This window comes from Odontesthes bonariensis, chromosome 16 (assembly GCF_027942865.1).
Source record: "Odontesthes bonariensis isolate fOdoBon6 chromosome 16, fOdoBon6.hap1, whole genome shotgun sequence".
In the NCBI taxonomy this organism is placed as follows: Eukaryota; Metazoa; Chordata; class Actinopteri; order Atheriniformes; family Atherinopsidae; genus Odontesthes; species Odontesthes bonariensis.
Window position 1 is genome coordinate 31,081,640 of NC_134521.1, and position 72,089 is coordinate 31,153,728.

Consider the following 72,089-nt stretch of genomic DNA (forward strand, 5'->3'; position numbering starts at 1 on the left):
ATTAGGATCGATCCCAGTGAGTTTGGTGCATCTCGGCTAAAAACTGTAGAATTTAGAGCCAAACGTATGGTAACGGCGTGATGTCTGACTTCACCAAGCAGCCATAGCCACGCCTTCAACTGAAAACTTTTGGTGCTTTAAAGCAAGTTAGACCAACTTGTTATCTGTATTCTGACACAAGATCATGTTGATTAGGTGAAGGGGGCCAGAAATGGAACTTTCCAAGTAAAAAAAGTGACTTCCTGTTCTGAGGGGGCGGGGCTTAGATGACGTCAGCAAATGACCACATAGGATTGACATGCATCCAACATGGATGACTCATACCAAGTTTGGTGCAGTTTAAACTTTTTAGGTGAAAGATATAGCGTTTCGTTTACAGTGGCGAGTACGCCAAGTTCGCCGCTTGGCCAAGCCCCCTAAACATGCTCAAAAACTCAAGTCTTCTGATAACTTTTGTTCCCCCATCCCTTAACTGCATACTGACCAAAAATGAAGTCCGTAGCTCAAAATCCCTGGGGCGTGAAAATTTTCCTGCGAGGTGTGTAAATATGAAAAATGGCCAAAATTTGCCCTTTGACCCAAGATGGCCGCCTCCTTGTACGTTTTAGAGCATACCTCCAAGAGACTTTTGTTCTTGATTTGAGGCAATCTACGTACATACCGAGTTTCAGATCTCTACGACGTACGGTTCGGGCTATCTTACGTTAGGTGGCGCTGTAGAGCAGTTTGGCGACGCCCACTTTTGAGTACATTAAAAACATGTGATTTCACGCGGGGGACAATTTTGGGTAAAGTTTGGTGAGTTTTCGAATACGTTCAGGCCTCCCCATTCGCGATTTCGCGCGGAAAAGAAAAAGAATAAGAATAAACAAGAACTGCAAGCAGTGATAACGGCCCTCGCAGCCAAGCGCAGCTCCGGCCTTGCGACCGCCTGACCGCCTGCACCGCCGTCCCGACGTGGTCATCGACGCCGTCACGCGTCTCACGCGCCAGTCCACCGGACGGAGCGTACGACGAATCTCCCAAATCGCCTTCAGTCCACGACAGTACGACACCAGTGGCACGTGTTCAAAGTTGGAGCAATATCTCACCTTTCAGACAGGAGTTACTGTCACTTCCTGTTTTGTGGGGGCGGGGTTTAGTGACGTCAGAAATGTACAACGCCAACGTGTCAAGCGCCGCTCAGTAATGATGCAGAAAAAATATGGTGCAGATCGGATGATGTCTCAAGGAGATATAGCTATTTAAATGATCTAGGGGGCGCAGTGGAGTCACACTCCAATATAATACTATCGGGCTCTTTAGATGTTAACAAAGGTCATTCATATCTAGTTTGGTGCAAATCGGATGATGCATGTGAGATTTAGAGCCGAACGTATGCAAACGGCGAGGGATTGGAATGTGCCATTCTCGCCACGCCCACACTATTTTGTAGGTCCTGACAAGACGCACAGGTGTGCTGAGTTTCATGATTGTCGGTGAAAGCATGGCTTGGGGCTGATGTTTTTAGTTGTTCTAGGGGGCGCTGTGGAGGCATTAGGCCACGCCCATCAAATATTGGATTGCACATCTGTTGGGGGGCGGATTAGGATCGATCCCAGTGAGTTTGGTGCATCTCGGCTAAAAACTGTAGAATTTAGAGCCAAACGTATGGTAACGGCGTGATGTCTGACTTCACCAAGCAGCCATAGCCACGCCTTCAACTGAAAACTTTTGGTGCTTTAAAGCAAGTTAGACCAACTTGTTATCTGTATTCTGACACAAGATCATGTTGATTAGGTGAAGGGGGCCAGAAATGGAGCTTTCCAAGTAAAAAAAGTGACTTCCTGTTCTGAGGGGGCGGGGCTTAGATGACGTCAGCATATGACCACATAGGATTGACATGCATCCAACATGGATGACTCATACCAAGTTTGCTGCAGATTGAACTTTTTAGGTGAAAGATATAGCGTTTTGTTTACACTGGCGAGTACGCCAAGTTCGCCGCTTGGCCAAGCCCCCTAAACATGCTCAAAAACTCAAGTCTTCTGATAACTTTTGTTCCCCCATCCCTTAACTGCATACTGACCAAAAATGAAGTCTGTAGCTCAAAATCCCTGGGGCGTGAAAATTTTCCTGCGAGGTGTGTAAATATGAAAAATGGCCAAAATTTGCCCTTTGACCCAAAATGGCCGCCTCCTTGTACGTTTTAGAGCATACCTCCAAGAGACTTTTGTTCTTGATGTGAGGCAATCTACATACATACCGAGTTTCAGATCTCTACGATCTACGGCTCGGGCTATCTCACGTTAGGTGGCGCTATAGAGCAGTTTGGCAACGCCCACTTTCGGGTACATTGAAATCATGCAGTTTCACGCGGGGGACAATTTTGGGTAAAGTTTGGTGAGTTTTCGAATACGTTAAGGCGTCCCCATTCGCGATTCCGCGTGGAAAAGAAAAAGAAAAATAATAACAAGAACTGCAAGCAGTGATAACGGCCCTCGCAGCCAAGCGCAGCTCCGGCCTTGCGACCGCCTGACCGCCGGCACCGCCGCCCCGACGTGGTCATCGACGCCGTCCCGCGTCTCCCGCGCCCGTCCACCGGGCGGAGCGTGCGACGAATCTCCCAAATCGCCTTCAGTCCACGGCAGTACGACACCAGTGGCGCGTGTTCAAAGTTGGACCGATATCTCACCTTCCTGACAGGAGTTACCGTCACTTCCTGTTTTGTGGGGGCGGGGTTTAGCGACGTCAGAAACATACCACGCCAACGTGTCAAGCGCCGCTCCGTAATGATGCACAAAAAATATGGTGCAGATCGGAGGATGTCTCAAGGAGATATAGCTGTTTAAATGATCTAGGGGGCGCAGTGGAGTCACACTCCAATATAATCCTATCGGGCTCTTTAGATGTTAACAAAGGTCATTCATATCTAGTTTGGTGCAAATCGGATGATGCATGTGAGATTTAGAGCCGAACGTATGCAAACGGCGAGGGATTGGAATGTGCCATTCTCGCCACGCCCACACTATTTTGTAGGTCCTGACAAGACGCACAGGTGTGCTGAGTTTCATGATTGTCGGTGAAAGCATGGCTTGGATGTGATGTTTTTAGATGTTCTAGGGGGCGCTGTGGAGGCATTAGGCCACGCCCATCAAATATTGAACTGCACACCTGTTGGGGGGCGGATTAGGATCGATCCCAGTGAGTTTGGTACATCTGGGCTCAAAACTGTAGAATTTAGAGCCAAACGTATGGTAACGGCGTGATGTCTGATTTCAACAAGCCGCCATAGCCACGCCTTCAACTGAAAACTGTTGGTGCTTTAAATCTAGTTAGACCAACTTGTTATCTGTATTCTGACACAAGATCATGTTGATTAGGTGAAGGGGGCCAGAAATGGAGCTTTCCAAGTAAAAAAAGTGACTTCCTGTTCTGAGGGGGCGGGGCTTAGATGACGTCAGCATATGACCACATAGGATCGAAATGCATCCAACATGGATGACTCATACCAAGTTTGGTGCAGATTAAACTTTTTAGGTGAAAGATATAGCGTTTCGTTTACACTGGCGAGTACGCCAAGTTCGCCGCTTGGCCAAGCCCCCTAAACATGCTCAAAAACTCAAGTCTTCTGATAACTTTTGTTCCCCCATCCCTTAACTGCATACTGACCAAAAATGAAGTCTGTAGCTCAAAATCCCTGGGGCGTGAAAATTTTCCTGCGAGGTGTGTAAATATGAAAAATGGCCAAAATTTGCCCTTTGACCCAAAATGGCCGCCTCCTTGTACGTTTTAGAGCATACCTCCAAGAGACTTTTGTTCTTGATTTGAGAAGATCTACGTACATACCGAATTTCAGATCTCTACGACGTACGGTTCGGGCTATCTCACGTTAGGTGGCGCTGTAGAGCAGTTTGGCGACGCCCACTTTCGACTCCATTAAAATCATGCAGTTTCACGCGGGGGACAATTTTGGGCAAAGTTTGGTGAGTTTTCGAATACGTTAAGGCGTCCCCATTTGCGATTCCGCGCGGAAAAGAAAAAGAATAAAAAAAAAAAAAAAAATAGTGAAATCCTACAGATACAATAGGCCTTCGCAGCGCTTAGCTGCTCGGGCCTAACAAGAACTGCAAGCAGTGATAACGGCCCTCGCAGCCAAGCGCAGCTCCGGCCATGCGACCGCCTGACCGCCGGCACCGCCGCCCCGACGTGGTCATCGACGCCGTCATGCGTCTCCCGCGCCCGTCCACCGGGCGGAGCGTGTGGCGAATCTTTCAAATCGCCTTCAGTCCATGTCAGTATGACACCAGTGGCACGTGTTCAAAGTTGGAGCGATATCTCACCTTCCAGACAGGAGTTTACCGTCACTTCCTGTTTTGTGGGGGCGGGGTTTAGCGACGTCAGAAATGTACCACGCCAAAGTTTGAAGCGCTGCTCCGTAATGATGCACAAAAAATATGGTGCAGATCGGATGATGTCTCAAGGAGATATAGCTGTTTATATTATCTAGGGGGCGCACTGGAGTCACACTCCAATATAATCTTATTGGGCTCTTTAGAGGTTAACAAAGGTCATTCATATCTAGTTTGGTGCAAATCGGATGATGAGTGTGAGATTGAGAGCCGAACGTATGCAAACGGCGAGGGATTGGAATGTGCCATTCTGACACGCCCACACTATTTTGTAGGACCTTACAAGACGCACAGGTGTGCTGAGTTTCATGATTGTCGGTGAAAGCATGGCTTGGGGCTGATGTTTTTAGTTGTTCTAGGGGGCGCTGTGGAGGCATTAGGCCACGCCCATCAAATATTGGACCCCACACCTGTTGGGGGGTGGATTAGGATTGATCCCAGTGAGTTTAGTGCATCTCGGCTCAAAACTGTAGAATTTAGAGCCAAACGTATGGTGACGGCGTGATGTCTGACTTCACCAAGCAGCCATAGCCACGCCTTCAACTGAAAACTGTTGGTGCTTTAAAGCAAGTTAGAACAACTTGTTATCTGTATTCTGACACAAGATCATGTTGATTAGGTGAAGGGGGCCAGAAATGGAGCTTTCCAAGTAAAAAAAGTGACTTCCTGTTCTGAGGGGGCGGGGCTTAGATTACGTCAGCATATGACCACATAGGATTGACATGCATCCAACATGGATGACTCATACCAAGTTTGGTGCAGTTTAAACTTTTTAGGTGAAAGATATAGCGTTTCGTTTACACTGGCGAGTACGCCAAGTTCGCCGCTTGGCCAAGCCCCCTAAACATGCTCAAAAACTCAAGTCTTCTGATAACTTTTGTGCCCCCATCCCTTAACTGCATACTGACCAAAAATGAAGTCTGTAGCTCAAAATCCCTGGGGCGTGAAAATTTTCCTGCGAGGTGTGTAAATATGAAAAATGGCCAAAATTTGCCCTTTGACCCAAAATGGCCGCCTCCCTGTACGTTTTAGAGCATACCTCCAAGAGACTTTTGTTCTTGATTTGAGGCGATCTACATACATACCGAGTTTCAGATCTCTACGACGTACGGTTCGGTCTATCTCACGTTAGGTGGCGCTGTAGAGCAGTTTGGCCACGCCCACTTTCGACTCCATTAAAAACATGCAGTTTCACGCGGGGGACAATTTTGGGTAAAGTTTCGGGAGTTTTCGAATACGTTCAGGCCTCCCCATTCGCGAAACCGCGTGGAGAAGAAAAAGAATAAGAATAACAAGAACTGCAAGCAGTGATAACGGCCCTCGCAGCCAAGCGCAGCTCCGGCCATGCGACCGCCTGACTGCCGGCACCGCCGCCCCGACGTGGTCACTGCCGCCGTCACGCGTCTCCCGCGCCCGTCCACCGGGCAGAGCGTGCGACGAATCTCTCAAATCGCCTTCAGTCCACGTCAGTACGACACCAGTGGCACGTGTTCAAAGTTGGAACGATATCTCACCTTCCAGACAGGAGTTACCGTCACTTCCTGTTTTGTGGGGGCGGGGTTTAGCGACGTCAGAATTATACCACACCAACGTTTCAAGCGCTGCTCCGTAATGATGCACAAAAAATATGGTGCAGATCGGATGTTGTCTCAAGGGGATATAGCTGTTTAAATGATATAGGGGGCGCAGTGGAGTCACACTCCAATATAATCCTATTGGGCTCTTTAGAGGTTAACAAAGGTCATTCATATCTAGTTTGGTGCAAATCGGTTGATGCGTGTGAGATTTAGAGCCGAACGTATGCAAACGGCGAGGGATTGGAATGTGCCATTCTGCCACGCCCACACTATTTTGTAGGTCCTGACAAGACGTACAGGTGTGCTGAGTTTCATGATTGTCGGTGAAAGCATGGCTTGGAGCTGATGTTTTTAGAGTTTCTAGGGGGCGCTGTAGAGGCATTAGGCCACGCCCATCAAATATTGGACTGCACACCTGTTAGGGGGCGGATTAGGATCGATCCCAGTGAGTTTGGTGCATCTCGACTCAAAACTGTAGAATTTAGAGCCAAACGTATGGTAACGGCGTGATGTCTGACTTCACCAAGCCGCCATAGCCACGCCTTCAACTGAAAACTGTTGGTGCTTTAAAGCAAGTGAGACCAACTTGTTATCTGTATTCTGACACAAGATCATGTTGATTAGGTGAAGGGGGCCAGAGAATGAGCTTTCCAAGTAAAAAAAGTGACTTCCTGTTCTGAGGGGGCGGGGCTTAGATGACGTCAGCATATGACCACATAGGATTGTCGGCCATCCAACATGGATGACTCATACCAAGTTTGGTGCTGATTGAACTTTTTACGTGAAAGTTATTGCATTTCGTTTACACTGGCGAGTACGCCAAGTTCGCCGCTTGGCCAAGCCCCCTAAACATGCTCAAAAACTCAAGTCTTCTGATAACTTTTGTGCCCCCATCCCTTAACTGCATACTGACCAAAGATGAAGTCCGTAGCTCAAAATCCCTGGGGCGTGAAAATTTTCCTGCGAGGTGTGTAAATCTGGAAAATGGCCAAAATTTGCCCTTTGACCCAAAATGGCCGCCTCCTTGTACGTTTTAGAGCATACCTCCAAGAGACTTTTGTTCTTGATTTGAGGCGATCTACATACGTACCGAGTTTCAGATCTCTACGACGTACGGTTCGGGCTATCTCACGTTAGGTGGCGCTGTAGAGCAGTTTGGCCACGCCCACTTTCGATTCCATTAAAAACATTTGATTTCACGCGGGGGACAATTTTGGGTAAAGTTTGGTGAGTTTTCGAATACGTTAAGGCGTCCCCATTCGCGATTCCGCGCGGAAAAGAAACGAGAATAAAAAAAACAAGCAGTGATAACGGCCCTCGCAGCCAAGCGCAGCTCCGGCCTTGCGACCGCCTGACCGCCGGCACCGCCGCCCCGACGTGGTCATCGACGCCGTCCCGCGTCTCCCGCGCCCGTCCACCGGGCGGAGCGTGCGACGAATCTCCCAAATCGCCTTCAGTCCACGTTAGTACGACACCAGTGGCACGTGTTCAAAGTTGGACCAATATCTCACCTTCCTGACAGGAGTTACCGTCACTTCCTGTTTTGTGGGGGCGGGGTTTAGCAACGTCAGAAACATACCACGCCAACGTGTCAAGCGCTGCTCCGTAATGATGCACAAAAATATGGTGCAGATCGGATGATGTCTCAGGGAGATATAGCTGTTTATATTATCTAGGGGGCGCACTGGAGTCACACTCCAATATAATCCTATTGGGCTCTTTAGAGGTTAACAAAGGTCATTCATATCTAGTTTGGTGCAAATCGGATGATGCATGTGAGATTTAGAGCCGAACGTATGCAAACGGCGAGGGATTGGAATGTGCCGTTAAGCCACGCCCACACTATTTTGTAGGTCCTGACAAGACGCACAGGTGTGCTGAGTTTCATGATTGTCGGTGAAAGCATGGCTTGGGGGTGATGTTTTTAGTTTTTCTAGGGGGCGCTGTGGAGGCATTAGGCCACGCCCATCAAATATTGGACTGCACACCTGTTGGGGGGTGGATTAGGATCGATCCCGGTGAGTTTGGTGCATCTCGGCTCAAAACTTTAGAATTTAGATTCAAACGTATGGTAACGGCGTGATGTCTGACTTCACCAAGCAGCCATAGCCACGCCTTCAACTGAAAACTGTTGGTGCTTTAAAGCAAGTGAGACCAACTTGTTATCTGTATTCTGACACAAGATCATGTTGATTAGGTGAAGGGGGCCAGAGATGGAGCTTTCCATGGACAAAAAGTGACTTCCTGTTCTGAGGGGGCGGGGCTTAGATGACGTCAGCATATGACCACATAGGATTGACATGCATCCAACATGGATGACTCATACCAAGTTTGGTGCAGATTAAACTTTTTACGTGAAAGTTATAGCGTTTCGTTTACACTGGCGAGTACGCCAAGTTCGCCGCTTGGCCAAGCCCCCTAAACATGCTCAAAAACTCAAGTCTTCTGATAACTTTTGTTCGCCCATCCCTTAACTGCATACCGACCAGAGATGAAGTCCGTAGCTCAAAATCCCTGGGGCGTGAAAATTTTCCTGCGAGGTGTGTAAATATGAAAAATGGCCAAAATTTGCCCTTTGACCCAAGATGGCCGCCTCCTTGTATGTTTTAGAGCATACCTCCAAGAGACTTTTGTTCTTGATTTGAGGCGATCTACTTATGTACCGAGTTTCAGATCTCTACGACGTATGGTTCGGGCTATCTCACGTTAGGTGGCGCTATAGAGCAGTTTGGCGACGCCCACTTTCGACTCTATTAAAATCATGCAGTTTCACGCGGGGGACAATTTTGGGCAAAGTTTGGTGAGTTTTCGAATACGTTCAGGTATCCCAATTCGCGATTCCCGACGGAGAAGAAAAAGAATCATAAGAATAAGAATAGTGAAATCTTGCAGATACAATAGGCCTTCGCAGCGCTTAGCTGCTCGGGCCTAACAAGAACTGCAAGCAGTGATAACGGCCCTCGCAGCCAAGCGCAGCTCCGGCCTTGCGACCGCCTGACCGCCTGCACCGCCGACCCGACGTGGTCGTCGACGCTATCCCGCGTCTCCCGCGCCCGTCCACCAGGCGGAACGTGCAAAGAATCTCCCAAATCGCCTTCAGTCCACGATAGTATGACACCAGTGGCACGTGTTCAAAGTTGGAGCGATATCTCACCTTCCAGACAGGAGTTACCGTCACTTCCTGTTTTGTGAGGGCGGGGTTTAACGACTTCAGAAATGTACCACGCCAACGTGTGAAGCGCTGCTCCGTAATGATGCACAAAAAATATGGTGCAAATCGGATGATGTCTCAAGGAGATATAGCAGTTTACATGATATAGGGGGCGCACTGGAGTCACACTCCAATATAATCCTATTGGGCTCTTTAGATGTTAACAAAGGTCATTCATATCTAGTTTGGTGCAAATCGGATGATGCTTGTGAGATTTAGAGCCGAACGTATGCAAACGGCGAGGGATTGGAATGTGCCATTAAGCCACGCCCACACTATTTTTTAGGTCCTGACAAGACGCACAGGTGTGCTGAGTTTCACGATTGTCGGTGAAAGCATGGCTTGGGGCTGATGTTTTTAGTTGTTCTAGGGGGCGCTGTGGAGGCATTAGGCCACGCCCATCAAATATTGGATTGCACACCTGTTGGGGGGTGGATTAGGATCGATCCCAGTGAGTTTGGTGCATCTCGGCTAAAAACTGTAGAATTTAGAGCCAAACGTATGGTAACGGCGTGATGTCTGACTTCACCAAGCAGCCATAGCCACGCCTTCAACTGAAAACTTTTGGTGCTTTAAAGCAAGTTAGACCAACTTGTTATCTGTATTCTGACACAAGATCATGTTGATTAGGTGAAGGGGGCCAGAAATGGAGCTTTCCAAGTAAAAAAAGTGACTTCCTGTTCTGAGGGGGCGGGGCTTAGATGACGTCAGCATATGACCACATAGGATTGACATGCATCCAACATGGATGACTCATACCAAGTTTGGTGCAGATTAAACTTTTTAGGTGAAAGATATAGCGTTTCGTTTACACTGGCGAGTAGGCCAAGTTCGCCGCTTGGCCAAGCCCCCTAAACATGCTCAAAAACTCAAGTCTTCTGATAACTTTTGTTCCCCCATCCCTTAACTGCATACTGACCAAAAATGAAGTCCGTAGCTCAAAATCCCTGGGGCGTGAAAATTTTCCTGCGAGGTGTGTAAATATGAAAAATGGCCAAAATTTGCCCTTTGACCCAAAATGGCCGCCTCCTTGTACGTTTTAGAGCATACCTCCAAGAGACTTTTGTTCTTGATTTGAGAAGATCTACGTACATACCGAGTTTCAGATCTGTACGACGTACGGTTCGGGCTATCTCACGTTAGGTGGCGCTATAGAGCAGTTTGGCGACGCCCACTTTCGAGTACATTAAAAACATGTGATTTCACGCGGGGGACAATTTTGGGTAAAGTTTCAGGAGTTTTCGAATACGTTCAGGCATCCCCATTCGCGATTTCGCGCGGAAAAGAAAAAGAATAAGAATAAAAAAAAAAATAGTGAAATCCTTCAGTTACAATAGGCCTTCGCAGCGCTTAGCTGCTCGGGCCTAATAATAATAGTGAAATCCTACAGATACAATAGGCCTTCGCAGCGCTTAGCTGCTCGGGCCTAAAAAAATAGTGAAATCCTTCAGTTACAATAGGCCTTCGCAGCGCTTAGCTGCTCGGGCCTAATGACTGGTGTAACACAATAGCTTGATATAGCCTACCCTCCATTTTGTACTCTGACCCTAATTTACAGTTGAAAATCTTATTAGGCCCGAGCAGCTAAGCGCTGCGAAGGCCTATTGTATCTGAAGGATTTCACTATTATTTTTATTCCGGCTTCTTACTTCTTCTCCACGCGGAATCGCGAATGGGGGGGCCTGAACGTATTCGAAAACTCACCAAACTTTACCCAAAATTGTCCCCCGCGTGAAATCGCATGATTTTAATGTACTCGAAAGTGGGCGTTGCATAACTGCTCTATAGCGCCACCTAACGTGAGATAGCCCGAACCGTACGTCGTAGAGATCTGAAACTCGGTATGTACGTAGATCTTCTCAAATCAAGAACAAAAGTCTCTTGGAGGTATGCTCTAAAACGTACAAGGAGGCGGCCATTTTAGGTCAAAGGGCAAATTTTGGCCATTTTTCATATTTACACACCTCGCAGGAAAATTTTCACGCCCCAGGGATTTTGAGCTACAGACTTCATTTTTGGTCAGTATGCAGTTAAGGGATGGGGGAACAAAAGTTATCAGAAGACTTGAGTTTTTGAGCATGTTTAGGGGGCTTGGCCAAGCGGCGAACTTGGCGTACTCGCCAGTGTAAACGAAACGCTATATCTTTCACCAAAAAAGTTTAATCTGCACCAAACTTGGTATGAGTCATCCATGATGGATGCATGTCAATCCTATGTGGTCATATGCTGACGTCATCTAAGCCCCGCCCCCTCAGAACAGGAAGTCACTTTTTTTACTTGGAAAGCTCCATCTCTGGCCCCCTTCACCTAATCAACATGATCTTGTGTCATAATACAGATAACAAGTTGGTCTGACTTGCTTTAAAGCACCAACAGTTTTCAGTTGAAGGCGTGGCTATGGCTGGTTGGTGAAGTCAGACATCACGCCGTTACCATACGTTTGGCTCTAAATTCTACAGTTTTGAGCCCAGATGCACCAAACTCACTGGGATCGATCCTAATCCGCCCCCCAACAGGTGTGCAGTCCAATATTTGATGGGCGTGGCCTAATGCCTCCACAGCGCCCCCTAGAACAACTAAAAACATCAGCCCCAAGCCATGCTTTCACCGACAATCATGAAACTCAGCACACCTGTGCGTCTTGTCAGGACCTACAAAATACTGTGGGCGTGGCGAGAATGGCACATTCCAATCCCTCGCCATTTGCATACGTTCGGCTCTAAATCTCACATGCATCATCCGATTTGCACCAAACTAGATATGAATGACCTTTGTTAACATCTAAAGAGCCCAATAGGATTATATTGGAGTGTGACTCAAGTGCGCCCCCTAGATCATTTAAACAGCTATATCTCCTTGAGACATCATCCGATCTGCACCGTGTTTTTTGTGCATCATTACGGAGGAGTGCTTCACACGTTGGCGTGGTACATTTGTGACGTCGCTAAACCCCGCCCCCACAAAACAGGAAGTGACGGTAACTCCTGTCTGGAAGTTGAGGTATCGCTCCAACTTTGAACACGTGCCACTGGTGTCGTACTGACGTGGACTTAAGACGATTTGGGAGATTCGTCGCACTCTCCGCCCGGATGACCGGCGCGGGAGACGCGTGACGGTGTCGGTGACCACGTCGGGGCGGCGGTGCCGGCGGTCAGGCGGTCGCAAGGCCGGAGCTGCGCTTGGCTGCGAGGGCCGTTATCACTGCTTGCAGTTCTTGTTATTCCCCTTCTTACTTCTCCTCCACGCGGTATCGCAAATGGGGGGGCCTTAACGTATTCGAAAACTCTGCAAACTTTACCCAAAATTGTCCCCCGCGTGAAATCGCATGATTTTAATGGAGTCGAAAGTGGGCGTGGCCAAACTGCTCTACAGCGCCACCTAACGTGAGATAGCCCGAACCGTACGTCGTAGAGATCTGAAACTCGGTATGTATGTAGATCGCCTCAAATCAAGAACAAAAGTCTCTTGGAGGTATGCTCTAAAACGTACAAGGAGGCGGCCATTTTGGGTCAAAGGGCAAATTTTGGCCATTTTTCATATTTACACACCTCGCAGGAAAATTTTCACGCCCCAGGGATTTTGAGCTACGGACTTCATCTTTGGTCAGTATGCAGTTAAGGGATGGGGGAACAAAAGTTATCAGAAATCTAGAGTTTTTGAGCATGTTTAGGGGGCTTGGCCAAGCGGCGAACTTGGCGTACTCGCCAGTGTAAACGAAGCGCTATAACTTTCACGTAAAAAGTTAAATCTGCACCAAACTTGGTATGAGTCATCCATGTTGGATGCATGAGGGTCCTATGTGGTCATATGCTGACGTCATCTAAGCTCCGCCCCCTCAGAACAGGAAGTCACTTTTCTTACATGGAAAGCTCCATTTCTGGCCAACTTCACCTAATCAACATAATCTTGTGTCAGAATACAGATAACAAGTTGGTCTCACTTGCTTTAAAGCGCCAACAGTTTTCAGTTAAAGGCGTGGCCGTAGTGATGAGGTCTGAGTATGCACGCCATTACCATACATTAGAAAAAAAATTCTACAGTTTTGAGCCGAGATGCACCAAACTCACTGGGATGGATCCTAATCCACCCCCCAACAGGTGTGTAGTCCAATATTTGATGGGTGTGGCCTAATGCCTCCACAGCGCCCCCTAGAACATCTTAAAAAATCAGCCCCAAGCCATGCTTTCACTGATAATCATGAAACTCAGCACACCTGTGCATTTTGTCAGGACCTACAAAAAAGTGTATTGGAGCCCTGGTCCACACCCAACAGGAAGTCCGCCATTTTGGACCAAAGTCGCCATTTTGTCTCTTAAACAGACGTTGTATTTGAGCTCCTCCTACAGCTTTTAATGTGGACACTTCATACTCACTGAGCAGAGTCCTGAGGCATTGAAGAGCAAATGTTATCAAAGGTTTTTGGCTACATCACAGTATGTGGGCGTGGCTAAGCGTCAAAGTCTGACCTTTCACCATCAAACATCATGATGGTATAACTTCCACATGCAAGGTCATGGGTTGATGAAACTTTCTGTGTGTCTTAACAGACCAGCTGTAATCACATTCACATCGTCGTTGCTGACGTAACTAAGCCCCGCCCCCTTTGACCAGGCAGTGAGCTGTGTTTTATATATCTCCTAAATTCATGCAGGTTTAATGCTGTGTTTGATGAAATTCAATAACATGATGCTGAATCCTTTCACTACTGGCTGCTGGCTGCAGCCTGTGGGCTTGGCACAATCCCTCGCCGTTTGCATACGTTCGGCTCTAAATCTCACACGCATCATCCGATTTGCACCAAACTAGATATGAATGACCTTTGTTAACCTCTAAAGAGCCCAATAGGATTATATTGGAGTGTGACTCCAGTGCGCCCCCTAGATAATTTAAACAGCTGTATCTCCTTGAGACATCATCCGATCTGCACCATATTTTTTGTGCATCATTACGGAGCAACGCTTGACACGTTGGCGTGGTACATTTCTGACGTCACTAAACCCCGCCCCCACAAAACAGGAAGTGACGGTAACTCCTGTCTGGTAGGTCAGATATCGCTCCAACTTTGAACACGTGCCACTGGTGTCGTACTGTCGTGGACTGAAGGCGATTTGGGAGATTCGTCGCACGCTCCGCCCGGTGGACGGGTGCGGGAGACGCGTGCCGGCGTCGATGACCACGTCGGGGCGGCGGTGCCGGCGGTCAGGCGGTCGCATGGCCGGAGCTGCGCTTGGCTGCGAGGGCCGTTATCACTGCTTGCAGTTCTTGTTATTTATTTATTTTTTTGATAACAATTTTACTCGGGTATGAAGAAAAAACTTCTGGCCCTCGCCAACAAGAAGGGAAATCAGGACCTGCAGGGCTGGCTTCGGGCTATCTTGAATCACTTTTGGTTCTGCTGCGCATCTTGTGGTGGAAACGCTGAGGTAATAACCAGGGCTCTCAAGTCTCACGCAATGAGCGTGAGACACACGCATTTCAACAAGTTCACACGCTCACACGCCACACATGCCATTTCTCACGCTGAGAAATGATGAACTTCGTCGCACAGAAATTCTAATGGCCAATACTATAAACGAGTCAATGGCAGGTTACTATGCGCTCGTACAGCTCAGAACTATAGCTCTGGTTCAGCTGTCTTGATTTAGCAACCCATCGGAAAATCACAAAATAGAATTTCTCAGCCAATCAGAAAACAGAATTTCTTGTTGCCGGGTGTGAAATAGCTTTCAGCTGCAAGCACGCGTCCCATGAATGCACAACGGACATAACCTATTATGCTCTGAATGCGTGCAGAAGTTGTAGATGAGCTGGAGGTGGAAGAGAACCGTCAGGATCATCAGCAGGTCATATCTTCATTTATTTGAATCTTTTATTAGTTACTATAGTTTTCCTACTCTTTGTAAAAGACCAATACCTGCCGGTTAAAGTGTTCGTTGGAGTAGTAGACCTAAATATTCAGCACACACCCTTTGACGTGAGCAACTTAATGAAAAATGAAAAATATGTAGGAGTGTAATTAGGCTTCCGTGGTTAATTTTTTTCAAAGGTGACTGGTATGAGCAGATTCCCAATAAGGCTATCTACAATTGCCAAACTGGTATTAGTTCTGCCACACTGAAATGCTGATGCAGAGAGGGTTTTTTTCCATGGTGGGGCTCAATAAAACCAAGACCAGGAACACTTTGTTTCTGAATGGAACTCTGTCATCCATCATGACTGTGAAAATGGCTGACATTGAGCCACAGTGCTTTAAATGGGAGCCCCCAATATCAGTCATCAAGCATCAAAATCTGCCACAAACACTTACAACACTCATAAACAAACACACACAGAGAGGGACTGCTCAAGGGGCCCATTTGGGGTTATTTTTGTTTTTCTTAATTTAATTTGTCTGTTTTTTTTGTTTGTTAAGACTTTGCATACCTAAAACAATTTATTTTAAAATATAGCAGAATTTAGTGTAAAAGTGAAGATTTGTGATTTTGGTATAAATAAAACAATTTCTTTGTTCTTTAAGTAGCCAGTTTATGGCGATGGGATACTGCAAGGGACCCCCCCCCAAAAAAACCCCGAAAGGATAAAAGACTCCTGAAAGACCTGGACCACATGACTCATTTCAAACACACTGGTATGTAATATGAATTTGGGTTTTTTTTTGGAATCTGTAGCAGATTACTTTGATTTCTACTGAAATTTTGTAGCCTTCACACTTTAAAAATGTGATGAAACACTTTGTGTATAGGTTCTTTGGAGGTGTACCACAGTGTGATGCTGAAATATATGTATGTATATACTGTAATTTTTTGTAAATAGTATTCCTTTTAGTGTGAATTTTAAATGTATGTTTATTTATTGTCACTGTGAAATTTCAATCCCATGCGCACAGTATTCGTTTACAAATAAAACAACTTTTTTTAAAAATAGCATTTGTTTTATTACAATATAATATATAAAATATAAAGTATATACAACAATGGAATGGTAATGAAAAGTTATGAAAGGTTTGGGTGCTGGTAGGGGCAGTGTAATTTTACATCCAGTACATCAGAATAAGTCCTCGATCTCTGTTGGTGTAAATCCTACATACTCTCCAGTGGGGGATGGGAAGGCATTCCGGACGGCCCACACCACACAGCTAGGTAACACGGCACGATTTCCACGTACCAGTCGTTCGCCTTTTAGTGCCCACTCTAGAATTACACGATAGGCCACGAGCCGGTATTGTCTGAGAATAGAAAACATTGGTAGAACATAGACAACGTCAGTGAATTATGAAAAATAAATGATCAGAATTGACTTGGGAACAGTACTTGTTCATGATCATGTGTCCTTGTGCACACCCCTTCAGTGATACAGCTGCAGGTTTCAGGCAAACATGATCAAGGCCAACGATTCGGAGAACACCACACACTGATAAGGCCATGCGGTTCTTTTTTTATTTTTTATTTCTTGGAGCGAACAAGGCTGCTCACTTCAAGAAGCGCGTCGTTCGCTCAAACAATTAGAAGGGGAAATAGAATGGTATCACTGGTGTTGTCTGAATTGCACGCTGCTTACTGTTCCCTTTTCTTTTTTATTTATTGGACGTTGTTCGCGCCAAGAAATAAGACAAAATAATAATTAGTGTTCGGTGTTTCCTTACTTTTCAGACATGGTTATCTCGCTGCTATGTTATGGCTCGTGCTAGACCTACGATTGTCATTAGTTTACATAAAGCTTACCTTTCAGACAATTGGCCGTTGGGTCCCTCGGGGACAGGGCGTTTCTTCCAGTTTCTTTTTGGAACCCAAAAGAAAGTCTCCAAAACTGGTTTATTTAGCAGCTGGCACACTTCATTCTCGGTGATGCAGGCTGGCGATTCATTCGTCTCCTCATCCGTCTCCTCATCCGCCTCCTCACCCGTCTCCTCGACCGAGACATTCAGGCTGGTCATGCCAGAAGTGACCAGAAGGTCCCATTCCTAGCAGCATCTACTCTCCTGCTCGGTGGGCATCTGCTTGCACTTTCCACAAGTACACCACCAACTTCCCGATACCCTGGAAACTTCTGTTGTGACTTCTTCAGGTCCCTCGGTGCCCCTAGCTAGCATTTCCAGATCCATTTGGCGTAGCTCCTCTTCTGTATATTCCGGTTCGAATCTATATCTTCGCCCATCAAACTCGAAATCGAAAATGTCCTCTTTCCACCGTTCGTACTCCATTCTTGTGGCTTTTTTTAAATTGTTGCTATTTGTTATGAAGTTGTTACAGTACGTCGTCCGTAGGCCAACTGAGCGACAGGACTACAGCTAGGTATTATCCTGGTTTGCATTTCCAGTGCGAGAGAACTACAAACATCTCCTCTTTGCGGTTTCGGTGGAGGAGTAATATCAGCGAACATCCAGTCTTCAATAGAACTCAATGGGATTTACAAAATGTCAAATAAAACACGACAGAAGCAACTTTTCGCAACGAAATTTGATATGGATTACCAGTGCACACCAGTAACCACTCCGGTGAGTTGATGATTTTGAAAACGGACGTTTATGGTGCTTTTACGGACCTTTTTGGACATGCACATGACTTGGCATTCTGAAGCAGGTTGAGATGAATCCAAATTAAGTAAATACCGGAGACAGCAGTAAAAATTTAAAAAATGGCGAGGGGGGTTCTAAAACATTGCAGACGACTCAGAAAATAGGCTTAATGTTGAAAATACCGCAGTTATCCTTTAAGTATATTTACTTTATAACCTGAATATATACCAAATCTTTCCAAATTTTGTGTAAGCTGCTTAAATGAATTAACTGGGTCTTTTAAATAAATCATAATATCGTCAGCAAACAAACCTATTATATGTTTTTGTTTATTTATGTCTATGCCATTTATTAAGGGATCCTGTCTCACCATCTGGGCCAGTGGTTCAATGTATAGGGCAAACAGTGTTGGACTAAGGCAGCAGCCCTGTCTGGTTCGTCTCTCCAAAATAAATCTTCCTGACAGAGAGCCATTGACTTTTACCCTAGCTGTGGGTTTGTTATAGATAGACCTGATACACTGAATTGACTTAGTATTGAATCCGAATTTTTCCAAAGTTAAATATAAAAATTCCCAATTGACTCTATCAAATGCTTTTTATGCAGCTAAACTAATCAAAGCTGCTGGTATATTGTCTTTATGTATTTTATGTATAATGTGTAATGTTCTTCATTATCTTGCGTTTGTCTATCCCTAGCAAACCCACATTGATCCTCATCTATCAAGTCTGGTACAAATGTTTGGAGTCTATTTGATATAATTGAAGTGTATATTTTATAGTCAACATTTAATACTGATATTGGTCTATAATTTTGGCAGTAATCTTTATCTTTTAGGGGTTTGGGGAGAACTGTGATGGTTGCTTCAGTCCAGGAGTGGGGGATTCTGTCATCACTCATATCCCAGTTGAAAGTACTGTGGAGCAGTGGTGCTAGTTCTTCACTAAACTTTTTGTACAACTCAGAGGGTAATCCATCGCTACCAGGTGCCTTATTTGATTTTAATTTGCCAATTGATTTCCGAATTTCATCGATTGTTATCCTTGCTGTTACCTGATCATTTTGTTTTGTGCCTATTGATGGTAGGTCTAGGGAGTCGAGGAAGGTTTTAATACCTTTCTGATTCGAAGTCGATGGTTCAGTGTATAGCTCTTTGTAATAATCTCTAAAAATATTTTCAATTTCTTTTGGTTTATATTTGGGCTGGTTTGTTTTTGGGTCATAAATCTTATTGACTGTGGTGTCTGCTTGTTGTTTCCGTAGACGTCTCGCCAATAATTTCATTGCTTTGGGACCTGATTCGTAATAGTTCTGTTTTAAATATCTTGCTTTTGTTTCTATTTCATGTTGAAGTAGATTGTTGATTTCCTTTCTCACCTCACTCATTCGTTTGTTAACTTTTGGGTCAACTTTTCCGTTCCCCTTATGTTTCTGTTCCAAATGTTTCAATTCCTCTATATACATTTTATATTGTTTTATTCTTTCTTTTTTGAGATTACTTGTAATTGCAATCAGCTTTCCTCGTATCACCGCTTTTAAGGCATCCCACAATATAGCTGGATTTGTTTTCCCAATATCATTTTCCTCCAAATAAGACCGTATGTCTGCCCTAATTTGCTCGACAACTGATTTATTGTTTAATATTCCCACATTCAACCTCCATAATGTATCTTTCTGTCTGTAGTTCAGGTGTATCTTCAAATATATGGCACTATGGTCGGACACATCTGCCACTCCAATCCAACAGTCTTGTATTATGTCTCTATTTTCTGTCTGCATAAAAAAAAATCAATCCGGGAATAAACAGAATGTGACATTGAGTAATGACTAAAATCCCTCCGCAGTGGATGTAGACACTCTCCACACATTAAAATCCTTACCAGTTTTGTGATAGATTTCTTATTTCTCTTGAGACTAGTTGTGTCCACCTCATAGTCCATTAACACATAAGGTCTCCCCCACATATACATATGCCCTCAGCCTCCAATGCAATGGTGTCAAATAGAGACTTAAAGAAATCCTTATTACTCTCAGGTGGGGCATATATTTTTACCAACGTTATCATTATTTGGTCTATTTTTCCTTTCACAATAATATAAGTTCCTTTTTTGTCTTTTATTTCCTTTATGCACTCAAATTTAATTACGTTAGACATCAGTATTGCTACTCCTCTTTTCTGAGCATTAGTATGTGAGCTGGAAAAGGTGTTCTTAAAACCAAATTTCTTTAATTAAAAGCTCTGCTTTATGGCCCTGTCACACTGTTGCGTATGGCACTAGCGTATGAAAATTATCACTCATACGCTGGTATACGCTGACATACGCCAGGGGAACGTTAGGCATAGGTTGTATACGTTTCAAGCACGCTGGCATACGTTGGCATACGTTGGCATACGCTGAGGCAGAAATAAATTTTTGAACATGCTCAAAACTTTTGTGCGCATGGTTAATACGCTAAGCATACGATAGGCATACGCTGAATACGCTAGAGGTACGATATAGGTACGTTACTGATAGGTCGAGAACGCTGGACATAAATTGCCATATGTTGGCATGAAGGTGTACCGTACAGCTAGCGTATTTATAGCCTCCGCCCGTCTGCCGCCTCCATCTCCGCCAGACGGGCGGAGATGTAGGCGGCAGGCAACCGACGATTCACGGGAGCGGCCAGGAGGAGGAGTTGGGGATCTTGATCGCTCAGAAGCATGTAACTCATCAGCCGCAGGTGCATCAGGCATTTCAGCAGGTTTGGGTGAGAATGATTCTTGTGTTTTTTTGCCTTTTCCTCGGCCCAGGGCCCGGGCAAACGACGATTGCTTCTTGGGAGGCATGATTGAGATGAATGTCTCGAGAGATGTTGATAGCGCGTCGTCTACTGCAATAATGGAGCAATGTGGAAAGGCTGCTGAGTTAATGGCGTTGCCCCTGGCAACCAATAGCGTCTTCTGCCAACATGGCCGACCGGCCGACCGGAGTCACGTGACTCCTCATTCTCAATAGGCGCGTTGAAATGTACGCTGGGCATGCGCAGTTCATATGCTACTCATACGCTAGTCATTCTTTATTTTCAAGGACTTTTCGTGCGTATGATTAATTTTCATACGCAACTCATACGCTTCTCTCATACGCAACAGTGTGACAGGGCCTTGAGTAAGATGAGTTTCTTGTAGAAAGTTTATTTGCGTCTTTTCTTTTTTAAGCTTGGACATTATTTTAGCTCTTTTGACTGGGTTTCCCAGGCCATTAACATTCAAAGAAAGAAACTTAATTACTTCTTGTTTGGTATCCATAAATCACAGTTGTTGTGTTAACTTTGTGAAGATTCATCAACAGGCTTTCAGTTAAACATTCAAGAACCATCAACATTTTCAGTAACTGTTTAAAACTTGTTTGAACTATGTACAAAAAAAGTGACCTCCATAAAGAGATGTCAACAACCGTACACTTCTGCTGACTCTATTTTTGATTTGAGGGGGAAAACCTTATGTAGCAAGGTGGGCATAGACGCTCCTTTTCCATCATGTTACGTACGTCATCACGTCACACTGACCCATGAGCTGATCCCACAGCTGATTAGCCTGGAAAACCAGCGCCAACTGCTGGACGGCAAAATGTTTTGCCTGCGGTTGGGTCTGGCCTCGATCCACTTGTCATTTTGAAAATACTGCCCTGAATCTGGCAGATGGCAACTAAACCAATCACAACGCAGAGATGTGTTTTGAATCAACGCGGGCGGGCCAGAGGGTTCTGGTGCGGGGTTTTGAGGGAGTGACGACAGAGCAGTGCGACGTTGGGCAGTGGAAGCGAACATAGACAAGCGAAAGCACAACAAGAAAGATGGCGGCGGCAATGGAACAGTGCTCGTTTGATTCAGCCTTGGCACACAGCCATTATAACGAACAGCCTTGCCACTCTGTATTAAGCCCCATTGTACCGGCTTTTTGGCTGCAGTTCAACCAGAATTCCACTGGGAGCGTCGGTGGAGACCAGAATGAATGGGGCCCAATGGAGCTAGATGCTACAAATGGTCAGTGTCACCTAAGTCTCCTCAAGAGCGCTCAGATTTGAATGTAGTTTCTGAGAGCTCAACATAGGTTTCAAGTAAAAAATCTACTGAACGAGTACATATATCCCTTTGATTTCTTACTGGTTGGCTTCTTGTTGTCCACAACGCGCTAGCATTGTGCTAATGACAGCTGGTCGACCAGCTATGTATGACGTCATATACACTTCAAATCCTTTTTTTAAGCAAATGAGTGGCTCTAAAAATCTAAAACTCAGCCATGGGTATTTTCTAAACACCCTCTTTCGAAAACAACATTCGAATTACTAGAGAAAAAATTATATCTTGAGATAAGGGCACGAAAGGGCGTATAGCTCCATAGGACTCCATTCATTCTGGTCTCCAAAATTGGGCGCCCCACGTGGAAAGAGGGTGGAACTGCAACCAAAATCGCCTCGTTGGAAACCGGAAATGCACCGTGAGTGGCGTATCTGTCCTATTATAGAATCTGTGCTTGGCATCAGTTTTGGAAGAGTCCCCTCCCACCAAAGCTTTCTGTCGCGCTTACTACGTCACAGTCAGTTGCGCTGATTGGTCAGAGCGTTGGCCTATAGGCACAGACGCGGTTTGAAAGACAACGGGTTGTGCTCATCAACAATGTTCCGTTGTATCCATTGATCGGTGCCAGACTAAATTAGACATCCAATCCATTTAGGCTGGTTTATCAGGCTAACAGCTGATATCATTTAAGCTGAGATGCCGGCTTTTGCGTCATCACGTCACGCTGACCTATCAGCTGATCCCACAGCTGATATCATTAAAGCTGAGATGCCGGCTTTTGCGAGCTAGGAGGAAGAACCGACGGTCAACGTGCCTTTCCTCAATCATCCATGCATGCACTTTGGTCTGCTTTTTTTCACTGCAATCTGTTGCGAAGCTCAACTTGGCGTGCTGCCGCTCCCCGCCTCGTACAGGTGTAGCTACTGGCTCGGTGCCATCATTTGTTTGTCGGCTGCCCTGTCAGCTGCCGGGGTTCCGAGCCTCTCTCCTTCTGGCTCAGGTAGGCCACCGTCGTGACGCTAACCACCTGTTAGGTGTTTGACTGTTGACTCGGTTCTAAACGAGGTTTTATTTTTGTAGCGGGGGTTTATGAATTTCCTTCTGCTCGTCGGCCTGTATTGTCTCCCTCCTCTCCTCCTGCTGCTTTGGAACGTGAGTATAACATTTCAACTTTCCATCACGCCGTTAGAACTAGTACAATGGCCCAGTTACATCACATTATGCTCTGTATTTGTAGACGCCTGGGTGTAACTGCTGATTCCAAGTTCTCTCGGGATTGTTGCTGTTTTGTCCCACCCGGGCAATTGCTTCGACTTCACGTGACGCGGTGCCGGTCACCCGTTATCATTCTGAGGCTGTTGCGGCCCATTGTGGGGCTAGTTCTGGCCTCAACCTGCGCTGGTGGTGTTCGACTGTGGCCGAGTTCAATGTGTGTGTATGAATGCTAACTATTAGTCTGTGCAAGTGAGTGTCCTGGCATATAATGGTGAGAGCATGATTCATTTGTTTATTTTGTATATTTCTTTGTGGGATGTTCTTTCCTTGTTTTGATATTTTCTTTTGATTGAGTTGAGTATTTTAATTTGTCTTATTTTCCTTTTGTTTGTAACTTCCCTGTGGGTGTATAGACCTCACACACCAGTGTCCCTGGCTTGCTGCTGTTGCTACTGTTCACCAGTGTGGCTTTCGCCTATAGCAACTTCGCATGGCCAGTGGTGGTTGCAATTATTTTGTGTTGATCCTGCAATTGTCTCTTTATTGATTTTGTTTGTCTTTATTTGCTGGTCAAGTGGCAGGCCTTTTATTTCTTTCATTTATCCTTGTTCTTTTGTTAACAGGTGCAGGTAATCCTGGAGGGAGGTCCTCTTAGCTCCTGGTGGTGGGTCCGGTCACGTGGTGTGCAGTGAATTGCAGTGTTACCTTCGTGTGAGTGCCATAATTCACCTTCACTTAGTGTGTGCATGAGCACGCGTGTTTGTGTGTACTTACCCAAGGCCTGTACAGGGGGCTTAGTATAACTTCCCCCCTCCCAGGTGTACCTGCCCTGTGTCGAGGACCCTTACCTGTCTACAGATTTGTGTGTGCAGTGGTTGGGAAACATTTTAAGTGTTTATTTTAATATTTCTATGCGAAGATTGTGAATAAAGTAATTTTGTTACGGAATCCACGTTTCCTGTTTAATGCAGTAGAACTTGTGTGGGGGTCAATTAAGAGGTTCTTGTACAGTCCCTGGGCTGTAGTTCCCAATATTATCCAGGGTGGCGTTGTCTGGTTCGACGCAAGAAGCACTTTGAAAGTTGAAGTTTAAAACTTTTCCGGTCCTTACCACTCCGTTACATTTACATAAAGAAAGGGCCCCCATCCAGTAAGGAAATTTAACCCATATAGGATTAATATACCCATGCCAGTCCTTGCTGCTGTGTTTCAGTCCCCCTTCAGCCAACAGCCTATTTATCTATAACCCGCCATAGCAACTAATACTATACATTCAGCTGAACTTTACCTTTCCCGAGCAAGTGATACCATTCTCATGTCCATCTTAGCTCAGGGTTATATTGGTGTATATACTCATTCTGTGTTGTTTCCCCTCAGTTGAAATTCTTGCAGTCGTCCTCGAGCGCGTATGCTGGCCTCTCCGGTGCGTCCGCTCCCGGTTTGTTTCCATGTCGAGGTCCCGATCGAGTGGAGCCTTCCAATGCGTGTGGCTCCCCCGCTGTTGGTCCCCATGTTATCCGCGTCGTATCCTCTTCCCCGCAGGTCGCTGGCTGCCTCTTCTGCACTGCCATAAGTTTTCACCCCGTTTGCCCAGTGGATACACATCTTGTTGAGAGGTGTTTGAAAGCGGATGCCTTCTCTCTTTAAGATCTTTTTAATGTTACCGTATGCTTTACGTTGTTGTAGCGTCCTCTGAATAGTCGTGGTCAAAATATATCCGGTTTTCTCCGAGGGTGATTGTTTGTTTTTTTTTTTCTCCCATGCTTTTTTTAATATCATCTCCTTTACGGTGAACTGTTGGAAAATGATGACAATTGATCTGGGAGGCTGGCCAGATTTTGGCTTTGGAGCCAGGGCTTGGTGAGCGCGTTGAATCTGTAAGTCCGAGTTTATAGAAAATTCTTCACGGAGCCATTTATCCATGAACTGTGCGACCGAGTCGCTCTTTGACTCTGCCTCCTCTTGAATGCCATACACCCGTAAGTTATTTCGTCTGGAACTCGATTCTAAATTGTCTAGTTTGTCCCTGAGAATTTTCTGCTCTTGCATTATTTCTGGGTGTTTGCTTCATGACTCCACGACTCGATCTCCTCTGTGCATGTCAGAGCAGCAGTTATCTTCTCATCCTGTTCTCCAATGTCCGTGGTTATTTTGGCAAACTTCTGATCGATGTCTCCCTTGAGTTCTGTCAGTTCATCTCTCATTTGCGCTGTAATTTCGTCTTTGTATGTTTTTAGGTCCGTCTTCATTTCGTTTTGCAGGGTTTGAATTTGTTTGCTAATGCCGTCCAAGCTGCTTTGAAATGAGTCCATGCTAACTTGTGGTGTTAGCTTGCTCTCGCTAACCTCTCCATGTATTTCTTTGCTTTGGGTTTCCGGGTTCTCTTTATTCTTATTTTTTGTTGATGCTCCACTCATATTCTCAGTTTGAGTTTGTCTGCGTCTACGTCTTGAGTTTTAGTGGAGTTTAGGGTGTTAGCATGCGTGAGCTCCTGATTTACGCGTCCATGCTGCTAGCCTGTCCCACTGGAAGTCCCTTTGTCGCCATTTCTGTGAAAATGTTTGTTTTTGTCACAGGTTAAAAAAAAAAGATGAATCTGACAAATACTGCCTCAAGCTTTGCAATTTAATTGCCATAGAAAAGGCTTAAAGCTGCCATGAATAGAACAGTGCACTGTCAAATCACAGCTGATGTTGCTTAGGCACAATTTGATAAGGACTGGACAGGAAACGTGAAAGTTTTTCTTTTTCCATCCTTTTTTTTTTTTTTTAAACAAAAAACCCTGAAATTACAATGGTAAACCATCTCAGTCACATTAATGGGGATATTGTGAGGAGTTGAATAATTGAATGCAGTCCATAATTTTAGTAGAAAAATTACATCCAAAACAACTTAACTGCATCAGAATGAGTTGGAGCACATCACAACACAGTGATAATATTTTCAATTATCAATAATTTCTTAATTGTGTGATTTTTGGCAACATTCCAAGTCTTAAATGCCACATGTACATTCTTGGTGACCCCACATGGACAACATGGGCCAGTCAAAACAGGACAGTTCTTTCAACGATGAAACTGTGCCAGAGTGGACAAAATGGGTATAAAAAAATATTGAACATCATGACTTCTGGTAGTGATGATATAGGAGACAGTTGCGTGAAAGAGGTCTTCTGGTTAAATTGTTAATATATCCCTATAAACACCACCTTTGATTCGATGCAGTGTATTAAAAAATCACTCAACGGAAACGGCCCTTTGTTACTTTATAGAGCAAATTAAATCTAAGCTTGATGGAGGTGGTGTAGTTGGTGCTGTCTTCCTGGATTTTAGGAAGGCATTTGACACAGTAAATCACAATGTTTTGTTGAAACTCTCACAGCTTGATTTCTCTACTGATGCTTTGTCATGGATGGAATCTTATTTAGTTTCAAGAAAGCAGTGTACAAGAATTATTGACACATGCTCCACCCTGTCTAATAGCACAACTGGAGTGCCCTAGGGATCGATTTTAGGACCAATTTTATTTAGTCTATATATTAATGATTTACCCTTTATTTGCCCAGACGTTAGTATGCAGATGATACAGTTCTTTATGTCCATGCCAAAACAAGACAACAAGCTGCATTAAAACTTACATCAGCACTAAACAAAGTGTCAGATTGGCTAACATACAACTGTCTTACTCTGAATGTTAGCAAGACAGTAGCCATGTATTTCTCCATCAAGAGGTTTGATGTAAACCAGCAACCTGACATCTTTGTTAAGGGGGAGGGCATAAAAACTGTGGACAATTTTAAGTATCTGGGTGTTATCATTGACTCTAATTTATCATTTGAAAAGCACATTAGGAAGACATCAAAATGTGTCAGGGCTAGTTTAGTGAACTTTAGGCATATTAGACACCAGTTGCCACTTCCTGCGGCTAAACTGTTCTTACATTCAATGATTTTTTTTTTTTTTCACATCTGTCATACTGTTCTACTAGTTGGTCACAGGCAGGTGTGACCACCATACAACCATTAGCCACTCTCTACAAAATGGCTCTTAAGGTTCTGGACAAAAAGCCAAGAAGGTATCATCACTGTATTATAATTTCAAAGTACAACTTACTGTCCTTTGATCTGTTTTGCTGATATGTGTTTAATGTATAAAATTATTAATGATCTTGCACCACCACCTCTTAAGCAATGTATATCACTCTGCAGAGATAAATTAAGAGTCAAGGTCCTCTGTGAGAGGTGATTGTTATGGGGGTTACAGGAAGACTTCTTTTGGTCAATCAGCTTTCTCTGTTAGTGCAGTTAAAAAATGGAATGTAATTCCAGTTCATATCAGGAACAGTACAAGTTTTAACCAATTTAAACGATCACTAAAGACATGGCTAAAGGCTGATCAAAGATGTGACCATTAATCAATGTGCTGTGTTGCAGTAAGCACTGCCATATGGTATGTGTATCATTTTGTGTGTGTATTGCTTGTCATGTGATAATGTGATTGTATATGGTTTTATGTTTTAGTATGATGTTGTTGCTGCTTCTAGTGTGTGCCTTGTAGTGGCAACAGTAGGGCATGTATTGTCTATGTTTTTAACGTGTGTGTATGTGTGTGTGTTTTAGTTCCCTGCCCATGGACCACAGATGTAAATTAGCTTTTTAGCTAACTCTGGTACTAGAACTGTCTTGTACATGGGCCCCTGTCAAATAAACTAAACATTAGACCATGGATAACAGTTACAGCTTTTACTCTGCTGTGAAATCACTGGCGCTAAATCTAAAGCAAGCAACACACAGAGATGCCCAATTATGTGTGGTAGGGCAGCCTCTGTAGCTAACATACTTGCTAGATGGCGGCTGCAGACTCTGATGCTAACAACATACTTGGTCTCGTCAAAGAATCCCCGGTCCCCAGATACTATCAATAAGTAGGGAAGGGAATTGAAAACCGGTTATTGCAGCAGCAACAACGTTAGCATGTCCTCGGCTAATACTGCAGGTAACTATATAACTAACTAACTAACACTGCCTTTCATGTTAGTGCCATTTGCTTCATTGTAAATGAATGCCTCCTCATGCATTACATTTAGATGACTGTCACGAGAGACAAAGTCTGACTGGCTCAGAGCCAGAGGCTGGCAGTACTATCTCCAGTTCAAGTCTACCTCTAGCTTCTCCTTTCACCGAAGCAGGGAAGAGTAAAATGACCCAGGCCAGGATAGACAAATGTCACAGAGCAGTGACTAAGTTTGTGGTAAAAGGCCTGCACCCATTTGCCACAGTAGATGCCCGTGAATTTCGGTAGATGAAGAATAATAATAATAATAATAATACATTTTATTTCGAGGCGCCTTTCAGGTGAATGTATTCAATTGTATGCTAAGTCAGAAAATGTCAAAGTTGCATGTTTTTCTCGAAGTTAACTAGATGTTTCATTCAATCATTCATTCCCATTATATATTTTTTAGGGAGATAACAAAGACTCTCAACCCTAAGTACAAAGCCCCAAATAGAGCCAGTTTAACTAACATGACTCATGTTACTTCTAAACTAAACAAAGATGCTAATCGACTTGTTAGTTCACGCGCCCCCCCCTCCCCCCCCGAATGAGAATCGTTTAGGGAATCGATAAAGAACTGAATCGTTAGGCAGAACCGAAAAAGGAATTGGAATCGTAAAAATCATATCAATTCCTATCCCTATCAATGAGCCAGTCTGCATTAATCCACGAGCTGGTCAGTGTTTCCCACCATAGTTTCCTTTTGACCGCCATAGTTTCCGAATCCCAATCGTTTGAAACACAGCGATTTCCTCGAAAACCATGCAAGTCTGACACGTCAAATTTCGTCACTACGTTCAGCCCGCAAGACTGACCAACCCTGCGAACTCTCGCGTGAAAACGTCATGCCGTTAAAATTTTATCCCCGCGAACCTGTTTTTCAATGCGGTAAGTAAAATCTTACGTGCGGTATTTTTTTTTTGTAATAAACACTTGTATTTTTTGTTTCATGCAATAATAATATGACTATACAACAGGTAATTAAACATGTCCTAAAGTGTGCAATGTCAGAGTTTTGAAGTTTAGTGGCAAAAAAGGTTTATGTGTTATTAGTCGTTGTCGGGGCGATTGACGCACACGTTATAGATCAGTGGGTGCGCGTGCATAAAGGTCAGCTGTAATCATCGTGATTTCGTTGACAAACATATTTTTTTTACCTATTTATATTATGAGAAATAATGTGAAATTTGAGCAATGACAAGTACACTAGTGTAGCGTTACCGGGTATTTATATACCTATTAAATATAAGGATTTATGAGATGTTCTTACAGTCTCAAATAAACCTTACCTCGAATTCAGGGCACCACCTACCTAGGTTTTGACTTAATTTAAGTCACAGTCAGGTAGGAAAACTGTTCGAAATCTTACGATCCTGGTGTTAAATTAATCATTCAATTAATATTCAGTCTCATATCTCGCTACTTTCGTGAAGTTCTCGTTTGGTTGGACAGACATTACGTAAAGAAAGCATACGACACAATCTGTGATTATAACATATATATAGATATATGAGCTGTTTATTACAATGATATGATCTTAGACATGAACCTTTAAACAAACAGGAGATGCATGGAATATGGGTGATTATATACAACACTTAGTGAATATAAAATAAAATATGGGGAATGGGGAGATACTGGATGTATTCAAATAGTTTGGGTTGGCTGACTATTTGACGCTAAATACTGACATTTCGGATTAATGTATCATTCTGTGAAAGCCTCGAGACATCCATCAAACCCACTTTAAGGTGAAAACGGGTCGGTCTTACTGTGCTGAAGTTCTGTTCAGTCGGTTCGGACCATGGTAGCGGCCACGCAGGTCCGAGGGGATTTCTCTTCCGCTCTCTGGGCCTTCCTGGCTGTGGTGGCTGACTTTAGCGGACTTCTCAGTTGCTTCTTTCACCGGGAAACCGAAACGATGGTGCCGAGGACTGGGGTTAGATGGTCGAATCTTCTTAGTGTCAGTGGGTCCGTTGCTTCTCTGATGAAGTGAACTTAAGTTCACAGAAAATTAATAAAAGGTTGCTTGGAGTTGGCTTTCTTGGTAGGAAAAGGTGATGATGGCGTGAAACAGCGGAGGTTAGGACGTGCGACGTAGAAGGACGTGGATGGCGAGGGACGAACAAAAACGCGTAAAACGTGCATCTTCAGAGTATTTCAATCTGTTTCTTTGTTCGGGTCTTTCTTTCTCGTCTCCGGGGTCTCACTGGGTTCTGGAGGGTCTCCTCCGGTCGTCCGCTGCATCGTTATCCACACGTCCTTCCGTTCTCTCCTGAGATTATGGGAAAACTCCCAAACTCCGGCGAGCTCTTCTCTTCTGCTTAAACCATCTCTAAAAGTCTCTGAGCAGCTGTTCTCTGCTCAAATCTCCTTCTGAAACTCTGGGTTGGAACCCTTCTGGAACAAGAGGCAAGAAGCAAGAGAGCAGACGCCTCAAGCGAGCCAGCAAACGAGAGAACTAGAGAGAGCCAGAGAGCCAGAGAGCGTGTGTTTTCCGCGGGTTCTGGGTTTTGACTCTCGGAGGCGGGGCTTACACTACTTTTTCAGCCAATGACATGCTTGAACTGTGTGCATGTCTGTGTAAGGTGATCTGTGCTATATGGGGATTTCTGGATTTAGACAAAGAAAACTCTTATTTCTCCATTACTCCCATCTCATAGAACATTTGTCTCAGTGATTGTGAAAACACCACATCTTGTTAAGATATGCAGATTAAAGATATAACATAGACTTGTAATATAAAGACATCAAAATAACACACATGATAAAGACAATTATGACTTTCAAAATTCAGATGAATATCTATGAAATCGTGACATATGGATAGTGAGCCATACAATGTTCATTTTCTGTGTTAACAATGGGGACACTAAACAAATACCAAATAGATACCGAAGGGACATCGTTAGAAGTTACTAGTTGCATATATTGTCCATTTTACTGAGTCCTCTGGGATTTAAATGTTCAACTAATCAACACTGCAGACCACTAGGGGGCAATGTGGTTCCATCAGGCAGGTTGGGCGTTTTCCACCAAAATCAGTTCTTTGTCAATATTTAAACCAGAATCGTACAAATTGTCTCTATATGCGTCTTGTGATCAAGCTGGAAACCTGAAAGAAATTGTACACGGTTATCAAACACATTTAATATAGTTTTAAGATTCGACTAAAAGTGAGTCTTCTCAGTTCGTGTGTAGCCATCTGGTCGGTTTGCTGGTGAAAAGGGGTGTTAAAGTGTCAACTTTCGAGTTATGGTCTAGATAAGATAGTAAGTGTCCCACTTTTCCAAGAGTGAGTTCTTTGTTCGTTAGAGTCTATCCCAATTTTTATTGCAGGCGTCTGTTGCGAGTTCTTTTTCACTCCCAAAAAGCTTTTAAGAGGGCAGGAAGTGAACGTAAATTAGGCAGTTTCTGTCTCTTTTTCCTTTGTGGAAAGAAAATGAAGATCTGGTTTATATCCACATACGTAAACATCCCCCACAGGAATGTTGGTTTTGTCAAAGTTTGAAAAACTCTTAATCCACACGGCACTGTGACTGCTACACTAGTATGTTGTCCGGTATGTTGCATAAAAAAAATAGTAAGCTCAATAGTTTCTGTTTAAAATAAGGTGTTTCATCCGTCCCGCATGTGTGGTATTAATTTGTACAGAAAACTAAGACTAACATACCACAAGCTTTATCAACTCACCAAAGTAAGCAAGTCTGGCGAAAGATCAGAGTAACCGCGCCGAATATACTTCTAAGTGAACTACGGCAGCCAGAGCGCTTAGGTACCATCGCAAAAGTGCAACGCCTTTTTTTGTTCTCAGTGGATATTCAACCAATGAACACCAAACCACTTCTGATGGGTTTGTGAACTCAATATAAAGCTTTCACAGCCTTTTAGTTTCCAGAAAAATCATTTTAGGTAGAACATTTACCCAGTGTGCATAGTTAATTCCATTTTAGACTTTTATTTTGTAATAGCTCTCTTGTTTTTAAAGATATCAACACCAAACCACTTCTGGTGTATTCATGAACTCATTGTGTACTTCCCACACCCTTTATTATCAAGGAAAACATTTTTAATAAAAAAAAAAAAAAGGCATAAGTAATCACTGTATATGATTCATTCATATTTATGGCTTTTATTTTGTAATAGCTCTCTTGTTTTTATAGATATCAACACCAAAATACTTCTGATGTGTTCATGAACTCATTGTGTACTTCCCACACCCTTAATTATCAAGGACAACCTTTTCAAGTTTCTCAAAAAGGCATAAGTACTCACTGTATATGATCCATTCATATTTTTCATGAAGTTGAGTTTTAACCTGTAAATATTTTCTATTACAATTGTTATCATTGGGTTTTAATGACAAGATGAGGTTTCCTTATAAGCCCACAAGGGTTTCTGACATCTCCAGCACACATTCCTTTTTTTTAATTTGTTGTGTTTTATGGTGTATTTTTTTATATATTTGAATGAATGTGTGCAAATCAATCAAATAAAATAACATCTGCACTCGCACAAATTTACGCCGCGTGAATTTACCCCCCCCATAGTTTCCAAAAATTCTGTGGGAAACACTACTGGTTAAACCATTACTGCCCTTGGTAGACGTACTCCACAAGACAACTTGATAATAACTTGAACAGCCACTTGCTGCTGCAAAATTCCTTGGCTGGGGCAAACTTTTCACCTAACGCCTAACAAGTGCTGAAAAGAGTGAAGTTGTTGCAAGCCCAGAACAGGTCTCTGCAAGACTGTCTCGAAGACTTGAAAAATATGTCCTGTAGAGTCAACCTCTGGATAATAAACATCCAAAAGGGCAGTAAAAAAGGCCGACCAAGTTCATATGTGGTCTGCTGATGGAAAGCCTTGGCCTTGGCCTCCTCTCCAAATCCCCGGAGCTTGAGAGAGCGCATTGGTCCCTATCCCCTATATCCAGACTGGGAAGTAACCCAAGGCCTTTTGTGATACGTTTTCAAGAGATGGAGAAGGTTCTTCGTTGGGCCAGGCAAAATGACCTTAAATAAGGTCATTTTGAGAGTACTCCAACGTCAGCACAGTCACTGTGAATAAATGAGATGCTTTCAATGAATCCAGCGAGCCCTCAACCAGAAAGTGGTAAAGTTTAGGCTGCTGTTTCCTACTCATCTGCAAGGTTGACATCAGAATGAAACGCACATGCATTTTCCAACAAGCGATTGATGTGTGTGGTAGTGCACCCTACCCTATGGACTTACTTCTCTGCAGACATCTTCAATGGGCATTATGGCAGCCATGGAAAAGGGTAGGCGCATGATCTGTGTTTACTTTTATCATGCTTTAGGAGCGATGTACATAGACTTCTTGTGATTTGCTTTGTTACTTTGGGAACTTTGTTTTCCTGCTAATTGAACAGTGCAGTTGCCATACATTATCTTATTACCGTCTTGGCCAATTACTGTATTTGACCAATACTGTTTGGATTATGACGGGACGAATGTCAATTTGGTATCAATGAAACAGTAGTATGGCTGGTGTGCCTCGAGAGCGCCATCTATCTCATATAAAGCGTTACTTTATTAGGCTCTTTATTTATTTTTCCTGAGATAATTATCTCCTGTTTGCTTTAATTTTTCAGTGCCATATATGTCCTGCTGTAGAATTCATAAAGCGGGATGGTTTCTTTATTTGCGGTAAAAATTGAGACAAACTTGTTGACGACGTGTATACCTAAGTTAAATGTCGAGACTGATATTGCTTTTCTGTAATCAGATGTAGTTTTTGAAGGAGTGGTCTATGTTTTATATTGCACTGAATAGCCTCTTGAACAAGAGAAGATTATGGAACCAGAAAGTGTTATCCTGTTGGGATTGAAAATGTGGATGTGTTTGATTTGTGTAAGGAATGGGGAGTGGGAGAGATGTGAAGGGATTGTGTTGATGTAATTTTTTTTTCAGAATTAGTCTTTTTTGTTAATATACAAAGTATAGCAAAATTATAAGAAGTCCCTTCTAGTGCAAAAATAGTGATAATAAAACAAGTTATAGTAAAAGAAAGAACAATAAAAAAACGGCAAAAATGAAGTACCAAAAATAATAGAAGCGAAAAGACAAAACTTTTTCTATGTACAAAAAATAAAGTAAAAAAGGATTTATAATAAGTTTAAAAAATATGTATGTATGTATAAAGAAATGTGTTCCTATAATGTTTTGTCCACATTTTAGTTACATTTTAGTTTATTGCACAGAATGATGAGAACTATTCCACAACTTTGTTAAAGGGAGCAAGTCGTTTCAGTGTTCATCGATTATTGCAACAGCCCTGGGATTCTTGCTGTTTTCTAATCTTTGTTTTGGGTTTTATAGTTCTGAACTGCCTTCCAGATGGTAACAGCTGGAACAGGTGACATCCTGGGTGGTAAGTGTCCGTTAGGATGCTGTTGGCTTTACTGGAGTCTCTGCCTTTTTGATCAGCACCATGGTGTTGGTTTTCCAGGTTCGATAATCGTTCAGGTGCATGCCCAGAAACCTGTAGTGCGAGACTATATATTGACTATATATATTGCGATATATTACGATATTCTACATAGTCACTGAAAAAGGTAAAAGGCATTATACATCTTAAAATGGGTTCATAACTTTTACGATTTCTTCAGCAGCTGTGATATCTGCTTCAGTGAGGGTACACACGTCTTTCTCACACTTTCTTACCTCACTTGACAGCAGGGCAGCAGCAATGGCTGGTTGTTGCTCGAGAAAGCGCTGGACCATGTTGTGAGCACTGTTCCATCTGGTCACAGTGTCAGAGCAATTTTTGCTTTCCGTTTAGGACAGAGATACTCATTGTGCGGCTCGCGGGCCACATGCGGCTCCTCAAGCTTTAATTGGTGGCTCGCACTCGCATAGTAGCTTATAACAACAATATGGTAACAATAACAATACATTTTTTCAAATAACACACAGCGAATACTGCACAGTATATAGGTATATATATATATATATGTATATATATACAGGTATAGTTTGCGTTTTTGTAGTATTAAGTATTTTTATTAAGTATTAATTAAGGCTTAATGGTGGTTCCTAAAGGGGGCACTGTTAAACCTGGCAACGCAGTCCGCTTAAACCACCGTCACACTTGACCGCAGTGCACGCTAGCTCCTTTAGCCAGCGCGAGATGCAGGCACAATGGATCGGTTTTTAATTAAAAAAGGGCAAAAACCAGCACAAAAACCATGCTCATCTTAAATGTCTCACTATGATTACAACAACAAACTACAAATACAACATGAAGAAAGTCAAGGACATGCATGCCAGCTTCTGCTCATCCCAGTATTAAGGTAAATGTGATCTTAATTGAAAATGTATTGGCTGTGTTGTTTCCTTTTTTGTGGGATGTTTTATATGTAAAAATGCATATTTGCAAAAGGGGACTCGGGCATCTGGTTAGGATTCCTCCTGGACGCCTCCCTGGTGAGGTGTTCCGGGCCCGTCCCACTGGGAGGAGGCCCCGGGGAAGACCCAGGACACGTTGGAGAGACTATGTTTCTCGGCTGGCCTGGGAACGCCTCGGGGTCCACCCAGAAGAGCTGGAGGAATTGGCCGGGGACAAGGACGTCTGGGTTTCTCTGCTCAAGCTGCTGCCCCCGCGACCCGATCCCCGGACTACCGGAAGATGATGGATGGATGGATGGATGGATTTAGTATGTTGTCGTAAAAGTGGCTCTTCGCTTTATTTTGCTCTGCCAATGTGGCTCTTGTGAAAAAAATAGTGAGTATCACTGGTTTAGGACATGGCTCGCTGTGGTGCTGCGTCTAAAAAAGCTGACTATGCGCCTCACTCATCCCAACAAGCGGGCGGGCGACTGCTGGTAAATTCAGTGCACGCTGGGAAGCCAAATTGAGGATGTGGGCGAAGCATCCAAAATGCAGCATCCCAGCCAACCCTGCTGCGAGGGTCATGTTCGCCACGTTATCCGTGACCACAGATGGATCTTTATCTTGAAGGCCTCATTCCTCCACTGCACTTGTCAGTAGAGCAGCAATGTTGCTGCCACTGTGGCTCACGTACATGGCCACCATCAGCAACACCTGTGTTACCAGCTCCCATTCGGCATTAATGTGGTGCGCCGTTATTGTAATGTAGAGCTAAGAGCTGTTTTTACGATCTCCTTCACCTTGTCGTACATTTTTGGCACAGCTATGTTACCTATGAATTTACGTTGCAGCATCACATAGCGCAGCTCCAAATTATGAATTGCCCACCTAAAGCCGACGTTCTCCACAACGTTGTATGGGCGCAAATCTTTACTAAGGAAATGCAACATCGCCTCTGTGATCCTCCCGGCACGAGTTGAAGTAGATGGAAGGAATTTGGTGCTGTCCAGTGTAGTTTGCTTCGGATCGGAAGGCTTCGGTGGCTCCGGCTGAGCTAATATGTCAGGGTGGTGTCGTGCTAAATGAGTATGCAAGTTTGTTGTGTTACCCAAATACCTAATGGAAGTGAAACAGTGTTTGCAAAGAGCGTACTCTTTGTCCAGCTAACTGTATGTTTCTCCTTTCCTTTGGAATCCGAAAAATACATCCAAACATCTATCTTGAGCTGCTATCCGGCTCCACTTCCTCACTGCAACCGCTGGGGGAAAAAAAGAGAAGAAGAAAGCCTTGCAGTGAGGGACGGAGGTGTGGAAGTCGTAGTGAATTTACAACCTGTCTGAAAGATGATTTATTATTAGAAAAATATCCATCCATCCATTTCCTATACCTGCTGAGTCTGTCGGTCGGTTTGCGGGTGGCTGGAGCCTAACCCAGTGGTCTAGAAAAATATCAATATTCAAATTTTGAATATCAATATTCAATCGGAATACAAAGTATCGTGATATATTGCTATATCGATATTTTTGCCCACCCCTATGTGACGCTATGAGGTCCTGCTGCTTTTCTGGGTTTTACTGTCCTTAGCATGCTCCTCACTTCATACTCCCTCACTATGAGGATGTGCCTGATGTTGGCTGTTTTGGCTCTCTCCAAGGCTTGCCACATTTTGGTCTAAAATCTTCACAACCCTTAGCACAGCATATAATACTACTATCACTCGTGAACCTCTCTTTGCCTTGTTTAGTGTCCCCTTGCAGCCTTTTACTTCTAAAGTCATGCAGACAGTTCTTGCGTGCTCCAATGACTGTTGACCTGCCCTGATTGTCAGATAAGTCCGCCCGTGAATTTCCGGGGAACTTATGCGGCTCAGACCCTCCATGATGGGCTAAGAGTAACTACCTAGTCTACGGCTCATGTTGCTTCTCAAGCTGCACTATCAGGAGGATTAGCGCCGCTGCAATGGTATTCTTTCTGTCAAACATTGATTATAAGCATAGCTTTGCTTATTTTGAGTCACCATAAAGTGGGAGAGCGTGATCAAACGTAATTAAAAGCATTTAATAAACATTCAAGCAAAATATATTGCTTGTTGAAGTTGTTGAAGCTACACTTTGAGGAGATATCGAGCTTAACTGATAGAAACAGGTCTGTCGCTCCTGATAAAGTAAGATATTCACGGTCGCAAGACGTCATTGCATTGGTGACTAAAGCAGAGTCACTGTTAAATTAATAAATGGTCAAAATGCTGTGTTTGTGTTTAGCTGTGAAAGCCTTTGAGAAAGTAATGTAACTGCTGTGCTTATTGAACTAAGTTTGAAAAGACAGGGCTCTAGACTAACTTTTTGCACTGGTTGCACTGGTACGCCTAACTTTTTTTCTTAGGTGCACCAGTACAAAAGTTAGGTGGACCCAAATTTTCAACCGCATTGCATGTAACACTGCAGTTTTACAGGTTCACTTTTTTTTTCCCCACAGTATGTCAGACTGCAGGACAGTGTGTCTGACACTGTGGTCAGCAGCACAGGGACCCCAAAGGGAACTGTTCTCTCCCCTTTTCTGTTCACCCTGTACATCTCTGACTTCCAGTTACATTCTGAGTCCAGTCACCTGCAGAAGTTCTCGGCAATTGTTGGCTGTGTCAGTGAGGGGAACGAGGAGGAGTACAGGGGTGTTGTGGACTCCTTCGTCGGGTGGTGGGAGACTAAACATCTGCATCTTAATACCACCAAGACAAAGGAGCTGTGGTGGATTTCTGCAGGAGGAAATCTGCCCCCACACCCATTTCCATCAATAGTGAGACTGTGGAAGTGGTCAAGGATTACAAATACCTTGGAGTACACCTGGACAATAAACTGAACTGGGCCAAGAACACTGTGAAGGGTCAGAGCCGGCTCTGTTTCCTGAGGAGGCTCCGGTCTTTCGCTGTATGTAACATCATGCTGAGGATGTTCTACCAGTCAGTGGTAGCCAGTGCCATCTTCTTTGGTTTGGTGTGCTGGGGCAGCAGGCTGAGGGCAGCAGACGCCAACAATATCAACAAGATCATCAGGAAGGCTGGCTCCGTCCTGGGGGTCCAACTTGACTCTTTGTTGGTGGTGTCTGAGAGGAGGATGCTGTGTAAACTGCATAGTATCCTGGACAACAACACTCACCAGGTGCTTACCTCGTGCAGAAGCACCTTTAGCAACAGACTCATTCCATGCCTGTGCAAGACTGAACGCTAGAGGAAGTCCTTTCTGCCTGTGGCCATCAGATTAAGATTAAGATCATTTATTTGTCATGTATACAAATTTGTCCTCCGCTTTTAACCCATCCAGGTTGTCACCTGTTGACACACATATGCACATGCACAGGGTCACACACTCATAGAGACAGATCCCAACCTGTAGTGGTGGGCAGTCATTCACAGCGCCCTTGAGCATGGGGGTACGGTTCCTTGCTCAAGGGCACCTTGGCCATGACAAGGAGGTGGACCTGACACCCCTCCAGCTGTCAGTTCCACCAATTTTTTGAGAGTGGGAATCGAACCTGCCAACCTTCCGGTTATTGGACAACTGACTCTAACCACTGGGCCACAACCGCCAGTTTAATTCATCTACCTCAGGTCGAGAGAGGTTCAGTGGAAACACTGTGTCCTGAGGCCAAATGTCACTTTACCCAATACCACTTTATGCAATGACACTTTCTCAAGACCACTTTGTTTGTATATATATATATATTTTTTTTTTATTGAGGCTGCTAATTTGCACATTGCACATATTGTATTCAATTACTTATGTTATTTTATGTTAGCTTTATTTTATTTTGATTTTATTTTATTTTACTTTAGTACTTTCCCCCTTGTACCTTAACTGTTGCACAGCAATTACCCTCAGGATAAATAAAGCTTTTTGAATCTTGAATATTGAGGAAATTGTCTGTCTTTGACCAAACCAAGCAACTTCATCAGTTTGACTTTGGGTTGGGACCCCTAGGTTTGTTGGTATTCATTTATTTTTTCGCTTGGCAGCGGCTAACAGCTTAGGTAATTGAGATGAAATACACCAACTTCTAACTTCTATTGCTGTTACTTTCTGAAAGATTGAGATTACTTTTACGCAATCACTTTGTTAATTAAATTAGAGATGCACCGATCAGGATTTTGGGAGCCGATCACCGATCACCAAAAGCTTGTTGTTGATTCTTCTCAAAAAAATTTAATTTTACATCTTTATGTTTGAACCCTGAAATGTGGCAAAAGATTGAAAAGTTCAAGGGGGCCGAATACTTTCGCAAGGCACTGTATTTCTGTCTGGGTTGAACATGTCTCTCATGTTACCAAAACACTTAATATTTCATATATATATACCAGCCTGATGATCAGTGTGCACAAACTGTAATCTATATGAGCAAGCACGCAGTGCGGACCAGTGGATTCAGTGGAGCTGCTCTGTGAAGCAGAAAACATTTGGGTGGATAAGTAGCTGAGGTACACTTGAGAACGAGACTCAATATCTGTCAATCTGCTGCCTTTCCCATAAGATTTAGCTGGGGTTTGTAGAAGATGACTGTAGAGTGTGTCAAAATTAAATGAGGTGTTCTGGGTAGAGTGTGTGGCAGTTGAGCTGCTAGTAACTATGACTTTTGGTCAGATTAAGTTTTTGAATGTGCATTATGGTTGCACAGAGATGACAGAACTGAAAGTAAGAAATCTGTCTCATGATCGCTGTATTTGTTACACTCATAAGATTGATGCTGTGACCCATCCTTGGTGTAACATATTAAATTTATTCCTGTCGGAACGATAACAAAACAACTCAATTTCTGCCGTTTTTTATGTTGGTACTTGAGCTGTCAGATGACTCACTCTACTAGTGATTTGTGTCAGCTATTGCTATCTTATGCAACTCTTTCAAGATAAGTGGGTAGTTGCACTTGGGAGCCACAAGAGCCCAAATCTGGCTCCAACACCTTGGCACGGGTCTCTCTTTTCAAACTTTAAACTTTCCATGAATACACCGATGATCTTTCCACTGACCTCTCTTGTACAGCTGTTCATGTAGTCCTCAATACTGAGTTGAATCGAGACAGTCCATCAGCATGATTGTTTTTCCTTCCTGGCCGAAAGCGTATTGTGAAGTGATAGTCAGCCAGCTCCGTCACCCATCTGTGTCCTGCAGCTTTGAGTTTTACAGTTGTGCAGACATGTCAATGGGTTATTGTCCGTATAGACCTCAAATGACTCAGCATGGTACAGGTAATCTCTGAAGCGTTCACAGATGGCCCACTTTAGCGTTAAAATCTCCAGCTTCCCAGAATGGTACCTCTTTTCTGACTGAGAAGGCTGTGGGAGCCATAAGCCATGAGTAGGACTGGCAAGCATATTTATATGACCTTAGATAAAGCAAATTACAGTCCAACCAAAACAGCTCTTTGAAAATCCATGTAAACATGCCAGTGTGACGGAAATTGTATAAAACCATACTTCTCAAAACCGAACTAAACATCAGCCATTAGGACTCCATGTCAACTTGTGGTCACTCGACACATTTCTAATCTGTTGCTCTGCTCTAAATAATTTTTGGTTTTATAACTTCAGCATCATCTAACAAAATCACCATTCAAGTAACTTAGCAACAACGTCTGTAGGGAATTTGGCTATATTTACTTGCAATAGTTTCTCACAGAGAAAGGTTGGAAGCGGCAGAATGTCTTCAACTGTTTTTGTAACCGTACTGTGTGTCTTACCTGCAGTAAACAGAGAGCTCTTAGTTTTAAGTAGCAGGAACAAGGGCTTATGAGCGACCCAAAATAGACCTCTTAAATAGTCATTCAAACAATAATATTTTATATATAATGTAATATATAAAATGTAATATCCACAATATTAGTGACTCAGATTTTTTTACCCCTTGGCTTCTTCGAATTGAGAGCGCTCTGATGACTGCAGGTAAAACACGGAAAATTCAGAACAGAAGAGTACTTCAGAAAACCAACATGTCTGTTTGTGTATTGTACGTGCAGAAAAAAATCAACTGGAAATATTCTATTTTGCATTTTGTCACTCCCTTGGCAATTAAAACTGAATATTTTCTTCTTTATTTCGTTTGTATCTTAAGGGCCATATGCATATATTTTTCTTTGTTCAAACACTAGGCTTCTCTATTGTCATGATTCGATTGTATCACGATTGTTGATAATTGCGATTCTACAAGTATTGCAATTCAATATAATCAGTAGGGGTGGGAATCGCCAGAGACACCACAATACGATATTATCACGATATTGTGATATGTTGTGTATTACTATACCAAATATCATAATACAGTGGAAACCGCTTATAGTGATCACGTTGGTCCAGAGCCAATTTGAACACTATAAGCGGTTGATTACTAAAACCGAATTTGTATTACAGGTATTTTACTTATTTTTTTATGCAGAATATCATCTAAATGCCATTTGTATCGTTTTTCAATGAGAAAAATTAAATGAAACGGATAGCTTCAGCATTTACTGAATTTTATTATCATGCAAGTTTAATTACAGTACAGCGCAGTGCGCAGACATACTGTAGGCTAACTCAAATACAGTACGTAACTTATTCTCTGCTGTGCCGCCGGTGCATTTTTTTTTTACAAGTCTGAAAATAAAGTTCAAACAAATGCCTAATCACAGCACAGTACCGGGCGCCGTCGTTTTCTTTCTCCGTCGTTAGCATTCATGACTGTCTCTCGTTGCTTAATTAGACTACACAAGGTAGCCTGAATGCCAAGCTTCGCCGCAGCATCTCGTTGGCTCGTTTTTGGTAATTTGTCATACGCCTCGAGGAGACTACGTTTTTCATTCAGAGAAAATGACTTCCTTTTTCCAGCCATGATTCGCGCGCTTGCTGCCCGGTGTCAACTCGTTACGTTAGCTAGCGAGGCAGAAGCATAGGGCAGAAGCAGACGTCCAAACTAAAAAACTAAAATAGCTACACGTAGTTTTAAAATGATTTTTGCACGTTTACATTCATAAAATGGCCAAAAATGAACATTATAAGCAGATTTCGTGATTACTATAAACGAATTATTTAAACAGCATTTGTATAGAAATGATTTTGTCCCAAGCCATTTGATCTATATAAGCGGTTGATTACTATATCCGTGACCACTATAAGCGGTTTCCACTGTATATAGCAAAATTTTCAGCTGCAAAGGATACCAACATAATTAATCTTGATCAACATGCTTATCTGTTAAAAAAAGTTTTCAGTCAATTCGTCTTACTTCAAATATTTATTCCAACAAAATGGACAGCTCATTCAACAAGTGCAAACACTCAGTTAAAACTGAATAGAAAAATAAAACATGTCTGTCTTTTCCAAACTACAATAGAAAAACTACAATAGAAAATGTCCTCTTTACCTGACCAACGTAACTGTTTGTATTTCAGTCTAGTCAATTTCTTCCGCTTGTGCAATGTCCGTCTCATTCAGAGTGAAGATTTCACTGCCACTCCTTCTCACTTCAGGAGACAACAGGCCTGCACAAATTGCAGGCTGTTGTTCAAGAAACCTCAGAAGCATTTCGTATGCACTATTCCATCACGTGGTTACGTCAGTTTTGAGTTTGTGGCTCGGAAGCTGCAACTTTTTCTGCAAAGCGTGGTTTGCCACCATATTTCTGTTGAAAAAGGCAGTGATGCGCCGCACTCTCGCCATAAGCCTGGCTACTGTTGGCGGCTTTAATGCCCGCTGTGATGCAAGATTAAGTGTGTGGGTGAAACACTTGACATGGACGTATCCCGCTAACTAATTGGCGACACACATGTTAGAAGCGCTGTCTGTTACAACAACCAAGTCTCTTGTCTGCAATCCCCCATTCTTCTGCTGCATTTCGCAGGAGGTCTGCGATGTTGGCCCCGGTGTGGCTTTCATGTACGCTTGCGTTGGAATAGGCTACATGAGACTGCAGTTCCAAGTCCTCTGTGATGTGGTGCGATGTTACAGTCATGTACGAGTCCACTGACCTCAAAGCGTCACTAGTTAATGCAACTCTTCCTGCTGTTCTCAAGGATTCTTCGACTTCAAGCTTAGTTCCTCGCTAGAGTTTGGGCACAGCCGTCTCGGCAAAGAAACGGCGAGACGTAGTCACATACTTGGGCTCAAGCGTCTTTAACATGTTGCAAAACCCGGCATTTTCCACCACGCTGAATGGACGTAAGTCTTTCACCATGAAGTAAACAATGGACTGAGTTAACTTCCTTGCACGCTCAGAATGTGAAGGTAGTATAGTGAATATGAGAGAAGGTCGCCGAGCCGATGTGGAGATGAGTGGTGAAGAAGTCTGCTGACACGGACTTAGTCGAACAAAGAAATCTTTATTTCTGTCGTCAGGTCCGTCTCAAATTTACAGAAAAGATGCATCTTCCTGGAGAAAGTATGTGTCAATTAGCCAGATGAAAAACCCTCTCTCTTCTGGAGAGAAAAGCCCCTACTTTTAAGAGCTGTTCAAGGCCACTGTCTAGGCGTTTAGCCAAGAGATATGGTCTAACTTAAGGATGTCTCCTTTCAAATCTATCCTTATTTGGTCATGTTAAGTGTTTATTTCTCAGTCTATGTCCGTGTCTTACACGGAGGCGCGCGCAACAATTATGCACCCCATGAACTTATGCAGCTGTGTACCCAAATTAACTCAGTAAGGCCTGCTCCTCCATTTTGTCTGAGTCCATACACTTCAGTAGCTTTGCTAATCTCAGGGTGTCCAGTGTCGGTTGATTTTTTTATTTTTTTTTGCAAGCGCTGGTTTCGTTTGGCTCCCCTCACCTGCCAGTACTGCTGGGTGGTAGCGGGAGAGATGAACTCTCACGGTGCGTTCATACCGGAATCGTTCGCGCGACGTGATTACATACAAAGTCAATGCAAAGACGAGAATAGACGCGGATTTGAGCCGGCGGCGCGATGAGGTGAATGCCGCCACGCGAGTGAAAAGATGCGAATCCGCGCGAGTTAAAAAAAATCCAACTTTGGCGAAATATTCGCGTCAGACAGCCTATCAGCGTTGAGATTCTGGACGACAGTGACGTGGAGACAGATGGACAGGTGCTCCGCAGCTGAAATGGAGTCGTGTCTGGGTCAGTGACATCACCACCTTCTCCAGGAGTTGCATGACGGCCGCTTTCAGCGGTATTTCAGGCTCACCAGGACCCAGTTTGATGACCTGCTCGGGAGGATCGGTGCCGTGATCTCTCAGCAGGACACCATACAGGCGCTCCGCGCTGAGTGCACCTCCGGATGATATCACTGACCCAGACACGACGGCGTGTGCGTATCCCGACGAATCTCGGACTGCCACAGCAGGTACAAGGACGCGATGGTACTTATATCAGCCATGGTTGATGAGAGAATGAAATGGATAGCCCCTTGAGCTATTCGCTACTCGAATAGCGCGAGTAAAAAAGTTGTGTTCCCGGAGTATTTCACTTTCGCACGACAGTCCCTGCAGATTGCATGTGTCATGTCAATGTCTTTCTTTCCCTCTTTGTTCAAAAGTCCAAAATAAGTCCAGACATTTGACTTAAATTTTGATGGCACATTTATCAGTTTTCCTTTCTACATATTGCTGTGCTGTGATCACCTACAACCTAGGTCATGTGCCAGCCAGATCTCACGAGAGCCGTGCTTCGCTGTGTTGAGCTCACCAGACAGTGAACGGTTAGCACCATTTAGTGGACTAAAGCAGCAATTGATTTTATTTTGGTGCATAATACAGAGTTTATTTTTTCATGTGTATGTGACCAAAATATCGATATTTGGTGTCTCTGAATCGATACAATATCGCCACGCGAAATATCGCGATATGTGACTGTATCGATATTTTCCCCCACCCCTAGTATATAAGTAAATTACTTACTTAGAAATATCTCAATATTTGTTCGTGTTAATAGATGTCAATAAATAAATAACAAGTAAATTGTTTCATCCAAGTTAACACTATACAGTTAATACATTGTCACAGACTAAGCTAGCTGTGATATGTGTACAGCATCTTTACAGTAGCTGAAACACATCTGTTAACATGGCAGGTTGTAAAGTATTAACAACTGATGTCAAAAACATGTTGATACATTCATAAATATTGTCAGTTTATTTTTCAAATTTATTCACCCAAAACTGTGAAATAGTTTGAAATTGAGTTATTCTGTTATTTAGATAATAAGTATTTGTATCTTAGAATATCTGAATCTAGAATCCTTATTGTATGGTTTTTCTATCTGCCAAACTAAATACAGAGATCCATATTTTAGATGTCTGTAATTATTTAAGTATTTGGAATCTCCTGTTTGTTGAAATATCTGATCTGTGCCATATTTGGCCTCTGATCAGGCCTATCACCATGGTGTCGTCTGCAAACTTAATAATGGTATTAGAACCATACATAGGAGCGCAGTCGTGGGTGAATAGGGAGTAAAGGAGAGGACTCAGCACACAGCCTTGCGGCACGCCGGTGTTCAGGGTGATGGTGGAGGAGGAGAGGTTTTCTATTTTAACAGATTGGGGCCTGTTAGATAGAAAGTCCAAAGTCCAGTTACAGAGAGATGAGTTGATGCCAAGCTGGTTGAGCTTGGAGATCAGCTTGGAGGGGATCACCGTATTGAATGCTGAATTGAAGTCGATGGACAGCATTCTGGCGTAACAGTTTGGGGAGTCCGGGTGTGACAATGAGAGGTAAAGTGCTGTGGAGATGGCGTCCTCAGTTGACCTGTTGTGGCGGTAGGCAAACGGATGAGGGTTCAGAGTAGCAGGTAGGCACGGTTTTAAGTGTGCAAGGACCAGTCTCTCAAAGCACTTAGCGATCATGGGGGTGAGGGCAACAGGACGGGAGTCGTTCTGGGCCGTAGCGGTGGAGTGCTTCGGCACTGGCACGATGGTGGCGGTCTTGAAGGTGAAGGGAACAACTGCTTGGGCAGGGGACAGGTTGAAGATGTCCGCAAAGACCCCTGCCAGCTGCTCTGCACAGGCTTTGAGTACGCACACAGGTATTCCATCGGGGCCAGCTGCCTTCCGGGCGTTCACCTTGCTCAGGGTGTTACAGACCTTCGAGGTGGAGAGTGTGAGAGGCAGATCGTTGAGAGGTAGATCTACCTTGGACATCACCTCCCTTTTTTCCTCGGTCAAAGCGAGCGTAGAAATGGTTGAGCTCGTTGGGGAGGGAGGTGGAGCTGGTGGGTGGCACAGTGTTGGGTGGTCTGTAGCTGGTGAGTGTCTGTATGCCCTGCCACATACGCCGGGGGTCAGAGGAGTTGAAGTGTTCTTCAACCTTCAGTTTGTAGCCATATTTGGCCTGTAAGATTCTCCGTCTCATGTTGGCCCTGGCTGATGTCTCCAGACCTGAAGGGTGAATCTCTGGCTTTGAGCAGAAGGCGAACATCTCTGTTCATCCATTCATTAACTTCCGCTGGTCCGGGGATCGGGTCGCGGGGGCAGCAGCCTGAGCAAAGAGACCCAGACGTCCCTGTCCCCGGCCACTTCCTCCAGCTCTTCTGGGGGGACCCCGAGGCGTTCCCAGGCCAGCCGAGAACCATAGTCTCTCCAACGTGTCCTGGGTCTTCCCCGGGGCTTCTTCCCAGTGGGACGGGCCCGGAACACCTCACCGGGGAGGCGTCCAGGAGGCATCCTAACCAGATGCCCGAGCCACCTCATCTGACTCCTCTCGATGCGGAGGAGCAGCGGTTCTACTCCGAGCCCCTCCCGGATGACCGAGCTTCTCACCCTATCTCTAAGGGAGAGCCCGACACCCTGCAGAGGAAACTCATTTCGGCCGCTTGTATTCGCGATCTCGTTCTTTCGGTCACTACCCACAAGCTCGTGAACATAGGTGAGGATAAATCGAGGTAAATCGAGAGCTTCGCCTTCTGGCTCAGCTCTTTCTTCACCACGACGGGCCGGTGCAAAGCCCGCATCACTGCAGACGCCGCACCGATCCGTCTGTCAATCTCCTGCTCCATTCGTCTCTCACTCGTGAACAAGACCCCGAGATACTTGAACTCCTCCACTTGGGGAAGGATCTCATTCCCGAGACCATGGTCTCGGATTTGGAGGTGCTGATTCTCATCCCAGCTGCTTCACACTCGGCTGCGAACCGCTCCAGTGAGAGCTGAAGGTCACGGTCCGACGACGCCAACAGAACCACATCGTCCGCAAAAAGCAGAGACCCGATTCTGAGGTCGCCAAACCGGACCCCCTCAACGCAATTTTGAATTTTAGCCGAATGAATAAATAGGCAGCAGGTCTGTGGGCTGTCTGTGGTAGTAGCACGATGATGACGTCAGTAAGACCCACTTTACGACAAAAATTCAAAATTACAGTAACCCGGATTTTTTTAAGTAAGCGACGCACCTCCACGTTATCAGTGCTAGTGTACAGTAATTAATAAATTATAAACAGCATAGTTTGTGCCTGTATAACGTTGCCCATAGGAAACCGTTTCATGGCCGAATATCTCAAGAGAGCCGCCAGACGCCTCTCGAATATCTTCGGAACAGCTCCAAATTACCAACAACAAGCAGGGGTGAGTAGAACATCATGTTATAATGTGAAATCAAGGGCCCAATGTCAAAAAAACGGTCTTGTCCTTTAAGGGTTTACCGTGTGAGTCCATCATGGACACCGGGTCGCAAGTTACAACAGTGTCTGAGTGTTTTCATAAGAACCATCTATCTCACTTACTTGTACATCCAATTCATGCCCTTCTTGAAATTGAGGGAGCTGGTGGACAGCAGGTCCCCAACCTTGGCTACATACAAGCTCGTGTCACTTTCCCCCTGTTCGTTCCTGGCAGGGAAGAGGAGCTAGTTGTGTTATCACTTGTGGTGCCAGAGTGTCAGTTCAACAGCAGCTACAACCCCCCTGTTGATTGGTACTAAAGTATTTTCCGACTCTATGAACAAGTACTTGAACAAGATGGTCAAGAGTTCATTCGCAAACTAACCTTTGGAGACCTTGCAGTGATCTTCCAGCATATTGCCCGGATCCATGACCTCGAAAACTATGCACATCCGGTCAGGTTACATGGTGGAAATCCCATCACCATCCCTGCAAAACAAAAGTGCTGCGTCACAGGTGATGTCAGGCAGAAAAAGAACAGTAAAACCACATTTGTGCTTGAATCCGACGAATGTCATGGATTACTAGGGGGCGTGTTCCTTGAAGCTGCGCTAATGGACATTCCCTTTAAATCTAGCAGCAAGGTCCCTGTTATCCTGCGTAATCTTAGTGACCACGATGTTACGCTGCAGCCGAAATGCATCATTGCTCAAATATGTGCAACTCAGCAAGTCACCCCACTTGGACCAGAGCAAGGTGACTCTCATCACAACAAACCTGACAGTGACAACCTCAAGTTCAATCTTGATGACTCCCCGATATCTGAACAATGGAAAGATCATGTCATCACCAACCTTAGATCCATTCCAGAAGTCTTTGCTTTAGATGACCTGTCACATGGTCACACCCCTGCTGTGAGACATCACATCAGGTTACATGACGAGACTCCTTTTAAGGAGAGGCCAAGGCCTATTCATCCCAGCTACAGGAAGACGGTCAAGCAGCATCTTAAAGAACTGCTCGACGCAGGAATCATTAAAGAGTCGCAGAGCCCCTTCGCATCGCCAATTGTCTCTGTGAGAAAAAAGAATGGCTCAATCAGGCTATGCATCGATTACAGGAAGCTAAATGCTCGAACCATCAGAGACGCATATGCTCTTCCGAAAACAGGAGACCTTTGCAGCCCTTAGCGGTGCTAAATGGTTCTCCATCATGGACGTCAAATCTGGTTGTTACCAGGTTGAGAAGGCTGAAGAAGATAAGCCTAAAACCACTTTCACGTGTCCTCTAGGCTTCTTCGAATTCAATCACATGCCGCAGGGTGTCACAAATGCACCAAGCACCTTTCAGCGCCTTATGGAGAGGTGTGTTGGCGACTTGCACCTCAATGAGGTATTGGTATTTCTAGACGACTTGATTGTTCTTTTCAGACACATTGGAAGAACACGAGGCACAGCTCATGAAGGTGCTGAACCGTCTTAAATGTTACTGTCTAAAGCTTTCTCCGGAAAAATGTCACTTCTTTTAAAATGTCAGTCAAGTATCTTGGTCATGATGTCGATGCGCAGGGAGTTCATACCGAACCTGACAAGATACCCGCCTTGAGAGATTGGCCTCGTTCTTCCAACAGGAAAGAGCTAAAATGTTTTTTAGGCTTTTCTGGGTATTATCGACGGTTCGTCGAAGGTTATTCCCTAATAGCTAAACCTCTCAATAGCCTGACAGCAGGCTACTATCCCCCGAAGAAGAGAGGCAAAGTGTACAAGAATACAGCAAAGTGTACTCTTGTGAGCCCTAATGCAACGCTTGGTGAGGAGTGGACTCCCGAGTATGAGAGTGCATTCAGAACTGATCGAGAAATTAACGTCTGCGCCCATCCTAGTCTTTGCGAATCCACAACTGCCATATGTTGTACATACTGACGCTTGTCGTGACAGGTTGGGTTCTGCGCTCTACCAAGAACAGGAAGGGAAGCTTAGAGTTGTCGCATACGCCATTCGAGGTCTTTCCAAGAATGAGAGAAACAAACTCAAATTCTTGGGCTGTTTGTGAGAAGTTCAATGATTACCATTATGGGTCAAGTTTCACTGTACTTACCGACAACAACCCCCTTACTTACGTTTTGACATCTGCAAAGTTAGATGCTGCTGGACATCGCTGGTTAGGCGCTCTTTCTACTTACCAGTTTACCATCAAGTACAGAGCAGGGTAGGCCAACCGCGATGCAGATGGGTTATCCCGGCGGCCTCAAGGCCTCTTGAGGATGAAGCTTTCACCAAAGAAAGAGAGAGAATAGAGGACATGAAAAAACGGCTCATGGAGATGAGCGATGACATTGGTCATGAAGTGTTCTCTGCATTATGTCAACGTCATCTTGTGATGTTTAAAGGTGAATACTACCATCATTCAGAGCAACGTATCGTTGCGGAGTCTCTTGTTGTTGACCCCTCTGTAGTGCCTGATGTTTTCAGTGAGGACACTTTACCATCCATGACTAACTCTGACTGGTGTAATGCTCAAATGAATGATCCTTCTATCTCAGGTGTCATCACCTTTGTGAGGAGAGCTGTAAAACCCAGTTTCAGAAAGACCAACCTTGAACATCCTGATGTCAAACTTCTTCTCAGGAAATGGAAAAAACTTGAACTCAGGGATGATGTCCTGTACAGGAAATGGTCTGAACAAGGTGATCTTGTCTACCAGTTGGTCTTACCTGAGCAGTTTAGAGAGAGGGCACTACAAGGAGTTCATAATGTTGGCCATCTTGGTTCTGAGCGCGTACTTCATCTTGTACCAGGTTCTACTGGCCAAGGATGGCCAGAGACATTGAGGAGAAGTGCAAAAAGTGCGAAAGCTGTTTCAGGAGTTTCCTCCTGTTTCAGGAGGAAGGCTGTGCCTCAAGCCTTTGGAGAACATTTACACTTACACGCTCGAGCTTCTTTGTATGGATTATCTATCCCTTGAGCCAGATAATAGAGACACGAGAAACATTTTAGTCATCACTGACCACTTTACAAAATTCACTGTGGCAGTGCCGACTAGAGATCAGAAAGGTAGAAATGCTCTATGGCAAAACTTTATTGTTCACTACGGGTTCCCCAGTCGTCTGCTCAGCGACCAGGGCAGAGACAGAATCTAAAACAATCAGAGAACTCTGCACACTGATAGGAGCAGACAAAGTCCGTAACACCCCTTTGGTCCACCCATACAATTGCACGAGAAATGATACAACACGCTGTTCACCTTATGAACTAATGTTTGGTAGGCAGCCCAGACTGCCAATTGATCTAGCCCTGGGAATCCACCCTGATATAGGGAACCACAAGACCCACTCAGAATATGTCAAGGGCCTTCGTCAACGCATACATGAGAGCTACTCATTAGCTGCTAAAAACTTCCAGAAGATGGGAGTGAAGAACTAAACTAGGTTTGACAAGAAGTTCAGGGCAGCTGAACTCTTAGAGGGGGATAGGGTCTTAGTGAGGAATGTGAATATCAGGGGAAACACAAACTAGCTGATTGGTGGGAACAGAAAATCCATGTTGTTGTCAGACGGATTAGAGACAGTCCAGAGAGATCAGAGAGCACAGTTCTCCCACTGACGTATCAAAGAAATGAGACTGAGAGACAAAACAACAAAAGACACACAAGGGGATGCTGATTGTCAGGACGAGTTGTACAGTGATGAGGATGACCTGTATCCTAGCTCATGAGTGCCAGAAATCATCACTAGGGGTCCTTACCTACAGAGGGAAGGAGGCTTCAATGAGCCTCAACCAGCTTCCAGGGTATTAAACCCAGACACTCCTTCCTTTGTGTCCCAAGGCTCCACACACACGTACCTGAGAGACCTACCCACAGGCTTCAACCAGGAACTCCTCTTGACAGCTCTGAGAGTAGTGGTTCAGTTACACATCCTACTTCACACTGTAGGGCCCCAGACCATGTTGTTATTTATATTCCAGAACCTGATATGACACACATCTCACCTGTTAGAGAGAACACAGATCTCATTACCACAGACCCTGAAGTTGCAGACACTGACAATGTAACATCTGAGAGTCTAGAGTCTGAGAACACAAGTGTCAGGCATTCTGTTAGGGAGAGACATCCGCCTTGGAAACTCACTTATGATGAGCTGGGGGAGCCTTTAACCTTTGCCATCAGTTAGTTTTTTCAGGCTTTAGGAGCTGCTATTTCGCACGTATCTGTACCTGTAGTGGTGGGTATGCATGCAGGGACTCATGCAGTCTAGAAGGGGAGAGTGTAACCCCGGTTAGATTTGTAGCACTCAGAAATACCGGTTTCCTTATTATACTTTGGGCCAGCTGTATAGATCTCTTTTATAAGAGAGAGGGACACGCGTCCAGGTTACACACGCTTCATTTTTTCTTGCTGCTGCCCCTAGAAGGGACATAAGTATGTGAGTATATTGGTAGTGTGTGCCTTATCTGTTATGCTCTCCAATTTTTGTTTAGGAAAGTTTGTATGTAAAGTTAATAGCGCGACCGATGCTAATGCGCAAGTCAGTCAATGTGATTTTCCATGTTGTGTTAGCATTGAGCTAAGCGCGACTCGTTGCCACTTCTGTTGTGTGGAGTAAATTATAACTTTGATGTATATTTATGCGTGTTGTATTTATGGATGTATAAGAAACAGACAAAACGAAGTCTGACATGTCTTTTTTATTTTCAACATATTAGTGTGTAACTGGTCAGGTTAATTGACATCTCTAAATTGTCCTTAGGAGTGAGTGTGAGCGTGCATGGTTGTTTGTCTCGTTTGTCTCTGTGTGGCCCTGTGATGGACTGGCGGCCTGTCCAGGGTGTACCCGGCCTCTCGCCCATTGACTGCTGGGATGGGCTCCAGCCCCCCTGCGACCCGACCGACGGATTCAGCGGTATAGAAAATGGATGGATGGATGGATAGTGTGTAACTGTGTTTGTGACTCGGAGACAGATGGAGATCCAACAGCATCAACTTTTCTGTGTGTAGGCTACAGAATGTTTGATTTTAGATATTGGAAAAGGTTCATCTGACTGTTGCATATCCAGCCAAAATTTTCAACTAACATCTCAAATTCAGATTTATTTTTATTTTCCAAATCAGTTTTGTAAGAAATTAAAAGAGCATACATGTACCCTTGAAATGTATTCAATTGAGACAAGTAAACTCAAAATTTACTGAAATTTGCAGTCCAAGGTTAATTCCTGCAGAGCTGACATACCATTCGAGTTATCGAAAATTGACTCAGCAAAGTAAAAGCTTGAACAAGCCTCTCTTTTGACGGTACCTTTTAAAAAATAAAAAAAAATAAAAAAATCTATAGCTTGGAAAGTATGCTGGCTTCATAGTTTATAGTCAGTGGACATTGAAGTCTATGGTAATGTTCAATTTTCTGAGCAGTCTTCTTTCACTTCTCCTTTATGATCACAACCATGTGGCGTGACAAAACTGAGGCCTCAATTATGTGAGCAAGGTGAGAGATTGAAGGAGGCTCATCAATCACAGAAGGGAGGCAGTCTAAATTGTCAGCCTCCTGAAAACTCAGGAAGCTTGTTTAAATTTCAATGTGAAGCTGGCCTTGCTGCCAAGTTTTCAATGACACCCATGTCTGTTATATCCTTTATACAGAAGTCCGTTTTTACTTTAAAAACTTTTTTTTTTCTTCTTTTTTTTTTTTTTTTAAAAACATCTTACTGTCAAGTTTTGGGTGGGTGTGCATGGCGTGGAGAAGGTAGGACCTGGATGCAGATATTCAGCTATGGGGAAAAACACAGGTGACGTGAGTGAAGCTGATGGCAAGGCAAGAGAAACTAATGAAAACATGGCAAAAACTGAAGACTAAGCAGAAACATAAAACTTAACAAAACTAATAGACACGATACTTATCGTTTTCAAGTTACTTTGTAAATGTGTTTCTCCTTTTCCCAGTTACCCTGAAGGGCCTCAGATTGGAAGACTTCTAAAATTATAACCTATGGTCGGGTATGTTAGATTGCAAAGACCTGACTCACTTTGAAAGTCATGAAAACAAGTTTAATCTCAATAAATAATGTATTAAGCAAGTTATTTTTAATTTATTTTTGTATATTTTTTAGGTGAAACAAGGAAATATGTTTACTAAACATCTGGTTGCATAGTACAAACAGTAAAACATTGGATTTAACATGCTGAAACATGCTAAACAGAATATATTTAATCAATCTGCCATGGAGGTTAGGGGGCAACATTCATATAAGGGTCAGATTTGTCACACTCCACAAGATGGTGGTGACAACTGATTGCTGGTTGTCAGAAGCACAATATGAAGAATATATAATTCACTTTAGCAGCTCGGTTACAACAAATATAAGTTTGTCAATTTAGCCAGCTATCTGTGAACAAACACGAGAGGGACTCATCTTACTGAACTCCAGTCAGAAAAAAAAGGTTTATTTCGTGAGTTTTGAGTCACAGTTTTGAGTAAATGACAAGATGGTTTGGTACATAAAAACCTTGTATTTGCGTTTTGATTATCTTAAAAACAAGCAATTTATATAAAGACATAGTAAGTCCTGAAGGAACAAGCCAAACTCTGTCTCTGGACATCTTTCCCCCCAGGTTTGGAAGGGTAATTGAGGTTGGGTGTATACGGTTGGTTAAGATATAATTTATGCTTCTAGATATATCACTAAACCCCACTGGACCTTTAAATGGTAATTTAATTCCACCAGAGACTGTTCAGCAGCAAAATGCTCCACCCAAGACTTGTTTCCTGTATTTGTGCCATGTCTTTTTCATTGACTGACAAGCCCCACGGAGACCATCAGAAGTTTCTGGGTATATCGATTCCAAAGGGAGCTGTGTAGGTGAACAGACTCTGATTCCTTTGACCCAAAGTCTCTGACGAAAATAATTGATTAAAGAAAACACATCCTATGAATATTTTTACACAAATGGTGGTTGTAACTCAGGGGGTTGAGTGGTCATCTTTCAATCATAGGGTTGCTGGTTCAGTCACCATCTCCACCAATTCACATGTTGAACTACCCGTGAGTAAAATACACATTTAATAAATTGCAGTACTGTGTATTGCAAGAGAAGAGAAAAATTTAAAAGGAAATATAATTTCAACATTTTGCTGTGAAATTGACAAAAAACTGACTAAACCTTTTTACTCAAGAAGAATTTATTTCCATGTTAGTCTGAAACTGAACTGAGGTGCTAATTGAGGGTTCATCTATAAGGCAAAGACAATAACAATTAAATAAGAACTTTCATTTCAATTTCTGATGAATAACGCAACATGGATGCCAATGCTGCTGTTGTAATGTTGTGTATTTCACGTTAGTTATGATATATAACACTAAAGGAAATGTCTGGAGTATCTAAACATATTTCAGTAGTTTTTATTATAGGAATCAACCACAGCTTCATCTCCTCTTATTTACAGTCTACACAGAACAGATGAAAAAATGGTCATGATTGTATTATTTCATTAATTCAAACCTGTAAAGTGGCAACTTCACTGGTGGAGTCAAGCAAATAAAACAGAATAACAGAGCTAATAAAGTATTACTTAGTGATTGCAACAATTAAGCTAGCTCTGCATCTCTCTTTCATCCTGTTTTTTTCTTTTTTTTTTACTCAGCTTTCTCCAGCTGTAAAATCCAATCTGATGTTTATCTCTGTCCCGTGTCTTGTGTGCACTGTATCTTTTCTTACTTCTTCCCATAGCTGAGGCAAAAAGTGTTTTTAAAAAAAATCACAATGTTCTTTAACCAGTGGATTGAGAGTGTAGGTGTGTGGGGTAGGAAAGACTTGGCTTGGCATATGGCTAGTTAAAAGAAAATGCCTTTTTTTTTTTTGTTTGAAATGGCCAGACAGTGAAAAGCTACCATGAAAACAAAGTTAAGTCTTCTGAGGCAAACCACCAGAAAATGTGAATCAGAACTAATGAAGTAAAGTTGAAGAAGGCAGTACATGACATTCATCCTCACTATTATTTTCACTCTAAAGTTTTATGGGCTTTCCTAATTTTTCCTTAATCCGATACATCTTTCCAGTTCTCTCATTAGTTCCTTCAATTTAGAATTCAAGCTTAATTTTCCATTTATGATTGGGAGAAATTTTTCATGTGTAATCTTCGGATCTGTGGCAGTAATTGCTCTGGAAGCCGACAGATGTGCTTTTAAGTGCTAATGCGAAAGTGTTGAGGGCTGATTTGCACAAGAGGGATATGAGCTGAAGTCAGCAAATCCAGGCTGATAACGAGCCCAGTGCAAAGTCAGTTAAAAGTCAATCAGTGTTTGTGAGGGGCATTTGAAAACTTCAAATGAGTAGTAGGAGATGCTTATTTTGCACTGAGAAGAATAGGATTTACAGATAATGTGTTGGCTCTGCTGCTGATCTTAAAGCTGCAGTCTGCAACTCTTTTTCAAGCATAATGCCTGGAACTGTCTGGGGATTCTGAAAGTAGTACATTAAATACCCCAATACAAAAAAAAATTAGTTCTCTAGGTCCCCTATATGTCCCGCTAGGTCCCTCCAAAGCCAGCAGGTTTGTTTACAAAATTGCAGACCGGACCGGTAAAAGGTAACCAATCAGGTTTACGAGCTGGGCTCTGCTGCCTGTCAATCACCGATTGTGCACGCACGATACAAGGTAGGCTCGTCCCCACGCTTATTTATCTGGATTATTGAACTTCATTTCGGGCTAGTCTACTTACTGTGTCTTCCATGTTCGCAAATGACAGGTGAGTTGATGAATGAGGAGTCGTGTAGGCGCATCTGGCGTGCACGTAGACGTGCACGAGTTCTCATGTGTTTTGAAGGGGCGGGACAGGAAGTTGAATAACTTTTTATTTTTCGGTTAAAAAAATAAGCATTTCTTGCATTTTGCGACTACGGAGGTCACCGTTTTCAACTTCAAGCGTTCTGATAGATCATGTAAACTCTTAAAATGCCAAAAAGTAGGACTTTACATATGACAACATCAAATCTTGCAGACTGCAGCTTTAAGTCTGGTAGTGTTTTTTTCCAAGGAGAGCAAATCAAAAAGGGGTGAAATTCGAACATTTTGGCAGCATCTAGAGACATATGAAAGAATAGCAACCAATCTTTAAAAATGCCCTTAAGAATTGGTCTTTTGTAGATTTTATATGATTTCCTTCATTGAAAAATTCTGTTCCCCTCACCATCCTTCATCTCATCCACTTATGGCCTCAAACCACGTTATTTATATGCTATCCAACTTAATAGCTGCATACATCTGAACCTGTGTTGATTCATAGTCAAGGAAAACACAAGTGTTCTGACTCCCGTGTGTGGTTTTTTTTTTTTTTTTTGGTCATGTTATGAAAGCGAGATCTCAAACTGCATGTACATAGCCATTCCCTTCCCTTGCCTTTGCCTGTCAGTTATTGGTCAGTTTGTTGAGATGCTTGTAACAGCTGTTTCCTCGCTCTGATCCCTAAAGTATATACATCCGTAAGTTTTCAATGAATGAGATACTGATAGTTATGAAACGGTTAGTGGAACATTTCTAAAGATAATAAATTAGCAAAATGTTCGTTTTAATGTAAAAATACTTGTGTGTTAGTATGACATGTCTATTCATTTTGTGTATTGCTAAATGGTATCCTTGCAACCAAATAACGTTATACAGTGGAAACCGCTTATAGTGGTCACGGATATAGTAATCAACCGCTTATATAGATCAAAAGGCTTGGGACGGAATCATTTCTATACAAATGCTGTTTAAATAATTCGTTTATGGTGATCAAGAAATCCGCTTATAATGTTAATTTTTGGCCATTTTATGAATGTAAACATGTACAAAAATAATTTTAAAACTACGTGTAGCTATTTTATTTTTTACTTCCTAGATTCCTTTCTGGACGTCTGCTTCTGCCCTATGCTTCTGCCTCGCTAGCTAATGTAACGAGTTGACACCGGGCAGCAAGCGCGCGAATCATGGCTGGAAAAAGGAAGTCAAGGAGGAGCATGTGTCCGAGGATGGGTGCTGGAGAGCGGATTGAATGCGCGTATGACCGCTGGAAGCTCCAGGCTGGTTCTTGTAAGATGGGAGGCCGGTGTTCATTCGATTTCTCCTATGTGGTTTTGCGCATGCGCCGAGCCAATTTTCTAAATTTTGTTTTCACGCCAAGTAGCACAAATCGACAGAACACCGGCACGGAGGAGCATAGACCCGAGCAGGGGTGCTGAAAGGCGGATTGAATTCCAACTTTATTTTTCACACATGTAAGAAAAAAAATGCACCGGCGGCACAGCAGAGAATAAGTTACGTACTGTATTTGAGTTAGCCTACAGTATGTCTGCGCACTGCGCAGTAATGTAATTAAACTTGCATGATAATAAAATTCAGTAAATGCTGAAGCTATCCGTTTCATTTCATTTTTCTCATTGAAAAACGATACAAATGGCATTTAGATGATATTCTGCATAAAAAGATAAGTGAAATACCTGTACTGTAATACAAATTCGGTTTTAGTAATCAACCGCTTATAGTGTTCAAATTGGCTCTGGACCAACGTGATCACTATAAGCGGTTTCCACTGTATATGAGATCGTTAAATCTGAGATTGTTAAATCTATTATCTTAATTTGTCATCAATCTGTTATATCTAGCAGTTGTTTACATTTATGTGAACATGTCCAACAGCTTACTTAGTTACTTTCTATATTTCTATGTCTCTTTTAGTTTTACGAATCTGAATGGAATGAAAGTGAGAGATTAAAAAGAAGTGAAATCAGTTAAAGTAAAGTTTCATATAAGGAAAGTCCCGCTCTTAATTTTATTTTCGTTAGCTATCTGTCAGTACTTTGTAGTGAACACAACTGCCAGGACAGAATAACAAGCTACCGGAAATGAAAATAGGCCTATGTATCCATTTATGTTCACATTCTTATGTGTCAGCAGAGATTTTATACATGGAAAACCCCAGGACAGGTGTGCCTATTCTTGCATTAAAGCCACCTCTTCATAAAACAACCCATTGCAAAAAATATGGAATCACCACTCAGGATTTGAATTAGGTAGGTAGATATGTAGCAGTGTTTTGTAGAAATCAAGTAATAAATATGACGAAAAACTTTTCTATTTAACAGCTGAACTTTTTTAGAATAGAGGGGAAAAAAATAATCAATCATGGCCCTGTCACACTGTTGCGTATGAGAGAAGCGTATGAGTTGCGTATGAAAATTAATAATATAATTTTCATACGCACGAAAAGTCCTTGAAAATAAAGAATGACTAGCGTATGAGTAGCATATGAACTGCGCATGCCCAGCGTACGTTTCAACGCGCCTATATCAGCAGCCTTTCCACATTGCTCCATTATTGCAGTAGACGACGCGCTATCAACATCTCTCGAGACATTCATCTCGATCATGCCTCCCAAGAAGCAATCGTCGTTTGCCCGGGCCCTGGGCCGAGGAAAAGGCAAAAAAACACAAGAATCATTCTCACCCAAACCTGCTGAAATGCCTGATGCACCTGCGGCTGATGAGTTACATGCTTCTGAGCGATCAAGATCCCCAACTCCTCCTCCTGACCGCTCCCGTGAATCGTCGGTTGCCTGCCGCTGGCGGAGATGGAGGCGGCAGACGGGTGGAGGCTATAAATACGCTAGCTGTACGGTACACCTTCATGCCAACATATGGCAATTTATGTCCAGCGTTCTCGACCTATCAGCAACGTACCTATATCGTACCTCTAGCGTATTCAGCGTATGCCTAGCGTATGCTTAGCGTATTAACCATACGCACAAAAGTTTTGAGCATGTTCAAAAATGTATTTCTGCCTCAGCGTATGCCAACGTATGCCAACATATGCCAGCGTGCTTGAAACGTATACAACCTATGCCTAACGTTCCCCTGGCGTATGTCAGCGTATGAGTGATAATTTTCATACGCAACTCATATGCTTCTCTCATACACAACAGTGTGACAGGGCCATCATGAGGAAAAAGTATGAAAATCACCTTGCAATTTATATTTCCAAAACAAATACTTGCAGAAATCTAAATATAAAAATAACTCTGCAGTTAAAAGAGCTGTTGCATCTGGCCAATTGCCACTAAACATGGCCACAACCATAGAGCTGTTAGGATGTTAGGATAATAAAACTCCTTCAAGAAAGTAATTATATTCACAAAAGTCAAAGATGTTGGTTGTTTTCAGCCAGCTGTGTCTAAAATTTGGAGAAAGTACAAATATAATGGGAAGGTATAGCGGTTTGTGGGTTCAGGTTTCGACTTTGTATTTTGGTCTTTTTAGTTTCTAAAGCCATATTCTGTTAGTACCTTCAAATTTACTTAATCTTTCATAATCATTGTCTTATTTTATTCCTGTTTCGTGTGTGGGAGAAGGATGTCATGACATGCTCATGACTTCTGGCCTAGTTACATCCTGGGCCTTGTTGACTGGTTCATATGAATATTGTTGATAGTTAGAATGAGCGTGTTTATGATAAACGGCGAAAGCTAGGCGCCTCCAGAGAGGGCCACGTACACTTGTTATGATAAAACGGTATAAAACGGTGTCACAAGGTGAGCTCGTCGGACATTTTGTACATTCTGTATGCATATTTGCTGTGACAGTTTGTTCAATAAACTCCCCAATGGACGGCTGACCAACGCGGGATTCGACTCTAATTTCTCCACAACATAATGGTGACTCCGAATTCGTGAGATTTTGCATTTGGATCCCGGCGGAGCGTGTCCTCTGTGCCCCGACAACCGACATCAGCTGTGAGAGCCGGCTGGTTGGATTTCCCACCATTACAGCTGGCGTCTGTTAGTGGAGCACAGATCACAGGTTTCTTCCGGCTTCCCCAAATTTAAAAGAACACAGGAGAGAGACGGATCCTGCATTCGGTAAGCATTTCATTGTGACCTCTGCGCAGGGGGGCTGCTGAAATTGTAATTGTTGAAATTTTGGGCCAAGAGGTGCCATATGTGTGAATTGGGATAAAATTGGGTAAACAGCAGCTTGTGAGAGTTGTAAAGCAGACAGCTGTGAGCGGTTGGTCTGGCTTGTGTTGTTGTATTTTTGTGGTAATTAAGAAGGGCTATAGTCGCTGCGCTCCGGCAAATTGTGAATCGGGTGAATTCAAACTGGATTAATTAATAGCTTTGAAGAAGCGGGCAGGTTGTTGAGCAATCGTCAATAGTACCTCTTGCATCTTATCAGCCATCCTTCAGTGGATTGGGGGGAGGAATACTGACGGGAGTACGGGGTACACTAGACTCATTAAACATACGTGAAAATTATTTTCACTAGTCAAGGAGTAAAACGAATACTGATAATTGATTGACTGGCGAACATTAAAGTTCAACGATTGAATCAATCAGGCTTTCAAAAAAAACTCTGAAATGAAAAAATCCAGTTCTATGAGGAGCACATTTTAAGTATATATGTTTATATCATTTTATATATCTGCTTAGAACTCTTTGGAGTTATCCGAGACCTCAGTATAAAGACATTTTGAGAAGAAAATTCAAATTCGTTTATGAAATTGGCCACAGGAGATTATATTAAGAGGTCACAGCGGGGCTGGTAAAGTACACGTCAGCATCTGTTGCTTTGGTCAAGAAACCATATCACAAGGCTTGTAGGGAAAACACATTTTGTATTCCATATATTGCCGACACCAACATCTCCTGAAAAATTAAAAGTCTAAATGAAAGAAATTGATCATTTAAAACTGTGAAGATTTGAACGGTGACTGACAAAACTTTGATCGACTGACTTGGTGTGAGTGTGTGGGACCGGTCTCTGTTTGTCTGTCAATGTGTGTGAAATCCTGCTGTTTTATGTGAATCTAAAAAAGAAGAAAAGGAAAAGTTCTAACTCATCTCATCCCTTGACTTTTGAGTAGTCGTAGTATTTTAAGTTACACTCAGATTTGCTTCATTGTTATAATTTGCTTCATTGTCATAATTTGCTTCAATGTTATAATTTGCTTAATTGTTATAGTTGCCACGTTAATAACTTGGGGAAATAAGGTGTTGTTACAGTAATGAGCTGTGATTTTTAAACGCTGTGTGCTGATTCCTTTAATATTGTGCATTGTAATAAGATTTGTGATTTGTGTGGAGGTTCTAAAGTTTTCAGAAGGGAGGAAAGCAAGGTGCTGCGCGGGCACGCTGCTCGTGTGGAGGCGCGCCGCTCTGTCCTTGAGATTCCTGTGCTGTCTGTACACTGACAGATGTTCGTGGGTAATCACATTTTCTTTCCTTGTGTCTTCCAGGGGCACTTTATGGTTGAACTGTAATAATTATTAGTTTTCTTTAGGTAATGTGCTAATTGCAGAGTTGTTATCAGTCGAGTAAATGTTGGTTTCGCAATTCCTAAGGGAGAGTTTCTGTCCTTAGGCCATTGATTCATCACGTCGTTCGATGTAAATGTGACATTCCTGATAAAGAAAGTTTTTCGCTTATGCATTGTTTCTGTATCTTTTGATTTGAAGTTTCCCTGTCCACAGCGTGTTAAATTGTATTTCTTTCTCTTTCTTAACAAATGCCATTTTGAGGTGAAGAATAGTGCAACTGTTATTTCTGTGTTGTTTGGTTTGTATTTTTTCTCTGTCCAGCTGGAAAGTTTGTATTTCCTCCTCTTTCTTAACTTGTAACAAAAAGTGTGACAAACGCCATTTTGAGTTGGGGTGTGGTTCAATTGTTATGTCTGGTTCAATTGTTATGCTTGGGAGGAGTTAGGAACAGCCTGGGAAGTAGACTTAGTGGTGTGTTCATATTTTATTGGTTAGAAGTTACGTGTCCCAGACGTGTTTCATTGGAGATAGATTTAGAGGTGTGTTCAGATTTCATTGGTCAAAAAATAAATAAATAAATAAATAAATTTTTATTTCATTGGTCAGAATGGACGTAGCTGTGACGTGCATTGTATCATCTGGATTGGTGGAGGACATTATGTGTGGATTGGATCGGAAACATCCGGATGTGAGCAAAGGTTGGGGCAACGCCTTGAGCCTGAGTCACTTCAAACAGAGTAAGCATTAACTGAGCTTTCGATTAGCAATAAATTAACATTGGGTAGCATTAGTAATACAGCAAGTATTGATTAGCAATAATTAGTATTGATTAGCAAGAACTAGCATTGTTTAGCATTGATTAGCGTTGGTTAGCAATCAATAGTATCGATTAGCAATCACTAGCATTGAATAGCATAATTAGCATTGAATAGCATAATTAGCATTCAATTAGCATTGGTCAACAAGGAAGCTAGTATGGATTAGCAATAAGTAGCATTGATTAGCAATAGTTAGCATTGGTTAGCATTAGTAGCATTTGTTAGCATTTCGTTAGCCATAATTAGCATTGATCAGAAATACAATTAGCATTGATTAGCAATAGCAATAAGGCAAATGTTGGTTTAAATCTTAATTAGCAATAGGTTAGCATTTATTAGCAACAGCTAGGAAGCTAACAGCAATTGGCATTGGTTAGCAAACATCAACATTAGCAATAATAGTAACCGAACTCCAAACTAGAAGTCAAAAAGCTAAATTAGCCTAACATTGAATTAACATTGGTTTAATTTTAAAAAACAACCTAGAGCATAAGCTTTCAAAGCTAACATAGGCTAACCTTAACATTAGCATTGACAATATCCAATCCAATAATTAGCTGCATCTAAGCTAAATTTAGCCGAGCATAAATTAGCATTGATTAGAGTTAGTTTAATTTAAATTGACTTTCAAAAAAAAAAAAAAAAAAAAAAAAAAAAAAGGGGAATAAGAATAATAAATAAGGAAAATTTAGAAAATAAATAAGTAAAGAAAAAGTCTAAAGTCAATAGAAGGGAACTAACTAGTTGAAACAATGGATGTAACACCAACAATAATCATCAGCGCCAAACATCCTGAACATTCCAAAGATATTAAAAAGATATCTCTAAAATGGGAAAAACGAACAAAAAATAACGTCTCACCCTGGCCAAAAGGTGGCACTTTTAATGGAGCTACCTGTAAGATAATGGAACAAAGGATTAAAGCTTACAAACCAAAGGACAAAAGCAAAAAGAGACAGGAAAAAAGAGAGCTTGAATTAGAAGTTTTACATTTCTTTGAAAATGCAGAGCTATATCCAACACTGCCAGGAGCAGTAAACATACAAGGAGATTCTGAAATAAAAGATCACAAAATATCTCATGAACGTCCAGAACTACAAATAGCTACATCAAGCAGTCATGGAGCTCCTGAGCCAGACGCCGTCTGTAATTCAGATCAGGCAAGGGGACAGCTCCCACAATACCAAAGATCACCAGAACTGGCATCTCCAGTTCAAAAGGCATCTTCTGAAGAACATAAGAGTCCAACAGCGTCAGCACCGAGTTTGATAGAAATGACACAGGGACAGTATGTGCCGTGGCAGACGCTCGTCCTAGGGGGGCTGGTTGCCAGACTGAAGGACATTCACACAGGTGCAAGTAGATGGATAAGAGCTTTTGAACAAGAGACTGTGCATAAACTGTTGTCTGTTGGACACATTAAGGCAGTGTGGGCACTGTGTTTTGGAACTTCTACCATGGAGGGCATTTTGAGACACAGTGAGAATGACTGGATGTTAAGCCACCGAGCTGATGGAACTGATTTTAATGCATATCGAGCTGCACTCTGGAGAGCGTTACGAGCTGAGTTTCCTGTAGGAGTGGACCTCGAAGCATTAAAGGGGGAGCCACTGTCAGGAACAGAGAGTCCGGTTGTGTACATTGCACAACAATTGAAGAAATGGAGACAAGAGTCTGAGGGAGAAATCGAGAAGAGCCCAGCTTGGGTGACATTGTTCAGAGTTTCCATCAAAGAGGCTCTGCCTGCCCCAGCTCAGGGGAGGCTGGAGGATGTGGTGGGGTTGAATTCAATGTCACATGGACAATTCCGAGACCACGTGGTGCATGCAGTAAACAAATACAGAAAAGAACTGAAACGGAAGGAGCAGGAGAAGGATATGCAAAGGGAACTTGCACGGTTGCAGTTAGAAGAACTGCAAGCGAAGCAAGAAGTACGAAATGAGGCCATAACAGCGGGGGCCGCTGAACAGCCATCACAGGGGCAAGTCCATTGTCGACCCTGTCAAAGGTCAAGAAGAGGTGCACCTGGAGGACGAAGGTCCTCGGGGGCATGTTGGGCCTGTGGCGAGAGGGGACACTTTGTTTACAGCTGTCCGAGAGCACCGAGAAACCCGAGTGTTCGGCAGGACCGTGGCCAGTCCCTGGGGGGCGAAGCAAGTGGCCCGGCAGGTCCAAGGCGTTCCTCTGGCAGAGGAATCCCAGTATTGGTTTACATTGACATATAGAGGTAAGAAGTACACTTACATCGGACATACTCAAAAGGGTTTAAAAACCGCCCTCAGGTGTGTCATCATTACAAAACAAAACAAAGTTTTTAAGTTAAATGTGTCACGACTACTAAGTTTCTAAAACTTAAATTTAAATAGGTCACTGTTACTAGGACAGAACAAAACAAAGTTTCTGAATTTAAAATTTAAATGTGCCACTATTACGAAGTTCTAAAATTTGAACGGAACAAAGTTTCTAATTTAAATTTTAGCATTGATAGCCTAAATTAGAGTATCTATTTAGCCCATAGGGAATTACTGATATCTCTCCATCCCACTTGGAGGGAGTAAGAAAAGTGCCATGTCCAAAATAAATAAATAAATAAATAACTAATGAATAAATAAGTAAAATTAAAATAAAACAAGTATGATCTTCTTTTGGGAGGATTATGCAATAAAATGCGCTTCCTCTGGAAGGAATCATGAAAAATCCAAAGATCAAAGGTTGAAAGCACAACTGGAGAGGACAACCAAGGCTAAGTTAGCCTTTGGAAATTTGAAACAGAATTAGCAAGAGTCATCCGAAACGGGCAACATTAGTCTATGAGAAGCCATTTTTCTTATATGTCTCCAATAGACACCATAAGATTTCAGAACTAATAAATCAGAGTAGGTATGTTGTGACTCAGGCAGGATGTTTGCAGGTTGTGCATCTTTTGACACGTCCAGTTGTGAGAATACAGAAGTGTACTACATCGGGATCTGCGGATGTCATTCCATGTGAGTTTGAAGGAGAACCACATGAGCGTGTGTCAGAAGCTGTGAGATACATTAAACTGAGACCTGACTTAGGAGCAACTTCACTTGTGCAGGCTGATGTCACTTATGTTGTGCATGGTTCATGTTGTGAGATCATTTGGGTAATCATGAGGTTTTGCAGTTGTGAAACAGGAAGGTGGAAAACTTTGTGACGGTGAAAGCTGAGAAGTGTGAACGGCCATGTTCGGCAGAGTTGGCTGAACTGAAGGCACTAACGGAAGCATGTTGACTGGTGAAAGGTAAGGTTACGAATGTGTACACAGATTCTGCATATGCTCATGATATTTGCTATTTGTTTGAAGCAGTTTTGAAGCAGAGAGGGTTCAGGAGGTCAGACGGAAGTCCAGTGCGACATGAGGTCCAAATGAAGGAGCGGATTGCAGTCATGAAAATTGAAAATTGGCAGTGATACAGTGTCAAATAATCGTAAAGGTAACAAAATGGTTGGTAAAGGTAATATCGCGGCTGATGAAGCAGCAAAAGTAGCATCAAAGTGCCAGCTTGCTGTTTTGGCACCAATGGTGTCACTGGAGCCAGAGGTCGCGCCATCACAAGGATATTGGTCATACATATTGGATAAATAGTCGTAAATTTTTTTTTGTAAGAGAATTGATTCATCTGTTTGTCCTTCCATCAGAGATTAGCTCAAATAATGGTTAAGTGTTTGTTTAGAAAAGTGCAAGAGGCATTCTGCAGCAGCTGCGAATCAAGCAGCGCTGTGGAGCCGTTTATCATCCACAGAGTCAAGGGATGGTTGAGAGGATCAAAGGTACCTGGAAAGTGAAATTGAATTGAATCTGTGCTTCAACTAAACTAACTAGATGCTTTGCTGCTGGCACTAATGAGCTATCGGATGGAGACTCACAGAGTCACGCACTAACACCGCATAAATGCTAACGGGTCGACCCATGCCGGCACCTCAGTTGAGAGGTCCCTTTAAAGGGCCCCCACTCGAGCAGCTGCAAACAGAGTTGAAAGCTTACATGAGGCAACTGACTGCAATCCACAGAACAATCTATCTATAGGAAAAGTCCAGAGACGTGAGTCTCGAACAGCCGGTTGAGAGACCAGTGGTGCCGGGCGACCAGGTGTACATCAAAGTATTCCGAAGGAAGTGGCACGAGCCAAGACGAGAAGGTCCATACGCAGTGGTGCGAGCAACGCCGACGGCAGTTCAAGTGGAAGCCTCCAGGTGTGGGTGTTGGCCGACAGCATGGGCTCAGGAGAACGAAGCCTGGAGATGTTGGACGGGATCCCGCAGACAGGAGAGACTGGAAGGGTCCCGTGATGAAGCCACCCCGCAGGGAAGTAGCCAGCCTGGGTCAGATGAGTATGATGCAACAATACACACCCACTCAGACCATGCCACGCCACAAACTTTGCCAGCAATACACACTAGAGCTAGCCGTGAAGAGGTATCTGCTAAGCTTGAATTTAAGTTCATGGAATAAACGATTTGAGGAAGTGTGGATCATGGGTCCGGAGGAGGAGACGATCAAATCACCGCCTCTGGACGCCACGACAAAGGGGCAATCTGGTAAGATCATGTCAGATTGGGTCAGAAGGAGTTGTTCACAATGGTTGTAAGAACAGAAAGACTTCTCGTGGAAGGCTAGGGGAATTTGATACCATTAGCACTAGAGGATAGAATAATCATGTTAACCCAAGAACAGACGGAGTGTACATGCACAGGTAAAGTCAGGAAAACAGTGTAACTGTGGAAAATGGGTTAAGGCAGCACAGGATATGTGGTATAGATGGGCATGGTACACTACGAGAGGACTGACAGCGACAGAGTGTCTCATATGCGCAGACGCTCCAGGAGCATTGCCTGTTGTTGTTCCAGAGCCACACACCTTCAGGGACTGTGCAGTGGTCCAGCAACAGGAATGCAGGGAAGGTAGGTTCACATCGGCAGTGGATAAATGGTTATTGTTTCCTATGTGTGGTATTAAGTGCAGATTGATGTTTGGGCCAAATAAATTACATAGTTATTTTCAAAATAAGGGAGGGCCACAAATTGGAGTCTTCTTGTGCTGAATTTAATCTGAGTACATCACAGGATGGGCCTCCAACGGATTATAGAGTAGATTACGATGGTGAGTTTGAATGCTTTTGGAACTCACGTAGGTAATACTACTGTTAAATGAAACCAATATTTATTAGGATTTATTTATTTGGATCAAATTGTGAAAATATAGAAATGATCATTTTAACTCTATATCTTTTTGGGGATCAGACACACCCGATAGCTGAGAGTTACTGGATGTGTGGAGATCATGTTTTGTTAAATGTGCTACCCAACAGGTGGATAGGTCTTTGGGCACTGGTGAGGAGGAACACATCAGTTGTGTTAGTGTATGACAAGGTAAACGAGATGCGAGGTTTGGATGTGGAAAAAGGGAGAGTTAAAACATATAGTGGTAACTACATCATGGATAAGCACGTTTACTTGGATGCGATAGGGCAGCCGAGAGGGATTCCTTTTGAGCTCAAAGCACGCAGGGAGATTGCAGCTGGATTTGAGTCTATTTTGCCGTGGATCATATTTAACAAAATGGGGAATGGACTAATTACATATAATACAACCAACAGGGAATTCTTAGCTACACGAGTGAAGGGTTTGCAGGCTTTGGAGAACAACTACATGAGACGAGTATGATGGCTTGGTAGAACAGACAAGTTTTAGAATGGATATTAGAAGGGAAAATGGTGTGTGCCAGATGGTTGGGGAAAATGTTGTACATTTATACCCGGGAACACTGCAGCTGATAGAACGTTTACAACGGCCGTGAAGAAGATCAGAGAACGGAGAGAGGAGCTGACGTGTGATGCTGGTGGAGGTGAATGGTAGTGGACTGGTCTGTTTGGGATTTTGGGAGAAGGGGGAGCGATGGCAGTTAAGGCGGGAATAGCAATATTGTTGATAGTGAGGATGGTTTCCCTATTGGTGTGTTGCATTATACCCATTCTGAGAAGGTGTTTGCTGCAAGTGATGTTCAAACGAACAGTGGAAGGAATCAGGAGGCAGATGACCATGCGAGACCAGGTCTGAGGACCAACGCATGGGAGAGCGGGTCAACGAATGAAGGTTATCAACGGACGGTTCACAAGTTTCTTTCCTCGAGGGTGGAACCAAGGTTAGTCTAATAGGGAGAAGAGATGCTGAAGATCTCTTTGATTGGGAGTGACGTACTGGCGACCTCTCCTCCCAGAGTTAGCTTAGCAGTTCCAGACCCAGCCGGACGGATGTTCGGCCAGGAGCAGACGACACCAGAGTACAGGAGATGGGACGGGACTGGAAGAGCTGCATTACATTGCATTTTATTACTATTGTTGTGTGATAATCCATAATTTTATGTATTGTACTTGATACAAAACGGTGATTAACTGATTTGAAGGTGATGTATTCAGTCTATGTGTATTATCAATCAGAACTGATCACTAATATGTGCATTGCCAGTTGTGTTAGTCAACTGTTCGGAGTGCGACCTTGGTAAAGTGGTCGGTCGCCAGTGGGGTGGGGCCGTAGGTGAGTTTTCCCAAGATAAGAACATGAGTTACGAAAGTAGCAGCCGGTGGGTTTTTCGCACCTATGCACTGCGAACAGTGGACAAGTGTGATGGCAATTTAAAACTTGTAGTGTTGTTGAATTCAATATCGTTTAATTTAATTTAATCATTTAATGTGATTCGGGTACACATATATATATTCCTTTTCATTTATTCAAAATGGTCCCGTTGATTGATATTGTAGAATTATTAGAATAATTTAGTGTTGATTATGTTAATTAATTCTTAATTAACTATGTGGGATGATTTTCTTTCATTTTAGATTATTTCTTTATTAAATCACTGATAAGTGATTTCAGGGGGGACTATGTGGGAGAAGGATGTCATGACATGCTCATGACTTCTGGCCTAGTTACATCCTGGGCCTTGTTGACTGGTTCATATGAATATTGTTGATAGTTAGAATGAGCGTGTTTATGATAAACGGCGAAAGCTAGGCGCCTCCAGAGAGGGCCACGTACACTTGTTATGATAAAACGGTATAAAAGGGTGTCACAAGATGAGCTCGTCGGACATTTTGTACATTCTGTGTGCATATTTGCTGTGACAGTTTGTTCAATAAACTCCCCAATGGACGGCTGACTAACGCGGGATTCGACTCTAATTTCTCCACAACACGTGTTCAGTTATGTTTTCTGCCCTGTTTTCCATATTCTCAGATTATCTAACTTTCTGTTTTATTTTGTAGACCCTGATCTTTCGTTCATTTCAGTTAGGTGCTGTCACACCTGTTGATTAACTCTTTACCTGTCTTAGTCCCTTGCCAAATCCTGATTGTGGCTTCTACCAGTGTATAGACTGCATTGCTGCCTAGGTTTTGTTTCCTGCGCTCGTGGGCGGAGTAGGAGGGAGGTGGGTTTGGCCACGGCGAGCCAGGTAGAGGCACAGGTGATATGTGTCAGGGAGTGATTTAGTTCAGCATTGAGAATCCGGGGGAGTCTCACGCAGCAATCTTTTCGATCGTGACTCGTGAGTAAATGAATGAAATGTTTGTTTTGAGTTAAATGAAACCTTGAGTCCTTGGAACAAACAAGCATAAAGATGACGGCATGCAGTGATTGATGTTTTTCGTGGACACGCATCGAAACCCTACTGAGCACCCCCCAGATAAGTACCACTTAACTTTTGATTGTGGAAAGTGCTACTACAACCAGTCTTGTGTTTTGATTCTCATGATGGTTATCAAGTTCCTCCTGCCACTGCAGTGTCTTTTGTCGATTTTCTTTTTCCTTTTTTTTTCTAATAAAGTATTAGTTATTGATATCTACATCATTTCTGTAGAGTTTTGCATTGGAGTCCTCCATCTATCATTACACCCTGTGACAGAAGGCTGTAAAATAGAAGTATACTGCTTGACTAAGGAATATGTGAAAGTATCCGTAAGAAAAACTCAAAGCAATATGTCTTGACAAATGGGTAGATATGGGAACCAATGTCTATGACCAACATGTAAGACATCAGCTGATGGAAATGGGATTTACATCCAGAAAAGCCCTATGTAAACCATCACTTACACCTAAATAGAAGAAAACAACATTTCAGTGGGCTAAAGAGAGGCAGTCACTGACTATGGAAGATTGGACAAAAGTGATATTCAATTACATGTTCACAGTGCGTGCAACGTGTCTCGAGAAAACTTGGGTGTCACAAGGGTAGCTTATGCTTAAAAATAGTCTAACTTAGAAATAGTTACAATAAGTGAGAATGAACAATTTAGCAAACAAATGGACAAACTGAAATGATTATGAGACTCCAAACCAGTAAAATTCTATTCAGTTAAAGAAGCGGCAATGTTTTTATTTTCCAAATTCTGTTGAGGAGGGCACTCACCGAGGGGTCAAATAAATGTAAAAGTTTCATACATTTTAAAGTGCAAGTTTAGCATCTCCAGCTAGATGTGATTTAAAATTTGATTCTAAAGTTTAACTTTGCCCTTTGCTTTTTCCTCACTGTTAAACATTTGCTTATGAGCAATATTACACAACAGTAAGTTTATTTCGAGTATGATGTGTGAAAATCAATCAGGCTTTCCAGTGATGGAGAGACCTCTAACATCTGAAAGGCATGAAAATAAAATGGTTGCTTAGGCTGATCTGAAGTGGACAGCTCGAAGGACATGTGTTGACACCTGGTGTAACAATGCGTCCCTACATGCATCCTGACTGACAACTTGTGATCCTATCTCAGCTACCGGCTCTGTATGCACATAAACACAACAACCGGTGTATTGGTATTTCCCGAAAAATCACAAATATATTCAGTGACTGAACTATGGCATTATTCAGACATCAAATACGTTTCAGATTTACCAGGGTTGCATTCACTGTGGAATTATTTAAACATTTCGGTAAGCTTAGATTTGTAACATGCATAATATGAGAGAAGAGAAAGAACCATAAAATATTTACGATCTTACAGAGCTCAGTGTCAGTGCACATCTGCTGATAAAGACA

The 72,089-nt window shown here is 43.1% G+C and overlaps 1 long non-coding RNA gene across 1 annotated transcript; it reads left to right on the plus strand.

Annotated features, from left to right (window-relative positions):
* Positions 1 to 22,541: 22,541 nt before the first annotated feature.
* LOC142401961 (uncharacterized) lies at positions 22,542 to 23,947 on the plus strand. The gene is made up of 3 exons (XR_012773244.1): positions 22,542 to 22,756; positions 22,837 to 22,908; positions 22,994 to 23,947. It is a non-coding gene; the product is annotated as an uncharacterized LOC142401961 (long non-coding RNA).
* Positions 23,948 to 72,089: the final 48,142 nt, after the last annotated feature.